Genomic DNA, 60,347 nt, shown 5'->3' with positions numbered 1-60,347 from the left:
CTTCGGTCCGAGCGGAGCGGAGCAGAGCAGCCTGCTAAGATCTGAATGTCTCTGAAGAGACATTAACCAGAGACAAAGAGGCTGCAAGACGTAAGTCAATGGAGTCACAAATCAAAATGTTCTTGGTAAGTGGCTTGGAATCGTTCCTCGACTTTCCCACGTCTCGTAAGGGCAGGTTTTTGTCTAGCTTTCGGAACAATTCCTCACTCACTTTCTCTTCTGTCACTTGCCATTTCTATTGAAGAAAAGAAAAAAAAAGCCTCAATCATCCCGCGGCTACCTGGTGGATTTTCAAATCACGGTTTGCCAGATTTAGACCCTGAGCCTGGCCCGCATCCCGGGCGGCGTGCAGCCAGCTGCGGGGCCGCTGCGGGGGGCGCTAGCAGCCGGCCTCGGCGGCGGCGGAACGCTGCTGCAGCCAGCTTCCAAGCACCTAGCCGCAGCGCGAGGAGCTCTGCTCTCATCTTTTCATGGCTGCAGAACTTGTTTTCCTGGGATTGCTGTCACTAGAGCAGGCCCAACTAGAAAGTGACCCAGACCTTGGGGTCTGGGACCCAGTGGGAATTAAGAGCTCGGGTGTCTATCTGCTTCGAACCTATTTCTCCATTCAGAACTCAAGCCCGGTTTGTCTGTTGCTCACTGGCCAGTCAAGAGGAGGCAGGCAGCCCGCACAGGGCACTGTGGAGGACAGTGAAGGGCAGAAAACCCTCATGTTCGAATCCCAGTCTGGCTTCAGGCAAGAACTTCCTTCTTTTAGCCCAAGGTTCTGCTCTGCAGATGGGCACCGCTACTCCTGGAACACACAACTGTAAGGGCACCCAACCCCAGGAGAAGCAGTCACCAACCAGCCTGTGCGGCTGCCTGCCCCACACATGCCAGTGAACGCTCAGTCTGTGCCCGGCAGGGTATCCAGCTGTGGGCACGCATCACCGGGCTGCTCACAGGTAGAGGAAGAAAGGAACATTACTGTGCCTGCTTTATAGACTTGGAAGCGGAGTGAGATGTTACATAACTCCTCTGGGCCACACCGTACGATGGCGATTTAAGCCTAAATCTGGGGTGAAGCCCAGGCTCCCCCCGCCCCAGCTCTACTTCACCACCTGCCTGCAAAATGAACATGTCCGAGATGCAGATCTGTACACAGCTGGTAGAAAACAAAAAGCTTGCTGCTGTGTGGTATGCTAGTTAGCTGTCACAAACCAGACACCCTGACCACAAGACAGAGCCCGCACCCAATTCAGCAGGAAGCTTTTCCAATACCAAGGAGGCCAAAGGCACTACTTATCCGTTTTGATGCTCATGCCGGGGTTTGTTTTCTTGTTTTGTTTTGTGCCAATCCTGGGGCTTCAACGCAGGGCCTGGACATTGTCCCTGAGCTTTTTTGCTCAAGGCTGACGCTCTGCCACTTGGGTCACAGCCCCATTTCTGGCCTTTTGGTGGTTATAAGGGGAGATAAAAATCTGAGAGATTTTCCTGCCCAAGCAGGCTTTGAACCGTGATCCTCAGATCTCTGCCTCCTAAGTAGCTAGACTACAGCCCTGAGCCACTGGCCCCCGGTTTCATGCCGGGGTTTTACAAGCAGAGGAACCGGCAGTACTCATCTATCAGTTCCTTTCAAATTTTACATTTTCCCAAATCATTCCCCAGAAATTGATTCAAGTCATCAACTCTACAATGGAACACACTTGATCAAGAACCAAAAGCTTGTTCTATTTCAGAAAAACGACAGTCCCTTCCTTTTATTGTGATTATAAAATCCCACCAGAACTCATTACTTCTGCCTGCCCATCTGGCAGACAGACATCCAGATGAGTCAACAAAGCACCGAAGCACCATGCAGCAGAGGAGAGGCAGGCAGCCACCTTGGCACCACGTCACCAGGCCTGGATGGCCCTTCTTGTGAGCCTTTGCTGCCCTCTAGTGCTCTAAAATGGCAAAGATGGAACTGCTCCAAAGGCAGCACATGCCCACGTTTTGAGGGACACTATCTTCTAAGGGGAAAAAAAAATGTCTGCAGATGCCCACCTGTGGAAACGTCTCAGCAGGATCCCGTTTTGAGCACCAGCTTGCAAAGACAGGGGTAGTGGTTAAGGGACCTCAAGTCCTTGGCAACTGCTGAGAGAGCTGTGGCTGCTCTCCTCCCCAGAATCCCTCCTGCCAGCGCCTGCCACACAGGCGGCAGTGATTCTGCCTCCGGCCTTTGAAGGTAGGCCTCAAGAGAGCGGCTTCGCTGTCACAGGCTGTCCCTCAAAGCCCTGCTCCTTCCAGTCCCGCCAGAGGGCAGCACGGAGCCAGCCCGGAGAGTCTCCTGACCACAGTGCACTTGTGTGCTGCTGTTTCACAGGTGGAAATGCCTGAAGTTAGCATCAGTGAGTGACTGCTGTTCCCAGCAGGAAGGCCCCCTGGCTCCTACTCCTGCCTGTCTGGGGGGGGGGGGGGGGCTCAGCTCTCTTCATCTGCAAGCAGGGTCGGTGCCAATGTCTCACCAGCTGCCACTGAAGCACGGGCTCCTGACTTCCCTCACAAACACAACAGCTCCAGCCTCTGAAGGACGTCTGGCTCCCGAGCTCAGAGCCAGCATCTGCACCCTGTACACCTGGCACAGAGGCTCCTCAGCCCCCATGGCAGGCTCTTTCCCTCTGAGGGCAATCTGTCAGCACAGAGGGGTCTCAGGCCACACCCCAGATCTCATACAGCAAGGGCTGCTCCTCTCTGTGCACGCTCCTAACACAGCACCTACCTGGCCACGGCCCTCAGGGGAGGCAACTCAGCCCGTGGGCCCTCAAATTTACTTTGTAAGTGACAGGACAGGCACACATGCTACTCGTAAGCTCCCTGTGGACCACCCATGGCCATCTGCCTGCAATGATTTTTTTCTGTTTTGGTCATTTTGTAAGGTCTGTGAATAATGCTATTGATGTCCAATGTCCCTCGGCGGAAAAAAAATGGTTCCTCACCCTGTTCCACTGTGCATGCCGGGGGCTCCCTGCCAAGACCCCAGTCAGCCCAGCTATCCCCACCATCCACGTTGGAGGACTTCACATGATCAGTTTACAACTAGATGTGGTCACACTTCCATCCAGGGGCCTGCAAAGGTCAGCGATAGCTCGCACAGGGTAGAACCACACATGTACACACAACACACACACACACACACACACACACACACATGCGCACACACGTACACACACACCAGCTTTCAAGTGCTTGGGAGGTGGCTTGGTGGCACAGCGCTTGCACAGTGTACATGAGACCCTGAGTCGCATCTCCAGCATTATTCCAATTCAGATTGAACAAACATCTACAGGTCCTCCAAAGTACTTCTAGAAACGTCATGTTTTATAAACCCACACCCCAGACAGGGCTACCAATGGCAAGTTCTTCGCAAGTAACAAAATACAGGCAGGATCCATGAAGCATGGCCAGGAATGTGGAGTGGCAGGGACAAAGTTAGTTCTCCAATAAAAAAAAAAAATGTTGACAGGACAGCAAATTCCAAAAGCAAAACACAGTAAAATGAAGAAGTCAAATATAGAAACAACAGTCACTTGGCTCTCAAGCTACAACTCCATCATTTTACCATGCCATACAGCAACTAGCATTGCAAAATCAGCTCTATTAGGAGTGAATGACTCCCCTCGAACTGTTCCACCTCCTCTGCGAGGCCACAGCGCTCACCTGCCGGAGGTTGATGTACACCGCGTTCTGCAGAAACTCCGAAGCTTCCATGCTGCGCTTCTGAATTGCCAGGACACGCACGGCCTTGACACAGGCCTCCAACTCGATGACTCCAGCGTTCTTATACTGTAGGATACAAATGAGGCACCTCCATCAACAAGGGAAAAGAAGTTGCTGATACCCCTCCCACCTCATGGGGCGCAGACATTTCTGAGAAAGTCTGTCCTCTATGAGTGACCCACCACCTCCTGCCTGTTTACATTCATTAAACCAATACAATCACCACAGCTTGATACTGCATAAAATGTCACATTTCAGGGTCCATATCACGTAGTCAAAATAAGTCAGACTGAAGCGCTTCACGTGTGGGAGCACGCACTGGGGCCGCCCGCGGCCAGCCCTCCCTCCTCCCTCCTCCCTCCTCCCTCCCTTCTCCCTCTATGCTACTATTTCCCCTCGGCTGCACTGCACGGCAAACTGCCCGCCAGCTGCAACTTTGCCATTCTCTGTTTTTTCACCGAAGTCTTTTATCCTTATTGTTTTCCCGACTCACCCCAGCTGGAGTGTTTTTCAATTGATGTAACTGGGGGGAAAGAAAGTCTAAACTAGACAGATGTTTACAGAAGTGAAGTCTGTGGGAACTAGCGCAAAGAGAATGCAGGTGGGCAGGGCAACACACTAGTACCTTTTTCAGAGTGGCATCATGAAACACAGAATGCCACACGTGTGGTCAGTCACAGGCCCAGCCTGCACGGCATGTCTGCTCATGAAACATAGCTGGCCTGTTTGTCAAGCACTAATCAGAACTGGTCATCAAAAACAAACAAACAAACAAAAAAACTACTTATAATTATAGCCCTTAAAAGAAGTCTGCATTCTTTTCTCTTTTCCATACCCGTCATATGCAAATAATCTGTGACATATTACATGCAATTAATCAAAGATGATCAGAACAGGGAACTGTTTTATATTTGCCTAATACTAACAATGAAGCCAAATACCTACCCATTGTGTGTATCACTTAGCAACACAATAAAAACTGACATAGGGACTCAATTTCACTGAGATAAAAGAACTACTTCTCCTTCAAAACTCTTAAAATCATTTCTTTTTAAGAATTAATGACAGCCAGGCGCCAGTGGCTCACACCCGTAATCCTAGCTACTCAGGAGGCTGAGATCTGAGGATCGCGGTTCAAAGCCAGCCCGGGCAGGAAAGTCCGTGAGACTCTTATCTCCAATAAACCACTAGAAAACCGGAAGTGGCGCTGTGGCTCAAGCGGTAGAGCACTGGCCTTGAGCTGAAGAGCTGAGGGACAGCGCCCAGGCCCAGAGTTCAAGCCTCACAACCAACAAAAAAAAAAAAAAAAAGAATTAATGTTAACTAAAGGAGTTTTCCACATATTTTGTTGTTTTTTTGTTTTTTTTGTTTTTTTGTTTTTGTCGGTCGTGGGGCTTGAACTCTGGGCCTGGGCGCTGTCCCTCAGCTCTTCAGCTCAAGGCGAGCGCTCTACCACTTGAGCTACAGCGCCACTTCCTCCACATATTTTGTACATGCAGTATTAAAGAGTTTTCAAATAGAATCATGAAAAAAATCATTCAAAAATATATTATACACAACTACAGGGAGACAGGGAGACCCCAGAGTTAGCGGGGATGTGGAAAAGAATAGACAGTTACTGACCACTGAATCTCCACTGGCGTAAACATGAGGCCTGGGAAGCAGGTGATGGCCCCATACTCACTGCTGGGGCCTAAGGAACTACCTGCCAAGACCCCAGCTCAGCGCCAGGGAGTAACTGAGAGACCTCTAAAACAACTCTAAAACAAAACCTCTAAAATAAATGGTTCCCAACAAGTGAAGTTCCTTCCCTAAGGTCACAAAGCTAGTAAATGGTGTGGCAGGATTTGAACTCAGGGCTGCCTGGCCCCCAAACCTAAGATGGAAATACAGGCTGTCACCTCACTTAGCTCAGGTCTAGCCTCTCTGGCCTTGGCACCCACCTATGTGGGACTGGGGAACCAACTAAAACAATGAGGGGTGCATGTCCCAGGACATCAGCAAGCCAGTACAGAAGGCCTGGGGAGCATGCTTGGGGTCCAGGCTTCCTGCTGATGAGAAACCCAGGCTCTGCCAAACCATGGTGGACATGAGTGACAGCTTGGTCAGGACACCACAGCCAAAGCGGGCCAGGCCTGGCCCTAGCTTCCCAGAACCCAAACAGGCCAGGCCCTCTGGCCTCCCACACTCTGTGCCTTACTACCTGTGTACAGGATGACACAGGTCCCAGCTTCTTGTGCATGTGTGTGACGGTGCTTGTGACTTCTCTGAGTCTGCTTCTTTACACCACTAGAGGGGTGACCCTGACTCATGGGTGTACTCATAGACTGACATGCTGAACTGAAATCCTTTTGTACAACTACTTAAAGATGTTTTCAAATCTGCTACTATATATATATATATATATATATATATATATATATATATATATATATAAGCACTCGCCTTGAGAAAAAAAGCTCAGAGACAGCACACCCAGGTCCTGAGTTCAAGACCCATGACTGGCACAAAAAAAGGTGGGTGGAGGAGTAAAGGAGGCAAGAAAATTAAACTATATAGTAAATATAAAAAAAGAAAGACCGAAGGCTACATGCTGTTCAAGGTCCCTCCAACTCAAATGCAATGCTCCAAGCCAAATGCCAGTGGCTCACATCTATAATTCTAGCTATGAGGGAGGCCAAGATCAGGAAGGTCACAGTTCCAGAACAGTCCAGGCTGACAAGAGATTCCCAAGAGATTCCAGCTCAGTGGAAGAAGCTGGGTGTGTTGACACATGCACGTTATCTCAGCTATGGTAGGAAGCCTAAAATAAAGAGATGTGAAATCCTATATCAAAGTTAACCAGTGCATGCAACATGGTAATTATACAGGACCCTAGACATTCACACACAGTGAGACCAAAGGAGGATATTCTTAGGAGAGGATCACAAAGGCACAATGCCTCTTTGCATCTGATCATATAAAATAATATTTATCAAAATGAACTCCAGGAAATGGAAACAAGAGGTTTTCTCTTTGTTGCTGTTTTTGTTTTTTGTCTTGTTTGTTCATTTATCTGAGGGTAAGGGGGGGACACAGAAATGGAGGGTCAAAGAGTGAATAAGAGGAGCACCGGTGGTTCACACCTGCAATCCTAGCTACTCAGGAGGCCAAAATCTGAGGATCACAGTTCAAAGCCAGCCCAGGCAGGAAAAGCTGTGAAACTCTCATCTCCAATTAACTACCAGAAAACCAAAAGTGGCACTGTGGCTCAAGTGGTAGAGCACTCACCTTGAGCTGAAGAGCTCAGGGACAGCACCCAGGCCCAGAGTTCAAGCCCCATGACTGACCAAAAAAAAAAAAAAAAAAGAACAAATACAGCCGTGATACTCACTAGACATTATGTTGAAAATGAACTATACAACTTGTGGGTGGGGACAGGAGGGAAGAACTGGGAGAGAGCGAGGGAAGGGGTGACACTGTCCAAAAAGAAACGCACTCATTACCTGACTTTAACTGTAATCTCTTTGTATATCATCTTTATAATAACTTTTTTTTTGGTTGGTGTGGGGCTTGAACTCTGGGCCTGGGCGCTGTCCCTCAGCTCTTCAGCTCAAGGCTAGCGCTCTACCACTTGAGCCACAGCGCCACTTCCAGCTGTTTCTGCTTATGTGGTACTGAGGGCCTCATGCATACAAGGCGAGAACTCTACCACTGAGCTACCTTCCCAGCCCTATAATAATATTTTTTAAAAGTTAACCAATGCAAAAAAGGATGGAAGTATGGATGAGTGGTAGAGCACCTTCTTAAGCAAGGATGAGATAAGTAAGCCCTAAGTTCAAACCCCAGGACTGCTAAAAAAAAGAAACAAAACTAAAAAGCAATGCCCCAATGGCTCAGCAAATTGTCAATCCTCCATTCCTCTCTTCCAAGCAAGAGAATATCCTCTCCCCAAGCAAAAATCAGAAACCCAGGAAGAAATCATTCACAAAGCTAGCAAGAATCTGCCTAAGAGGCTTTACCAAAAGAAAACAGTGGTGTGGTTCTCACTGATACAGCATGAGGTAATATCATGTAAGTGTGTGTGTGTGTGTGTGTGTGTGTGCACGCACATACATATGTGTTTGTGAACCTGTGTATATACGTATCTTTACTTCCATGCATCTGTGTAGATATGAATCTGTGTGTATAAATGTATCTGTGTATGTGTGCATGTGCACCTGTGTGCATCTGTGTATGCGTGCGTGTGTGTGTGTGTGCACATTACACATGTTGTGTATCACTGATACTTTCAATGATGCTGCAAGCTTCCAGGCAATCCTAATCTAGAGGCCTGGGTCACATGGGAAAGTAGAGGTGAAAGAAAAGAGGAAAGGAGAAAAAGCCAAATAAAGCAAAGGAATCAAAATGCAGGCAGAGAAAGGCAAGACATTAATTTTCCTTTCCAACCCGCATAAGTCCACATGAGAAGCGAGCTCTCCCCCAGATGCCCTGTGGAATACTAAACTCGGGGGAGGAGACAATAAGCAATGTTTTATTGAGCAGTACTAATGAGCCTGTCACTGTGCTAGACACTTATATACATAAAATCATTTACCCTGATTCAGCATTCTCCACAGGAGACCTTCTTTCCCCATTTTGAGAGAGGAGAAAAGCTGGAGCTCAGACACCAGAGCCCTGACTGCAGCCAGAAGGCCCTCAGGAGCAGGGCTCGGTCCACACCCAGCTGCCTGCTCCAGCACTGTGCCCTCCAGAAGTAGGCTGATCCAGAAACGGGGGCTGCCTCTCCCCTGCTATGCATCTACCGGCCTGCCATGGGTTTAACCATGACCACAGGAGAGCACATCGCTGCTTCTCTATCACAGACAAGCCATCGCACACCAATCCTGCCAGCTACTGCCATTTTCACACTTTTGGAAACCAATTTGAAAAAAAGACAAGAAAGGGCTCTAAAAAAAAGTGCTTAATACAATTTTGAAATGCAGTTATAAAATAAATATCAAAAAATCAATCTGACTTTCTATATAGTCGGAAAATATAATGGCAACAAATCTCATTCACAAATCAAACAATAACATATACAAACCAAGCACTGGTGGCTTGTACCTGCAATTCTGGCTACTCAGAAGGCTAAGATCTGAGGACTGTGGTTCACAGCCTACCTGGGCAGGAAAGTCTGTGAGAATCGTATCTCCAATAAACCACCAGAAAACCAGAAGGGGAAGGCTGGGAAGGTGGCTCAGTGGTAGAGTGCTTGCCTCACATGCATGAGGCCCTGGGTCAATTCCTCAGCACCACATAAGCAGAAACAGCCAGAACTGGTGCTGTGGCTCAAGTGGTAGACCGCTAGCCTTGAGCTGAAGAGCAGAGGGACAGCACCCAGACCCAGAGCTCAAGCCCCGTGACTGACAAAAAATAGATAAATAAATAGGGCTGGAAAGGTGGCTCAGTGGTAGAGCGCTTGCCTTGCATGCTCCAGGCCCTGGGTTCGATGCCTCAGTACCACATAAGCAGAAAAAGCCAGAAGTGGGGCTGAGGCTCAAGTGGTAGAGTGCTAGCCTTGAGCTGAAGAGCTGAGGGACAGCTCCCAAACTCAGAGTTCAGGACCCATGACTGACAAAAAATAAATAAATAAATAAATAAATAAATAAATAAATAAATAAAGTTGAGCTATGGCTCAGTGGCAGAGGCTTGTCCTAGCATACGTAAGTGCTCACGTTTAATGTGGGTGTACATATACATATATACACATATATCTAGATATGCAGCTAGGTGTGTGTGTGTGTATGTCTCTACATGCATATAGACAGGCATATATCTATTATATATATATGTATGTATGTATGTATGCATACACATACACACATACACACACACACACACACACACACACACACACCTGTGTACATCTGTAAGGCCAGTACTTCAGAGGCTGAAGCAGAAGGATTATGAGTTTGAGGCTATCCCAGGACACTGAGCAAGACCTTGTTTAAAAAAAAAAAAAAAGGAAAAGAAAAGGAAAGAAGCACCCTACTTACATGTGTACAAAGAAGGCAAATAAAGATCACAAAAGGAGTGGCAAATGCTCAGCACCTCACTGTGGATCAGATCAACTAAACAACGACAAGTGACCTCTGCTTACCACACTGGCAGACACCGTAAGGCCAAGAGTTAGAGGCTCCACCACTCTCACAGGGGAGCGAGGACTGCGCGTGCCTTTCTGGAAGGCAACACAAAGAGCTGTAATCTAAAACAATGCAGACCTGACTCGAGTCCACAGTTTACAACAGTGGGAAGAACCAAAACTAAATAATGATCAGTAACAGAAGATTGCCTGAATAAATAGTTCTGTATCTTTTCAGCTGTGATAGAAGGAATTTGGAGAGTAGGAGGAAATAACCAGGAAGAGACAGTAATGTCTTCCCCAGTGTTGAAAGGTCTAGGAAAATCTAACCCACAGGAACATTCACAGAGAACACAGGAATGTATGCACAAAATACTCAGCAAAGCATTTTTAGCAAGAAACCCTCAACGCCAACCAACAAGAGGATGATTCAGTGAGCCGGGCCAGCTGTGAACTCCGGGAGCAGCGGCTCGTCCAGCTGTGAACTAACTCCGGGAGCAGCGGCAGCTGTCTCACGGCCCTTGCCTGCCAGCCGCGGGCAGAGCAACACAGCGATGACAGACATAAACATGTTTACCCGACCTCTCTTCTCCACAGCGCTGGGGAGGGTGAGCTGGTCTGAGGGAGGAGGACCATGGTCTAGAACAAACTGCCACGTGGAAAAGGCAAGCTGCAGGGTGCGACACAGGCAAAGAAAACGTGTGTGCGTGTCTCAGCGGCGAGACGGTCACAAAAGATACACAGTGAAGGGCTGGTGGTCGCAGGGGGAGGGAGGCCCCCACGGCTCTCTGGAGAGCACTGTTGTACACAGCCCGCATTCTCCCTCAGTGCTTCAGTAAGAGCATTTGAATTTTAAAAAGAAAAAAAAAAAATTAAGGTTGTGCTCTGATCTGCAGCAGAGCACCTGCCTAGCATTGTGAAGCCCACGCTCAGTCCCCAGCACATCAAAATCAAAAACGATTAAGCCCAAAGTTAAAAAGGACATTGCATGGAATGAACGGAAGGCCATCTAGATGGTTAAAAAATTGTGCCATGGAATATTTAATCCAATAGAAGAACATGTGATATGCCAAATGAAAACCACAGCACTCTCCACACCAAGTCCGGCATCCTGACCTGTTTTTATGATACAAGTAACACACAAAAGGACCAGAAATAGATATCAAAATGTTCATAACAATTCCTCTGAGAAGTGGGCTATGGTGCTGCTACCTGTTTTCTTTTTCCTAAATTTATAATATTAAATATACACTGTCTTGACTCAGAAAAAAATACTAGGCACATAGCACCACGCATTAGAGAAGAACAGATGAATCCTACAGAGCCTACTATTTACACGATACTGCAGCACTTCGCCCTGCACAAAGAACTTATGATGGAAATGACACCATTGTGCACGAAAAACACAAAGCATGGCAGCACCTTGCTGTAATAGGAAATGGCTTCTTTGTACTTGTCGATTATGTCTTCTGGGCTGAGGCAGTTCTTGGCACGGCCGATCTCAGCACTGGTGTCAGGGTTTATGCCATTGGTCGTGAGGGCACCTGCAGACAGAGGGAAAAAAAGAAATAATCTTTTGCTTTTTTTTTTTTTTGGTCTTGGTCTTTTGTTGGTTTAAAGAGGAATGTGAATTAGACAAAACCTAAAGAAAGCACTGAATCCACTTAAATAATGAAACAATGTTTAAAATCTCCATAGATTATATATGTCCTATATCAGTCGTAGCAGCAAAGCATTGTGTTCGGTGTTAATTAACCGAGAGGAAGTTTCGCTCCCTGTTGAAACTTCTCCTTAGAGAACATCGCATGCAACACAGGAAGGCGGCGCAGCCGGTGCCCGGCTCTGCTCTCAAGAGGGGGAGTCGGTGCGCATCGCCTCACGGGAGACAAACCAGACATCTTCTGAACTGAACACCTATAAATAAATACCAGCCTCCTCGCCATGGCTGACATCTTCCATTTCTGAACAACTCCCATCCATAAGCAGAGCCACTCAATTCCCTCACCAGCGGACCCACTTTGGGAACGAATTTTAAAGAAACTTCCAATCTCAGAACATAACCCACACTACTCAGAGAATTCAAGGAGACAAAGAATAAGAATAAAAAAGATGAAATGTTCTTTGATTTCAGAGAACAATGGAAAACATTCCCCCAGGCCCAGGTATGAGGTGGGCTGGGCTACCTCAGCCGGGGTTACCTGCTCCATGGCTGGCCGGAGGCCGGGGTCACTTGTCACATGGCCGGCCGGAGGCCAGGGCCGCCACAGCCCACCTTCCCGGCGCACACCGGGCAATGGCACATGGCCTGCCCGGCACACCGCCCGCCGGGCACACCGCACCCTTTCCCACCTCTGTTTCCAGCCCTGTTCCACTTTTCTCACCTGTGCTTTAGTTACTGATTCTGTAAGCCGCCCTGAAGGCTTTTTGGAAGCAGGCAGAAGGAAGGGGCAAGTAGAAAGATGTGTGGGCAACAGATGAGCACACAGAGCCTCAGCAGGAGGGGAACCAAGAAAATGCCACCTGCAGAACTGTCTCCTGGCAGAAAGTAGGACCACGGGGTACCACGGGGCGGGGGGGTGGGGGGGTGCAGGGGAGAGGACTGCAGGACAGCCAGCGGCTTGAGACTGGGTGGGGGGAGCGGGTGGCAGGGTGGGGGGAGCGGGTGGCAGGGTGGGGGGGGTGGCAGGGTAGGGGGAGCGGATGGCAGGATGAGGGTAGGTGGCAGGGTGGGGGGGTGGCAGGGTGGGGAGTGGGTGGCAGGGTGGGGAGTGGGTGGCAGGGTGGGGAGTGGGTGGCAGGGTGGGGAGTGGGTGGCAGGGTGGGGAGTGGGTGGCAGGGTGGGGGAGTGGGTGGCAGGGTGGGGAGTGGGTGGCAGGGTGGGGAGTGGGTGGCAGGGTGGGGGAGTGGGTGGCAGGATGGGGAGTGGGTGGCAGGGTGGGGGAGTGGGTGGCAGGGTGGGGGAGTGGGTGGCAGGATGGGGAGTGGGTGGCAGGGTGGGGGAGTGGGTGGCAGGGTGGGGAGTGGGTGGCAGGGTGGGGGGAGCGGGTGGCAGGGTGGGGGGAGTGGGTGGCAGGGTGGGGGGAGTGGGTGGCAGGGTGGGGAGTGGGTGGCAGGGTGGGGAGTGGGTGGCAGGGTGGGGAGTGGGTGGCAGGGTGGGGGGAGCGGGTGGCAGGGTGGGGGAGTGGGTGGCAGGGTGGGGGAGTGGGTGGCAGGGTGGGGAGTGGGTGGCAGGGTGGGGAGTGGGTGGCAGGGTGGGGAGTGGGTGACAGGGTGGGGAGTGGGTGGCAGGGTGGGGGAGTGGGTGGCAGGGTGGGGAGTGGGTGGCAGGGTGGGGAGTGGGTGGCAGGGTGGGGAGTGGGTGGCAGGATGGGGAGCGGGTGGCAGGGTGGGGAGTGGGTGGCAGGGTGGGGAGTGGGTGGCAGGGTGGGGAGTGGGTGGCAGGGTGGGGAGTGGGTGACAGGGTGGGGAGTGGGTGGCAGGGTGGGGGAGTGGGTGGCAGGGTGGGGAGTGGGTGGCAGGGTGGGGAGTGGGTGGCAGGGTGGGGAGTGGGTGGCAGGATGGGGAGCGGGTGGCAGGGTGGGGAGTGGGTGGCAGGGTGGGGGGAGCGGGTGGCAGGGTGGGGGGGGTGGCAGGGTAGGGGGAGCGGATGGCAGGATGAGGGTAGGTGGCAGGGTGGGGGGGGTGGCAAGATGGGGGAGTGGGTGGCAGGGTGGGGGAGTGGGTGGCAGGGTGGGGGAGTGGGTGGCAGGGTGGGGGAGTGGGTGGCAGGGTGGGGGAGTGGGTGGCAGGGTGGGGGAGTGGGTGGCAGGGTGGGGGAGTGGGTGGCAGGGTGGGGGGAGTGGGTGGCAGGGTGGGGGAGTGGGTGGCAGGGTGGGGAGTGGGTGGCAGGGTGGGGAGTGGGTAGAAGGGTGGGGAGTGGGTGGCAGGGTGGGGGAGTGGGTAGAAGGGTGGGGAGTGGGTGGCAGGGTGGGGAGTGGGTGGCAGGGTGGGGAGTGGGTGGCAGGGTGGGGGAGTGGGTGGCAGGGTGGGGAGTGGGTGGCAGGGTGGGGAGTGGGTGGCAGGGTGGGGAGCGGGTGGCAGGATGGGGAGCGGGTGGCAGGGTGGGGAGCGGGTGGCAGGGTGGGGAGCGGGTGGCAGGGTGGGGAGTGGGTGGCAGGGTGGGGAGTGGGTGACAGGGTGGGGAGTGGGTGGCAGGGTGGGGGAGTGGGTGGCAGGGTGGGGAGTGGGTGGCAGGGTGGGGAGTGGGTGGCAGGGTGGGGAGTGGGTGGCAGGATGGGGAGCGGGTGGCAGGGTGGGGAGTGGGTGGCAGGGTGGGGGGAGCGGGTGGCAGGGTGGGGGGGGTGGCAGGGTAGGGGGAGCGGATGGCAGGATGAGGGTAGGTGGCAGGGTGGGGGGGGTGGCAAGATGGGGGAGTGGGTGGCAGGGTGGGGGAGTGGGTGGCAGGGTGGGGGAGTGGGTGGCAGGGTGGGGGAGTGGGTGGCAGGGTGGGGGAGTGGGTGGCAGGGTGGGGGAGTGGGTGGCAGGGTGGGGGAGTGGGTGGCAGGGTGGGGGGAGTGGGTGGCAGGGTGGGGGAGTGGGTGGCAGGGTGGGGAGTGGGTGGCAGGGTGGGGGAGTGGGTAGAAGGGTGGGGAGTGGGTGGCAGGGTGGGGAGTGGGTGGCAGGGTGGGGAGTGGGTGGCAGGGTGGGGGAGTGGGTGGCAGGGTGGGGAGTGGGTGGCAGGGTGGGGGAGTGGGTGGCAGGGTGGGGGGGGTGGCAAGATGGGGGAGTGGGTGGCAGGGTGGGGGAGTGGGTGGCAGGGTGGGGGAGTGGGTGGCAGGGTGGGGGAGTGGGTGGCAGGGTGGGGGGAGTGGGTGGCAGGGTGGGGGAGTGGGTGGCAGGGTGGGGAGTGGGTGGCAGGGTGGGGGAGTGGGTAGAAGGGTGGGGAGTGGGTGGCAGGGTGGGGAGTGGGTGGCAGGGTGGGGAGTGGGTGGCAGGATGGGGAGCGGGTGGCAGGGTGGGGGAGTGGGTGGCAGGGTGGGGGAGTGGGTGGCAGGGTGGGGGAGTGGGTGGCAGGCAGCCTGGGATTATGTGTCCTTGTGCATTTTGTGGAAGTCACAGCAAGGAGAGGGAAGACTATGAAGAAGAAGAACTGTTTGAAAGTATGCACTTCCAAAGAACACATTCAAATCTCAAGACCCAGCACCCCAAGCCCAGGCTGCTCACAGAACCAGGGGGTTCCTAGGGGCACGTTCTGAGGCCCCCACACCACAAACGCTGCCAGCCATTGTGTTCAGGCACCTGTGCCAAGGATCTGCGATCCAGCCCAGGCAGGGGAGACCGGGGGGCTGGCAGGCCTCCACAGGGGGGAAGCTCCTGGAGCACAAGCCTGGCATGTACACCCCAAGCCACTCTCATGTGTGGGTGCTCTGTGTCTTCAGCAGGGAAGAAGTTTCTAGTGTTGGGACTGCAGGAGTGGCTCAGATGGTAGAGCATCAGCCAATAAGCAAAAGTGTCAGGTACCAAGTTCAAGTTCCAGTCTCCGAAAAAGTATGTTTCTAAATAACCAGCAGCCATGCTGCTGATCACATGTATGGTGTATATGTGTATGCCGTTATATGTTACAGACCATGCTAGACAATTTGCTCCAGGAAAGTTAGAATGAGTTTGTAACTTTAAATGAGCATCACTATCCCATAATACTGTGAAATTTGGGAAATTATGTAATCACTTATTTAAAAAAAAAAAAAAAACCAGAAAACTAGAAGTGACACTATGGCTCAAGTGGTAGAGCATAAGCCTTGAGCTGAATTGCTCAGGGACAGCTCCCAGGCCTAGAGCTCAAGCCCCAGGACTCACAAAAAAAAAAAAAAAAAGAGATCTTTCATGCGATTGTTTCTAACATATTTATAAGATTATGTCTTTGTTGCTTTGTATGTCCCTCACCCATGGTATAACCCCTGCTTTCACTGTATTTGATGTTGGTATATGTGGAGGGGAAGGGAAAAATCTAATCGTTAAAACAGATTCAGGAGGACCCATTGCAACAGTGAGATGTACAAGTCATTATGTCGAAAAACGAACTTTACAATTTTGGTGGGGGGGATGGAGGAGGGGAGGGTGGATGCGAAGGGATGGGAAGGGGAAACAAAGGAGGAGGCTACAATGCTTGATAAGAAAAGTACTCATTATCTTGCCCATGTAATTATAACCCCTCTGTACAATATATTCACAATAAAAAAATACTTTTTCAAAAAAAATAGAAGTTTCTGGGGCTGGGAAGGTGACTCAGTGGTAGAGCGCTTGCCTTGCATGCTCCAGGCCCTGGGTTCAATTCCTCAGCCCCACATAAGCAAAAAGAAAAAAAGCCGAAAGTGGCGCTGTGGCTCAAATGGTAGAGCACTAGCCTTGAGCTGAAGAGCTGAGGGACAGCGCCCAGGCCCAGAGTTCAGGCCCCACGACTGGACCAAAAAAAAAAAAAAAAAAAAAAAAGAAGTTTCTGTGCAAGTTAATATTTAACAAATGTTTTTGTCTGTTTGTCGGTCCTGGGGCTTGCACTCTGGGCCTGGGCGCTGTCCCTCAGCTCTTCAGCTCAAGGCTCACACTCTACCACTTGAGCCACAGCGCCACTTTTGGCCTTTTCTGTTCATGTGGTGCTGAGGAATGGAACCCAGGGCCTCATCATGCAAGGCAAGCGCTCTACCACTGAGCCACCTTCCCAGCCCCAATATTTAATAAATGATAGGGAGCAGATTTAGTTCATTAGCTCTATTAAATTCCTTCATACATTATCCGTTTTTTCTCTTACAGAAACAAAAGAGGACACGTGTGGAGGGTCAGGAAGGGGTATGAGCTTCTGCCCAGGGATCACAGCTTTTTGGCAGCAGAATCCAAGCCTGGGAAGTCCCCAGGCATCTCTCCTCGTTGTGGAGAAGGCTGCACTCGGCCCTGAAGGACACAGTTTGTACAAAGCAAGCACAAATGGTCTCATCTGTGGAAGGTAACAGTACAGCCTCGTCTCAGGAGAGCCTATCGGGCCAGACTGATTTAATTTCACTTGATTAAAAAAAAAACAACAACAAGCTCTAAAAACACTAGCACCAGCAGACCTGATCTTCCCTGACATCTACAGTTCTGACAGCCCACACACATTATCGTGAGCCAATGAAACCCCGAGTCATCGCAAACCCCAACCTTTGCACTGCAGGCAAGCAAATCAATGTCATGGGCAGGCTGGAGCCTAGGCTGGAGAACAGAATGTGAAGAGATGGGGAGGCGGAGAGAGACCCCATCACAGAGGCATTCAAGTATCCTCAGTCCTTTAGTCATCAGCAAGATAGCTACAGGTTCCTATTGTGTGTAAGACTATATATATGGCTCAAGACTGGAACTCAGATAGATACACCGACAAGACAAAGCAGGGAAGAGGAGACAAAGCAGAGATGAATGAGGCTGAGGAGAGGAAGGCAAAGCCTTATGGAGAGAAGAACAAAGGGGCTTGGATGTGGCAAGTTCTCCTGCTGCAGTCATTCCAGCCACAGCCAACACGCAGCACTGGACCAGGTGGAGGATGCCGCCCAATCAAAACGCAAAGCAAAGCCCATGATGCCAGTGCTGCCCGCCCTGTTTTGCAGAAGACAAGCAGAAAGACAGGCATCTGTGAGCCTGGAGGGTCGGTTCCCAGCATCAAGCCCTGAAATGACACGGCTGAGATGGCTTCTGAATTGTGGCACTGTGTTGCCTGTGGCCATTTGGAGAAGGGTAAAACCAGACCCACACCATATCCTGTACCAAACATGAGGACAAACTCCAACTGGTTCTGGGCTCTCAATCTAAACAAAACAATGTGTAAGAACTTTTAAATGCCTGGGTATTTTAAAACCCAAATACAGCAAAACACCCTCATGATGCAAATTCAAATGCAACATAAAAAAGATATATATTCAACTACATAATAGAGCAAAAAAATAAGTAATACAGTATATAAAACATAATGTGAGAGGAAAGATCTGCAACATACATCACAAAGGGCTAATACTCCTGATATAAAGATGTCATAAAAATTGAGAAGAAAAACAATAAAAATTCAACAGAAAAAATAAGAAGAAGCAAAAAAGATAAGCAGATTATTCCTAAGAGAAAATTACTGAAGCTCAGTGCAGAGTGTTGCCAGCACACACACAGACCTACCTCCCATCCAGAACACCCTGGGGGGAAAAGGATAGACTCTCAGGGGCTGGGAAGGTGGCTCAGTGGTAGAGTGCTTGCCTTGCATGCATGAGGCCCTGGGTTCCATTCCTCAGCACCACATAAGCAAAAAGAAAAAAGCTGGAAGTGGCGTTGTGGCTCAAGTGGTAGAACGCTAGCCTTGGGCTGAAGAGCTGAGGGACAGCGCCCAGACCCAGAGTTCAGGCCCCACAACTGGACCCAAAAAAAAAAAGAAAAGAAAAGAAAAGGATAGACTCTCTTACTTTTAGCACAAGAAAAACCTCCACTTTTTTTTTTTTAAAGAAACCTATCCAGGTGCCAGTGTTGGCTTACACTTGTAATCCTAAGTACTCAAAAGGCTGAGACCTGAGGCTTGAGGCTCAAAGCCAGTCAGGGCAGGAAAGTACATGGGACTCTGATCACCTATGAGCCACCAAAACTCTGGAAGTGGACCTATAGCCCAAGTGAGTAGAGCACTAGCCTTGAGTAAACAAGCTCAGGGACAATGCCTAGGCCTGGCTTCAAGCCCCAGGACCAGCACCAAAAAAAAAAAAAAAAAAAAGACACCTCTAAAAAATGAGAATAGTTACTTCCCATGAAGAGAGGAAATAGGAGACAGAGAGGAACTGCCACACCTCTACCTTTCTGTATAGTTTTGTTGTTGTTGTTGTTGGTCGGTTGTGGGACTTGAACTCTGGGCTTGGGTGCTATCCCTCAGCTCTCTACAGTTTGAGCCACAGCGCCACTTCCAGTTTTCTAGTGGTTTATTGGAGATAAGAGTCTCACGGACTTGCCTTGCCTGGGCTGGCTTTGAACCATGATACTCAGATCTCAGCCTCCTGAGTGGCTAGGATGACAGGTGTGAGCCACTGGCGCCCGGCTTGTATAGTTTTAATTTTGGAACCATGATGAGGTTCAGTAGACCAAAAGAAATCAATAAGGACAGGATATATGTGCTACTGGCTCAGAAAGAGGAACAACTACAGTATCTCAAATGCAAGATAATGGCACGGAGGGCACGGAGGGCACGGAGGGCACGGAGGGCACGGAGGCCCGTCCCAGCTGCCACGTGCACTCTCCCACAAAGGCACCAGGCACAACCCACAGACCGGAAGGCCTATCTCTGCTACAGTGAGGCTGGCTTTCTACATAATGGAGGGCTGAGAATAAACAAAGCCAATGTAAGCCGGGCGCTGGTGGCTCACGCCTGTAATCCTAGCTACTCAGGAGGCTCCCAGTTCAAAGCCAGCCCGGGCAGGAAAGTCCATGAGACTCTTATCTCCAATAAACCATTAGAAAACCGGAAGTGACGCTGTGGCTCAAGCAGTAGAGCGCTCGCCTTGAGCTGAAGAGCGCAGGGAAAGTGCCCAGGCCCAGAGTTCAAGCCCCACGACCAAACCAAAAAAAAAAAAAAAAAAAAAAAGGACAATGTATGGATGCCCCTAGGAATCACTTCTCCCTGCTGGAGAAGGAAGCTATAAATGGAAATAGAATATAAGGAATCCTGGGATTGCAGTTGGAATTGGAAAGTCAGCATAAACTTTTAACAGTGTAAACGTCCCAAAGGGTCAAGAAGCATCAAACCCCTGTAGCAATGGGCACACTGTCTGAAAATACGAGCAACCTTACAGAATAAGATTATACGGAAATACTAAGGATGGATGCACACCAACCAATTAGATAAGCTAGAGGAGACAGGCAAATTCCTAAAAAAGATACAAATGACCAACACTGAAGAAGAAAAAGAAAATCTGAAGATTTATTAAATAATCAAATAATTTCTAAGAAAGAAAAGCCAAAACACAGATGGTTTCAATGGTGAATCCCACCAAACATTTAAGAATAAATTAGTGTCAATTCTTTTTTTCTTTTTTTTTGGGTCCGGTTGTGGAGCCTGAACTCTGGGCCTGGGCGCTGTCCCTCAGCTCTTCGGCTCAAGGCGAGCGCCCTACCACTTGAGCCACAGCGCCACTTCCAACGTTTTCTGCTTATGTGGTGCCTCATGCATGCAAGGCAAGCACTACCACTGAGCCACCTTCCCAGCCCTAATGTCAATTCTTAACAAAGGCTTCCAAAACAAACCAGAGGAAGGCACTCCAACAAACTCATGCTAGAAACCAACACTGATGTGATCCCAAACCCAGAAAAAGGAACCCAAAGCAGAAGAAAACTACAGAGTACTGTCTCTCCTGAGCGGATGCAAAAATTCTCACCAAGATCCTAGCAAGCCAAATCCAGCAAGATATAAAAGGATTACACAACAGGATCAAGTGAGACTTATTTCAGATGTGTAAGGCTGGCTTAACATCTGAAAATCAATTAGTATAATACTCATGCGAGTGAAATAAAAGACTAACAGGCCATCATTCTCTGAACATACACAGGACAAACACGCAAATTCAAAACGCTTCCAAAATAAAAATACTATATACCCTAGGAATTCCAGAAAATGGTCTCACCTTGATCCAGAGCACCCATGAGAAAACTACAGCTAATGGCGCTTGCTTATAGTCAATTATACTTAATGGCAAACGTGTTCCCCCTAAAATAGAACACATTTCTGAAGGGGAAGGACTAAAACTATTTTTCTTTTCAGGTAACATGGTCTTACATGGAGCAAAATCCTAAAGAAGCCACTGAAAAACATATTAGAGCTAAAGTTCACCAAGACTACAGGATCTAGGATCGATGTACAAAAGAGAATATATACATACCTTAGAATGAACATCTGAAAATAAAATTAAGAGAACAACTATGCTCATAATAGCAACAATTTAAGAATAATCTAAGCCGGGCACCAGGGGCTCATGCTTGTAATCCTAGCTATTCAAGAAGCTAAAATCTGCCAAATGCCAGTGACTCATGCCTGTAATCCTAGCTACTCAAGAGGTTGAGATCTCAGGGTCCCAGTTCAAAGCCAGCCCAGGCAAGGAAAGTTCATGAGACTCTTTTTTTTTTTTTTGGATCCAGTCGTGGGCCTGAACTCTGGGCCTGGGCGCTGTCCCTCAGCTCTTCAGCTCAAGGCTAGCGCTCTACCACTTGAGCCACAGCGCCACTTCCAGCTGTTTTTTTCTGCTTATGTGGCGCTGAGGAATCGAACCCAGGGCCTCATGCATGCAAGGCAAGCGCTCTACCATGGAGCCACATTCCCAGCCCCCATGAGACTCTTATCTCCAAGTAACGACCAGAAAACTGGAGGTGAGCTGTGGCTCAAGTGGTAGAGCACTAGCCTTGAGCTGAAGAGCTGAGGGACAGCACCCACACCCTGAGTTAAAGCCCCTGAACTGGCACCAAAAAAACAAAAGAAAAAGAATAAATTTAACCAAAAACCCCAATAGTCTCATGCTCTGAAAACTTAAAACATCACTAAAAAAGAAATGATAAAGATAGGGCTCTGGCTCTGGCTCAATGGTAGAGCACGGCCTGGCACGCAGGAGGGCGGGGAGAGGGCAGCACCCCACGCACTGGACACTTCGTGTTCTCAAGACAGCAACACCTTCCAAGTGAGCCACAGACTCCAATTAATCGCTGTGAAAATCCCAGCTGGATTATTTGCGGAAACTGATTATCTGGCCCTAAAGTTTACATGGGCAACTCAAGGGATACAGAATAATCAAACACCATTGAAAGAAAAGAACAAGCTTAGAGAAAGAATTGACATTTCCCAATTACAAATTTCACATGACCTCTCTTGGATAAGAGTAATTTTTAAATTTATCCATTTGATCTTTGTTTTCTAAAATCTCTACACTAAACATGGCTGGTTTGTTTTTCATTCTCTTTTGTAGGTGAAGGAGCTTATTAGGACACTGAGATAATGACTTTTATAATAAGGAAAAAGTCACTTTGAGGCAGACCTGGTGATTGGACACAGCTTTGTACTTGCCAGGCATGTGCTCCACCACTTGAGCCACACACCAAGTCTTTTTGCTTTTAGTTTTTTTTTTTTATATCTTTGCTCAGGTTGGCCTCAAACCACTATCCTCCTACCTCTGCCTTCCAATTAGCTGGGATTACAGGTGTGTGCTAACACACTCAGCAACAAATTGTTCAAATATCCACTCCTTGAAAAAAATGTTAAGTATAACAGACAATTAAGTCATGGGTTGGAGGCGTGGCTCGGTTGGTAAAGTATCAGCCAATGAGCAAAAGTGTCAGATACTGAGTTTAAGGTGGGGGGGGGGGAGAAAGAAATAAAGGAGAAAAAATGAAGGGGGGAGGGAGGAAGCGGGAGGGGGAAGGAAAGGGGGAGAGAGAGGGAAAGAGAGGGAGAGAAAGGGAGAGAGAAGGAGAGAGGAGAGAGGAGAGAAATTGTTTTTTTTTTTTTAAAAAAAAAAAAGGGCTGGGAAGGTGGCTCAGTGGTAGAGCGGTTGCCTTGCATGTTCAAGGCCCTGGGTTTGATTCCTCAGCACCACATAAGCAAAAAAAAAAGCCGGAAGTGGCGCTGTGGCTCAAGTGGTAGAGCACTAGCCTTGAGCTGAAGAGCTGAGGGACAGCGCCCAGGCCCAGAGTTCAGGCCCCACGCCCAGACCAAAAAAAAAATTCTTTAAAAAAAAAAAAAAAACTTGGGATGGGAAGGTGGCTCAGTGGTAGAGCGCTAGCCTTGAGCTGAAGAGCTGAGGGACAGCACCCAGGCCCAGAGTTCAGGCCCCACGACCGGACCTCAAAAGATAAATAGATAAATAAATAAATAAATAAATAAATAAATAAATAAATAAATAAATAAAATAAAACTTAAGGGGTTGGGAAGGTGGCTCAGTGGTAGAGCGCTTGCCTTGCATGCACGAGGCCCTGGGTTCAATTCCTCAGCACCACATAAGCAAAAAGAAAAAAGCCAGAAGTGGTGCTGTGGCTCAAGTGGTAGAGCGCTAGCCTTGAGCTGAAAAGCTTAGGGACAGTGCCCAGGCTCAGAGTTCACGCCCCACGACCAGACTCAAAAAAAAAAAAAAAAAAAAAACTTAAAAATATAGGGTTTGGGGCTGGGAAGGTGGCTCAGTGGTAGAGCGCTTGCCTTGCATGCAAGAGGCCCTGGGTTCAATTCCTCAGCACCACATAAGCAGAAAAAGCCAGAAGTGGCACTGTGGCTCAAGTGGTAGAGTGCTCACCTTGAGCTGAAGAGCTCAGGGGCAGTGCCCAGGCCCAGAGTTCAAGCCCAGGACTGGCAAAATATAGATAGATAGATAGATAGATAGATAGATAGATAGATAGATAGATAGATAGATAGATAGATAGATAGATAGATATGGTATATATAGATATAGATATAGATATGGTTTGGGCACTGGTAGACCACTCCTGTAATAGTAGCTACTCAGGAGGCTGAGATAAAGGATCACAGCTTAAAGCCGGATTGGGCAGGAAAGTTCATAAGACTCTTATTTCCAACTAATCACCAAAACGTCAGAAGTGGAGCTATAACTGAAATGGTACAGTACCAGCTTTGAGCAAGAAGCTAAGGAATAGCATCCAGGCCCTGAGTTCAAGTCCTAAAAAAACAAAACAGGGCTGAGGACATGGCTCAACTGGTAAATCACGTGGTTAAAAGCCCTGAATTTAGCAGGGCGCCAGTGGCTCATGCCTGTAATCCTAGCTACTCAGGAGGCTGAGATCTGAGGATCACAGTTCAAGTCCAGCCTGGGCAGGAAAATCGGTGAGACTCTTATCTCCAATTAACTACCAGAAAACTGGAAGTGGCACTGTGGGTCAAGTGGTAGAGCTCTTGCCTTAGTTGAAGAGCTCATGGACAGCACCCAGGACCAGAGTTCAAGCTCCAGGACCAAAACAAACGAACAAACAAACAAAGCCCTGAATTCAAAACTCTACTATCACCCCCCCAAAAAAAGAGTACACTTCATAAATTAAAGTTTTAAAAGGACAAGTGTACCACATCCCTCAGGATGCACACGAAACTTACAAAGCAAAAATTATTTCTCAAAAATCCTAACAGAATCATGAAAACTCAAGAAACAAAGAGAAACCACACTTGGAGCTGGTGAACTCCACATACATGAAAAGACCTAGAAATCCCATAACTCTGACTCTAGTACAACAGAATGAAAACAGAATCTCTGCAGGGACATGGACTTCAGTGCATAGACCAGGATAGGCTGGTTGATGATTTTTTAAGAGTTCTAATTTTTGAACATGGTTGAAAAACTACTAAATGCTCTGAAAACAGCCAGAAATGCACCCCCTATACCTGTGAAGCCTGCCCCTACATCCCTAATAAACACAAGCTTATTTTTCTTTATTCATGGGTACTCATTCCTGACACCAAGGCCAAATAGTTTAATGAGGGCATGTGATCCACATTCTGCTTCTCTCGTCAAGTCTGGTTAATGCACCTGCTCTGCTGTGTGAGCATGGCATATCAAGGATGGTTCTAAAATGAACAGAAATGCCCACCTGGTTTGTGGAACTCTGCTCGATCCTCGAGCTGTTTTCTGCAGGTGACAGGGGTATTTCTGCGATCTTTTCCCTTGTGACAAGAACAACACACTCTGTTCTAAGACTGCCATGAGATAGGAAGTGAAGACGCCATGTTCTAAACAAGCTGCTGGACAAGAATACCCAAAGCCACCCCATGTTCCTGCACATCATAAATATGAAATGGAAAAGGAAACCTGACTCACTAATGAAAGATACATAACCCAGTTAAAAATGGCTAAAGGACCCGAGGAGACATTTTTCAAAGGAAATACACTAGTAACTAGTGGTAGTGGGCACATGAAGAAATGTTCACTAACTATAAAGGAAATGCAAATCAAAATAACTACAAAGTGAAATATGTGAAATTTATGTAATCACCTAATCTCAATTAAAGAAAAAAAGTGAGAGAAGGGCTGGGTTAGGAGAGATGGGTGACAATGCTGTCAGACATTTTGTACTCATGTACTCTTTTGTAGAATGGGAAATTCTTTGTACAACTACTTAAAGATAATAATTTTTAAAAAGACAGAAAAAAAAAAAAAACACTACAAAGCCCAGCACTAGAGGCTCATGCTGTAATCCTCCTCCCTGAAACCTGGAGGCAGGTTTGAAGCCAGCCCAGACAGAAGAGTGTATGAATAGACTTCATCTGCAACTAACCAGCAAAAATGCCAGATTGGAAGCATGGCTGAGTGGTAAAGCACCAGCTAAGCAAGCAAACCAAGCAAGCTCAAGGCCCTGAGTTCTAGACCTGATATTAAGATGAAAAAAAACCAACAGTGAGATATCACCTTTCATCCACCAGGAATCCAAAGGTAACAACTGCTAAGACGGAGAAAAATGGAACTCACACACAGATTCTAGAGGGAATGTAAAGTGGCACAGCCACTTTTGAAAATAATCTGGCCGTTTCTCAAGAAGTTAAACATGGCCAAGCGCTGATGGCTTATACCTGTAATCCTAGCTATTCAGGGGACTAAGATCTGAAGATTGAGATTTCAATCCAGCCTGGGTAGAAAAGTCTGTGAGACTCTAATTTCCAGTGTGGTTCATGCGGTAGAGCACCAGGCTTGAACTGAGCGGGGCAGGGGTGGGGGAGGGAGGTGTCAGCAAGAGCACAGTGTCCAGGCATGAGTTCAAGTCCCAGTAACGGAAGGAGAAGGAAGAGAAGAGGGGATGGAGGCATTAGAGGAGGAGGAGGAGGTGGTAGGAAGAGGAGGAGAGTAGCAGCAGCAGCAGCAGTAGTAGTTGTTGTTGTTGTTGCTGTTGTTAGATAATGAGTTAGCAAAGGATCCAGCAAGCCCACCTCCAAGACACAAACATGAGCGCTTCAGGCACCGTGCACACAAAGCCGGGCACATGAATGCCCACCTCACCACAGTTCACAAGGGGCAAAGAGTGAAAATGATGCAAACATCCATCAAGCGACAGACTGGAGACACAGCAGACTGACACTCAGGGGCAGTGAGGGCAACTCGTGCAGCCGCAAGGCCGGGCCTTGCAGACAGCAGTGAAGAAGCCAGCCCCAGAAGGGCGCGGCTGGTGGCGCCCTCGTGACCTGTGCTGAGCAGGAAACCACAGGCAGCAGTGAGTGACTCGGCTGCCTGGCGCGGGCTGGGTGGCAGTAGGTTGGGTACACTCATTTGGGCGCAGGGGCTTCTTGTTGGGGTGATGGAAATAGACTACAGTGGTGCCTGCACAGCTGTTTAAAAAACTTGAAAAGTACCTGAGAACAGGCGTCCCCCTCACAAGTGCAAATTGATTACTTTTATTATTGGAAGAAAGTGCTCTCTACATGAACATGGAAAAAAAACAACTAGGAGTCAAATGAAGTTAGCCAAAGGACTGTTTTAATTGAATCAAGTGCGTGCTGAGTGTACACAAAATGCCCAGAAACCGGAAGAAAAAAAAAAGAGTTTGGGAAAAGAATCATTCCATTTAAAATGCAAATCAGGAGCTCAGAAGCTGAACTGCCAGCAGCCACAGAGGAAACAATTTGTTCTGAAAAGAAGCAGCAGAGGGCTGGGAAGGTGGCTCAGTGGTAGAGCGCTTGCCTTGCATGCTCCAGGCCCTGGGTTCGATTCTTCAGCACCACATAAGAAAAAAGAAAAAAGCCAGAAGTGGTGCTGTGGCTCAAGTGGTAGAGCGCTAGCCTTGCGCTAAAGAGCTGAGGGATAACGCCCAGGCCCAGAGTTCAGGCCCCACAACCGGACCCCAAAAAAAAAAAAAAAAAGAAGCAGCAGAGCCAGCACCAGGCAGGGCTACTGCGCTTCCTCAACCTAGCTGGACACACATCTTGTCCTAGGAGGGTGGGATCTAGGGGGGTGGGGGCAGAGGAATGGAGGAATGGTGGACAGATACTCAAAATAGCCGTGAGAAATGGAACTGGGAAACTTGAGGAGACAGGAGGGGTTGGGATAAGTAGGGAGAGAGAATATGGGGAGAGTGACACTGATCAAAATGGACTGTGCCCATAAACTGATATGTTGGATTGAAATCCTTTTGTATGACTATTAGAAGATGGTAAAAATTCAATTTTTTATTTTTCTTAATTATCAAGTCCTTGTCACAGGAGTTTACATTTAGCAAAGCAGTTTAGGAATACAGTATCTCTTGATCACTATCACTCCCTTCAACATTCCCACTCATTTTTGTAGGATATACATTTTGTTTTCCTTTTTTTTAGGGGGGGGGGTGTCAGTTGTGGGGCCTGAACTCTGGGCCTGGGCGCTGTGCCTCAGCTCTTCAGCTCAAGGCGAGCACTCTACCACTGGAGCCACAGTACCTGCCACTTTGGCTTTTTCTGCTTAGGTGGTGCTGAGGAATGGAACCCAGGGCCTCATGCATGCAAGGCAAGCACTCTACCACTGAGCCACCTTCCCAGCCCCTACATTTAATTTTTGAAAAAATAAATTTATTTAACTTTTTTAACTGTATTTAAAACAAGAAAAAGAAAGCTTCTCCTGGCTCAGCTTCCTGAGCACTGGGATTACATGAGTGCATCACCACTCGCAGCTTCTTGGTCTTATTTTCACGAGTACAGGCAGAAATATCTACTTTTCAGTCACCAAAAACTCTCAAGTTGTTTTCTCTCAGCAGCTCGGTTTCCCAAAAGCAAAGGGAAGCCTCAATGCCCCTCCTCTACACTCTATACAGCCCCATCTAAACACTATCCAGAGGAGGAGCTGGACACAGATGCAAACATGAGTTGACCAACCTGAAGCTACTCTACCCCACAGTGAAGTGAGCTCAAATATCTCATGCACGAAGCCCACGTAAGCACTGTTGTCTGCTTTGCATTCTTCAAAGCAAGGTGTTTGTCGTGTTTCTATTACTTACTCGGTTGGTTGTTTCTGATTAAACCAGAAAATGACTGAACTCATCATGAAATAACTAGGCACTGTGATAAAGTAGGGTTCTGCTGTATTAATTACAGAAGGTGTTAAGAGGGGAAAGCGAAATCCACCTCTGTAAAAAAAAAAAATGCAGAATTTCTGTCCCTTCTAAGTACACATATGGGAGACACAGGGAATTGCAATCTGTGTGGAAAGGAACACAAGCCGGTCTGTGAACGGACTCAGAGGGGAACATGCTCAGGGCATTCCGAGATTGCAAGTCATTCACATCACCATGCGAGTGCAGGAGTCCTCTCAACAGGCAACACGAAGCAACAGGCGCCCAACCAACAAGGACCACACAATAGTTGATTTCCACAGTTCTGATTTAAAATCACTTAAATCAGAACGTTCAAGAGATTACAATCCAGAAATTTTAACCATCACTCACACCACCATGAAACAAGCACTTAAAAAAAAAAACCAAAAGAAACTGAGCACGTAGATCATGTACCTGGATCAATGAGGACTTCTTGCGCTCCTGGAAGAAAGAACAGAGCATGGTCCTTTATTGGAAAAATAAAACTGCTTCTCAAGATAAAGACTAAAACACATTTCCCAATTCACATACCCTTGACAAATCTGTGACACTTGTATCTGATCGAAAAGCAATCCTGCATAACAGTGTGTTGTAAGCACAATGCTTTCATACTGCAGAGGGAAAAACAGGAATGGAAGCAAACTCCAAAGGGTCTCCTTATCTCTTCCCCTTCCCTCTTTGAAGCTCATGCTCCTAATGCCTCTTAATTAAGAGGATTTATTTACAAATAAGCCAAGTGACAAAACAAAGGAATATTGTGCGAATCCGTATCAGCATCCTGGAATGAGGAAAGAAAAGGTATCAGAAAACAATATCGAATTTACCACCTCTCCCTAAAATCACATTCAGTCTCCATTTCTTTCTCTCTCTCTCACAAACACACATGCACATACACATACATACATCCACACATACACACACATAATCACTGAAAGCTTCATCAAGCTCAGAATATCCAATGTTTAGAAGGTAGCTTTGTAGTTAGTTTCAAATATAAGCAATTAACTTTGCTATTATCAAGAAGCTTGTCAAAGCCCTCATCATCTACCAAATTACCCAAATATCAGTGATAGCCAATCAATCTTTTGTGCAGAATGAAATTTCCTGTCATCCCTTTCCAAGAATGACATTTATCATTAGCTATCATTCTTTTTCACATTTTAACAAAAAGGTATATCCCAATAAGATGTACCCTTAGTAAGAGTTTTCTATACAAAGAACAAGCCCCATGATTATTATACTGATATGTTTATGGTAAAAGCTGTCTTATATGCAGTAATCTCTATTTTTAAATACAGAATAAGAATCACTATACTCTGAAAGTCACAATAAAAATAATAAAACAGCCAGGTACCAGTGGCTCACGCCTGTAATCCTAGCTACCCAGGAGGCTGAGATCTGAGAATCACATTTTAAAGCCAGCCCAGGCTGGAAAACCTGTGAGACTCTTATCTCTAATTAGTCACCAAAAAAGCTGAAGGCAGAGCTGTGGTTCAAGTGGTAGAGCACCAGCCGTAAGCAAAATGAAGCTCAAAGATAACACCCAGGCCATGAGTTCAAGCCCCAGGACCAGCACAAAAAATTAAAAAGCCAATTAAGGAAATGGCCGTTATAGAAAACACAAGACACGGGCTGAGAAGGTGGCTCAGTGGTAGAATGCTTGCCTTGCATGCATGAGGCCCTGGGTTCGATTCCTCAGCACCACATAAAGCTGAAAGTGGCACTGTGGCTCAAGTGGTAGAGCACTAACCTTGAGCTGAAGAGCTGAGGGACAGCGCCCAGGCCCAGAGTTCAGGCCCATGACTGACAAAAAATAAAAAAGAAAGAAAGAAGGAAAGAAAAAAAGAAAACACAAGACACACTTGCTCCAGGCCCCACAACTGCAAAAGCAGCCCCATTCCCCCTCCAAGAAAGGCTGCGTGGGAGCCGCAGCTCAGAGCAGAATCGCACTCAAACACCCCAGCTAAACTGGAAAAACTCAGCTCCCCATGATACCAAATGGCCTCCCACTAATAAGCCACGAAAGAGGATCAAAGCTCAGGAGCTCAACAGTCTTTTCCACTTTAAGGACAGCAGAGGTGACTTCTCCTTCTCTTACACAATCATGGCTGCTTTCTAATATTGCTAGAGAAACCAATCTCCCCACTGCTCTCTTGACACTCCTAAAATTTTCATGTTGAGATAACAGAACAAAAATAAGATATAACTAGAATGCTTTTTCCAAGTACCCAGATATAATGGAAACCATGCTATTATGAGCATTAAAGGAAGAAATCAAATTAAAGAAACTTGAAGTCTTTCACAAACAGGAAAACCAGGTGCAACAGTGCCACCTATGGCACACTCCCTGAACGCCTTCCCAGGCCGCTGCGTAACAAGTTAAAATGAGCAGGCTTTTCAAATGGGATGTTCAGAGACGGTAACTAAAGCCTAGCTAGCACGAACTCAATTCTGCTTCAGGAAAGAAGGCAGGGGTTTGGTAATTAATCTAAAAAGTATAACATGCTGAATATAAACAAAACAGACAGGCTCACAGAAACTAGTCCAAGAGCAAGACATTCTCTCTCTCTCTCTCTCTCTCTCTCTCTCTCTCTCTCTCTCTCTCTCTCTCTCTCTCTCTCTCTCTCTCTCTCTCTCTCTTTCTCTCTTCCCCCCCCACTCTTGTCGGTCATGGGGCCTAAATACTGGGCCTGGGCGCTGTCCCTCAGCTCTGCAGCTCATGGCTAGTGCTCTACCACTTGAGCCATAGCACCATTTCCTCTTTTTTCTGCTAATGTGCTGAGGAATCGAACCCAGGGCCTCATGCATACGAGGCAAGCACTCTACCACTGAACCACCTTCCCAGCCCCTGGGCTGGCTTTGAACAGCAATCCTCAGATCTCAGCTTCCTAAGTAGCTAGGATTACAGGCATGAGCTACCATGCCTGGCAAGAGTAAGACTCTCAAACTGGCCCAGCCCCTTCCTTTTATACCAGAGAGGCTGAGACTCTAGCAGCCTGCCACAAAGCTTTTTTCACCTTTGTATTTTGCTATGTACCAAAGGCAACTGCTCACAGACAGTCCGCAATCATAAAGCCACATCTGCATAGCTTCCCAAAGGCTATAGGCCGTGAGTCTCACAGCACGCATGCCCAGACGAAAACACCATGACCTGGTCAGTGACAGAACCTGCTGTTCCCCACCATAAAGGGAAGTGGCAGGCGCCAAGCCACACTTTCACCTCTTTACCCGGGTAAGGGGAGTGCAGACCTCTTCCACTAGCGCAGGAATAAGCTTCTTCCCGGAAAATAGCTCAACATCAAATTGTCTAAGCTCAGTGGCTAAGGTCAACTTCTGAATAGCAAATGCTTAGTAATTTAAAGGTTTCAGTAGATGATTATGGAGCAACAGGAATTCGGAGTTGTAAAAATATATATTCTGTGAAAATAACCTAACAAGTTCCTCAACCCAAGGAAATTTAGCTGTTCCTCATCTTACCAGAGTGACACTGACTTATTTCAAGGTCCATTATGCATTGAAAAGAAAACCTGCTCATGCCTGTAATCTGAGCTACTCAGGAGACTGAGATCTGAAGATCATGGTTCAAAGCCAGCCCAAGCAAGAAAGTCTGTGAGACTCTTATCTCCAATTAACTATCAAAAAAAAAAGCCAGAAGTGGAGCAGTGGCTCAAGTGGTCAAGTGCTATCCTTGAGCAAAAAAGCTCAGGGACAGCACCCAGGCCCTCAGTTCAAGCCCCCAGGACTAACACAAAACCAAAACCAAAATGAAAATCTGAGCAAGCATGGCAGCATCAGGAGAAAAGAAAACTGAGGCAGGAGGGCCACAAGTTCTAAGTCGTCCTGAACTGTCTGGTGAGATTCCTGTCTCAAAAAGAGAAAGAAGAAAAAGAAAATGGCATTTTTTTACTCCAAACCATACTCGTAAGTATCACATTTATAAGTATCACATTTTATGCATCAGAAATAGCCACCAGCTTCATTATTCAAAGCTGATCTTCCTCACCAATCTACTGCTATCACTTTTAACTTTGATGAGTTATGTACATGTTTATATATCTATATATACACGTGTGTACACATATGTATACATGTGTGTGAGCATAGGTATCTCACACCATACAAAAGAAGTGACACTGGCCTAAGTTCGTGGATGAGGAAATATATTTAGGCCATAAAAAGCAGGCTAAATCTCTAACTTAAAGTAGCCTTTATGTATACTAAGGACTATAGAACACCAACTTGGTCTTTATAACTTCTTCTCCTAACAACCAACTCTAGAAAAGGAAAATAATCAATAATCACTAACAATAGCTAGATTTAGAAGTCACTTCTTCTTTTGCTTTTTTGTTGTTGTTTTTGTGCCAGTACCAAGAACTGGGCGCTGCCCCTTAAGTCTTTGTTCAAGTCTGGCCTTCCACTTGCGCCACAGCTTTACGTCTAGCTTCTTACTAAAGATAAAGTGTTCCAGAGTTTCCTGCCCAGGCTGGCTTTGAACGTCAACCCTCAGCTCTCAGCCTCCGGAGTAGATAGGATGACAGGCAGCAGCACCAGCTTAAAAGTCACTTCATTTTTACACTGGCATCATTCTTTATGTGCTGGTTTTATGCTTCCAAAGTGAAGAACAGAAGGGCTGGGAGGGTGGCTCCGGGGTAGAGTGCTTGCCTAGCACGCATGAAACCCTGGGTCGGATTCCTCAGCACCACATATACAGAAAAAGCTGAAAGTGGCACTGTAGCTCAAGTGGTAAAGTGCTGGCGTTGAGCAAAAAAAGCTCAGGGACAGTGCCCAGGCCCTAAATTCAAGCCCCAGAACTAGCAAAAACAAAAACAAAAAAAACCCATAAAAAACATTCCATCTTCACTTGTGAGTAAAGCGCACTATGGAAGGCTGTAACGACTCTAACTGCCACCACTGTCTCTCATGCTCACCGACCCCTCTTCTTGTGAAGTCAGGCCAACTCATGCTCACATCCTAACCTTGCCACTCACGCTAGTGGCTTAGGGCAGTCACCTGGCCTCAGTCTCCTTACTTGCAAAAGAAGACCTGGTTCCAACCCAGATGCCCCTCAGTAGATGAATGGATCAAGAAAATGTGGTATATATACACAATGGAATTCTATGCCTCCATCAGAAAGAATGACATTTCCCCATTTGTTAGGAAATGGAAAGGCTTGGAAAAAATTATATTAAGTGAAGTAAGCCAGGCCCAAAGAAGCATAGGTCCCATGGTTTCCCTTATTTGCAATATCTAGTATAGGTATGAGTCAAGCAGAAAAGGTCAGATAATGTGATGTTAGGAAAATGAACCCTTAAATATGTATTTTAATGTTTTCGTTTCTTTCATGCATATGTTTCTAACGCATTTATAAGATTATTTCTTTGTTGCTTTGTATGTCCCTCCCCCACAGTGTAACCCCCGCTTTCACTATATTTGATGTCAGTATAACATGTGGAGGAGATGGGGGCAAACAAGTCGTTTAAGGATTCAGGTGGACCTGTTGCAACAATGAGAAGTACAAAATGTCATGTCAAAACCAGCTTTACAATGTCGGTGGAGGGGGGAGGGGGGTATAATTGGGTGGGGGGAGGGGGGAGGCTGGGAAGGGAGGTGAAGGGTAAACAAAGGAGAAGGCTGCAATGCTTGGTAAGAAATGTATGCATTATCCTGCCCATGTAATTGTAGCCCCTCTGTACAGTATGTTCTCAAATAAAATAAAATAATATTAAAAAAAAAAAAAAGAAGACCTGGTTCCTACCAACAAATGCCGGCCACAAAGGGACCAGAGTAAAGCACTGATACTAAGCCCCGGCCTGAGGGGCTCAATGGACTCCAGCTAGGTAACCCATTGTTTTCATCCCCAGTGTGGGACAGAACAGGTCTCTGGGAAAGATGAACACACCCAGCCCTGCAAGGTGATTTGGGTAATGATGAGTAGTATTACTGGGTTCAGATGGACGGAAAAGAGAGATAACCATCAAGAAACATTTATAAATCAGATGAGGTCGCTCACGCTTGTAATCCCAGTTCCCAGGAGGCTGAGACGTGTGGTTCAAAAGTTAGCCAAGCACCAGTAGCTCACACCTATAATCCTACCTACTCAAGGGGCTGAGATTTAAGGATCACAATTTGAAGCCAGCCTGGTCAGAAGAGATGAGACTCTTATATCCAACTAACGACCAAAAAGCCAGAAGGAGAACTGTGGCTCAAGTGATAGAATGCTAGCCTTGAGCACAAAATCTCAGGCAATGTCCTGAGTTAAGCCCTAGGACTGGCACCCAAAAAAAGCTAGGTATATGGTTTACACCTATAATCCCAGCTACTCGAAGCCAACTCGGGCAAAAAGTAAGACCCCCACCTAATATGCCACCTAGCCAGGTACAGTGGGGTACCTCTGTGGTCCCAGCCACTCAGGAGGTCTAAGTGAGAAGAATGGGCTCTGGCTGGCCCAGGCAAAACAGGAGATCTTATCTCAAAAATAATGAAAGCAAAAAGGGTTGGGGACATGGCTCAAGTGACAGAGCACCAAGGCCTTGACTTCAAAGTTCAAACCCTAGCGCCAAAGGGAAAGTAAAAAAAAAAAAAAAGGAAACATAAGTCAATGATGAGCATTTTTTGTGGATTTATTGAAAAAAATGTCCAAATAATTTTTAATTTGGTGTGAGACTGAACTCATAACTTTGCACATGCCTGGCTCTACCACAGACCCAATCATTTCTGAATAAACTGAAGTTTTATCCATTAATCACAGACTCACAGGTTTGCATGTAAACCTCCGAAGAAAGAATTTGTAGGGCTGGGAAGGTGGTTCAAAGGTAGAGTGCTTGCCTGGCATGCATGAGGCCCTCGGTTTGATTCCTCAGCACCACATAGCAGAAAAAGCCAGAAGTGGCGCTGTGGCTCAAGTGGTAGAGCGCTAGCCTTGAGCTGAAGAACTGAGGGACAGCGCCCAGGCCCAGAGTTCAACCCCCACCACTGACAAAAAAAAAAAGAATTTGTAGCCCTAATTTTTCAATACCAAGGCAGTGAAGTTTCAAACACAATTTTAAAAGTAGAATTAAAGGAAAAAGAGACAGGACTACAGTATTCTTTTTCAAAAACTAGGATAATTCCAATTGAATAAGGAATCTTACTTTTCTCAGAGGACATGTGTCTAGAAGCTGTACGGTCTGAGTGTGCATTGTACAGCCTTTGACAGTGCTCCTGAATGACGCGACTGTGGTGCTCAACGGTAGAAACGCCTCACCACAGCCGCCAGCACCACCAAGTGCCAACACCTACGCTCTGTATGGGAGCTGCCATTGCCCGATTTTACAGACAAGGAAACTGAGGCACAAAGAGTAAGCAACTTAGCCGGGCACCGGTGGCTCACGCCTGTAATCCTGGCTACTCAGGAGGCTGAGATCTGAGGATCATGGTTCAAAGTGAGCCCGGGCAGGAAAGTCTGTGAGACTCTTATCTCTAATTAACCACCAGAAAACCGGAAGTGGTGCTGTGGCTCAAGTAAGTGGTAGAACACTCGCCTAGAGCTGAAGAACTCAGGGCACCCAGGCCCAGAGATCGAGCCCCACGAACGACCAAAACAAACAAAAAAAAGAAAGAGTAAGCAGCTTGCTCCAGCTCATGCCGATGCTGACACTGCCACCGGGCAGTGCCATGGGACCTGAGATACTCTGTCTGTGAACTACAAGGAGAATGCTGGTGAACTAGCCTCAGTGTCTCCTACATGAATGAGGCTGCCACTACAACTGCCAGACCTTGAGAGTAAAACCTAAGGGAAATGGAACCTTCCCCCTTGTGCAATTACTGCATGCTCTGGAACTCCGCCTGAGGTAGGTGACCCTCCACAGCTTCCACAGGAGTGGAGCCGCTTCCTCTCCCCCAACTGCCACACAGACATCACTGAGTATTTCCCCCACAGCCTCCCTCAACAGTAAAAGCTAAATAAGGACTCTTCTGTACTCCACAAAAAGTCCTCCCTTAAACTTCCTTTGCCTATGTTTATCAAGGGGAAAAAAAAATGAAACATTACCCTAAGAAGTTTCCAGTCTTGCTAATCATATCAGCAAGACAGTTAACACATTAGCAAACCCTCAGCAAGAACTGCTGGGAGAAGAGAGGACATCTCTTAAGAGAAACAACCCAGGGCTAGGAAGGTGGCTCAGTGGTAGAGCGCTTGCCTTGCGGCTCGATTCCTCAGTACCACATAAGCAGAAAAAGCCGAAAGTGGCGCTATGGCAAGTGGTAGAGCACTAGCCTTGAGCTGAAGAGTGGAAGGGCAGTGCCTAGTCCCAGAGTTCAGGCCCCATGGGGGCTGGGAAGGTGGCTCAGTGGTAGAGCGCTTGCCTTGCATGCCTGAAGCCCAGGGTTCGATTCCTCAGCACCACATAAGCAAAAAGAAAAAAGCTGGAAGTGGCGCTGTGGCTCAAGTGGTAGAGCGCTAGCCTTGAGCTGAAGAGCTGAGGGACAGTGCCCAGACCCAGAGTTCAGGCCCCACTACTGGACCAAAAAAAAAAAAAAAAACAGAGTTCAGGCCCCATGACCAACCAAAAAAAAAATACAAAACAAAACCAAAAACAATAAAATAGCGTTGTCTAAGCAGCTCCCACACAGCATGCCTGGAATCAGAGGGTCTGCTGTGGAACCTGGTTCCCACAGAGGAGCTGGGGGAGGGGAGGGTCACAGGGGGTGGAGAATCATGGAAGAAGAAATTCAGCTTGGCTCCCCCATCCAACATTAACTACTCTTTTCTCTTTGGGGGGAGGGGAACACGGTTTGCTCCTTCAGGATACTCAAAACCTCTCAGAGACCAAAAAATATCTAGCAGTTTCCATGCTAGCCTTAAGTCAGGCCTCATTCATTACCATCACGACCATTAAAGGCAAGTGCATTCATGAAAGGTCCAAGTTCAGATTCACTCAGCATTTGTGGGTCTGTTCCTCCTCTTCCTTGGTGCTAATCAAGCTTAAGTCATTAGAACCTCACCAACCAAGATAACAAGAAGTAGCCTAACTACCGAGCTACGTGTTAAAACTGATTCTGGAGTCAGGTGCTGGCTGCTTCCATCTGTACTTCTCAGGAGGCTGACATCTGAGGATCACAGTTTAGGGCAGGAGAGTTCATGAGACTCTTATCTTCAACTAACCACCAAAAAGCAGGAAGTAGAGCTATGGCTCAAGAGGTAGAGCTTGAGCCTTGAGCACAAAAGCTTACAGACAACACCCAGGCCCTAGTTCAAGCCCCAGAACTGGCACACTTGCACACACATGTACACATGTATATACACACACACACACACACACACACACACACACACACACACACACACACACACACACGGAGAAAGAAAGAAAAAAAGAAAGAGAAAGAGAGAAAGAGAGAAAGAAAAGAAGGAAGGAAAGAAAGAGAGAAAGAAAAGAAGGAAGGAAAGAAAGAAAGAAAGAAAGAAAGAAAGAAAGAAAGAAAGAAAGAAAGAAAGAAAGAAAGAAAGAAAGAAAGGAAAGAAAAGAAGGAAGGAAAGAAAGGAAGGAAGGAAGGAAAGCAAGAAAGCAAAAAATACGATTCTGGGACTAGCTTCACTCAATACCTAGGAATGAGGGAAAAAGCCCAGGCAGACCCGCAAGTCCCCACCCTGGGATTTCATTCACAGGTTCCAGAAGTCGACTGGTGGCGGTGAGCTAAGACCTAGAAGTATTCAGGAAGAAAGCACCTTACGTGCAAGATTTCTGAGTCAACAGCTTACACTCTATGTCGGCACTGGTCCAGCCTAACTCCGGAGACAAAGCAACGAACTCTTGCTTATTTTACGAACTACCAGTGAGCTGAGGCTGGAGGAAAAGCACCCACCTGGCCGGTGTCTGTTGGCTGCTTCTGAAGGAAGTGAGCTTCCAGGGAGCCTCGGAGCCCCGGTCTTCCCGCCAGTGCCCCCGGGGTAGTGGTAGATGACAGAAGCAGAACACAGCCCTTCCAAGGCAGCTGTCATGAGAAAGGACACCATCCATCAGTCAGTGTTCTAGCTGACTTACTCTGACTGCAGAGGCTAAGAATGGTTCTAACAGCTGGCTCATTTGGGAAAGCCAATTTCCCCAACAAAACATCAAACCTAAAGTTTTGCTGTACATAGAAACTTGAGAAAACTCAAGGAACTTTTGGATCCAAAACTGCTGGGTGTGCTTAAAAGTTACCAAAAACCACAGAAACTGGGCTGGGAAGGTGGCTCAGTGGTAGAGTGCTTGCCTTGCATGCATGAGGCCCTGGGTTCGATTCCTCAGCACCACATAAGCAGAAAAAGCAGGAAGTGGTGCTGGGGCTCAAGTGGTAGAGCCCTAGCTTTGAACTGAAGAGCTGAGGGACAGCACCCAGGCCCCGAATTCAAGCCCCATGACCAAAAAAAATTTTTTTTAATATTTTAATTAAAAAAAAAAAAGCACAGAAACCTTGCTGTAAACATAGTTCCCACTGCAGAGATTTTCCAAGGTGGAAAATAAAACTGAGATTGCCAACATTCTCTTTTTACATCTCTTTGGAGATGTAGGTACTTAGTCCTTCATAGTAGTAAGGCAGTAATAAGTTACCATTTTTTATGGAAAATAAGTGTTCTCCCAAACAAAATCGCACAGAGGAAGAAGGGCAGGCTCACGTGTACACAGGTTTCTTTGGTATCCGATTTGCCACAGACTGCTTGATTCTCCCAGTGACTTCTACATCTGGCCGTTCCTACACCAGACCTAATGCTCCTGGACAACTAACTGCTGGCGACCGGCAGAGCAGGTGTGGGGGGAGGCAGGCTCCCCCACAGCCAGGGCCTCTCCATCAGGAGCTCCTCAGCACGCAGGGAGCAAGCAGGCGAGCACAGTCCCTGTGCCAGCAAGCGCCAAGCGCCGGCTGCCCACCCTTACCTTACGTGTGCTGGACAGGCTCGAGCCAGCAACCTCAGCGAAGCCCCCAAACCCTGCTCCCACAAACACAGTGAGCCCTTCGTCGGCCCCTCTTCCCATCCCACTATTCCAGGCCTCACCTTCTTCCCCTCTTGTATTTCTCCACCTCTTTAAGAAGCCAAACATGGAATTACGTGAGGCCATCAAGCCCGTCTGATACTAAAGGTGTTCTCCACTCAGTTTCTATAAAAGAGCTTACTTCATTACTTCACTGTGACGTTTTATTCTAAGCGGCTGACAGCAGGCACCCTCAACAGTCACCCTCAAGACAGAGCCCTAGTTTAGCCACTACAAACATCTATCTGCAGGAATTATGGGAGCCCCCCAAAACACACTGGACGGTGGGCATGCCCCGTTCACACTGGCCCCGCCCCCCAGGCGACTCCTCTGTAAGGGGAAGGGCGCCCCCGCCCGGCCGCAGCCGCGCTCCTCCCACAGCGCTGGGCTCTGCGGCCCGCCAGGGCAAGAGAAAGCGGCTCTTCCAGATGGACTTTCTGCTCTTTTTCCTTTCAGTCTTTAAAACTGAAGTGGTTCACGTACAGTAAGAAGCTGCCCACATGGTGCAACTCAGTTTTCCATATTTCACCGTTATGACATGACCACCGCCTGCTGCCAGAACACATCCCATACCCGTATCCCCAAAAGCCTGCTGCCCCGTCATCAGTCCCTCTGCACGCTTTCTCCCATCCCTGGGCAACACTCATCAGCCATCTTCTTCAATAGGCTGGCGACCCTGGACATTTCTTTTTTGTTTTTTCCAGTCCTGGGGCTTGAACTCAGGGCCTAGGCACTGTCCCTAAGATTCTTTTGCTCAAGGCTAGCATTCCACCACTTGAGCCATAGCACCACTTCTGGCTTTTTCTGTGTATGTGGTACTAAGGGAATGAAACCCAGGGCTTCATGCGTGCTAGGCAAGCGCTCTACCACTGAGCCACATTCCTGCCCCTGGACATTTCTTAGCCATGGAATCCCACCACATGTGGCCTTAACACTTCGCTTCCAACGTGCAGCTGTGTTGCAGTGACTGCCGTTTGTTATTCACCTTTTGGCTGCATACAACTCTACCCTCCGTGTATTCCCCGTCGAGGCGTGCGGGGTGGGAGAGATGGAGGTGATGACAATGGTGGCCACACAGAGCGCTCGTGCTAAGAGCAGGGAGAAGGAAGCTTGAGTCTCCTTCCCAGGACACGGCTCGGTGGGCTGGAGGGGGCAGCGGAGAAGGCCCAGGACCGCCGCAAACCCTCGTGGCAACCAGCACAGGCTGGCTGCTAGTCCTGCCTGCCCTTCCCGCCAGACCCTTTTACTGTTTCCCTTGATTCTAACCAACAGTTGAAACAAGGACAGAGCAGCCTTATCCCCAGCCACAAGGACAGACCAGAGCACTATTTTATGGGACTCCGCCATCACACAGCCTTACCCCCAAGCCACAGAAAGTCATTCACGGAGCGGAGAAGTTCCACGGCCATGTGGTAATGCACCAGGGAGTCCTGCAGCATTCCGGCCTGGAGACACAAGTCCCCCACATGCTTGCGCATGCGCCCCTGGCACCGCTTCTTATAATGTCTGAAAGACAAAATGCAATGGAAACACATGGTTATCAACCCACACACGCGCCCTGGAGCTAGCAGAGCAGGGCGCTACTCACCTTTCCCACTGCTAAGATATACTAGACGGTAGCTCTATTACTGAAGCCAGCACCAGTCACTGCCAATTTCAAGGACTGGAGGGGTCCTGACTCCAAACCTCAACTTCTGGGTGATTTTTTAAAGGTAACGTGGGTATAAGTCCTCGACTCTGCATGTCACTTAGACACACTGGGGTTGGACCTTTCAATGTTGCCAATTGCAGCATTAGTATAAAAAAGTTTTATTTTCACATTGGGGGAGGGGTTGTGTTTGGGGGTTTTGTTGAGTTTTTTGTCATTATTGTTGTTTGTGCCGGTCCTGGGGCTTGAACTCAGGGCCTGGGCTCTGTCCCCAAGCTGCATTTTACTCAAGGAACTACCACTTGGGCCACAGTGCCACTTCCAGCTTTTTCTGGGTAGTTTACTGGAGATACGAATCTCGTGGACCGACTTTCCTGCCCAGGCTGCCTTTTTTTTGTTGTTCTGTTGTTTTTTGTCAGCCATGGGCCCTGAACTCGGCCTGGGCGCTGTCCCTCAGCTCTTCAGCTCAAGGCTAGCACCCTACCACTTGAGCCACAGAACCACTTCTGGCTTTTTTCTGCTTATAGGGTGCTGAGGAATCGAACCCAGGGCCTCATGCATGCAAAGCAAGCACTCTACCACTGAGCCACCTTCCCAGCCCCCCAGGCTGCCTTTGAACCACAATCCTCAGATCTCAGCCACTAAGTAGCTAGGATTACAGGCATGAGCCACCAGCGCCTGGCTGAGTATTACATTAAAAAAAAAAAAAAAAAAAAAAAAAAAAAAGCTGTATGTTTTCTCACCAAGAAAACAATCTAATCCAGATTGAACACCCACAAGAATCCTGAAGAGCAATGTGCCTAACCCAGTGAGTGGCTGAGGGTTCTCAGTCACAGTTACCCACGCAGACCTAACTCCCTCAACTGCACGGCCTCTGGCTACCTTGGAATTCAGCTTTCTGTTCCAGACACCGCTCGATGAGACCTGTAGCCGGAAAGGAGACACCTGGCGTTGCTGCAGGGCAGCGCGAGGTTGGCCCTGGCAAGCCCTTTACAAAAAGCGTGGCATCAGCCTGCTCCCCCTCCCAGGGGAAAGTGACCACCACCACCACAGCCTCCCCAACAGCGCCGCCACCCCCTGCCTCCCCTGCACACGGGCCAGCGGCCTGCCTACAGCACAACCCCATCCCATCCTGCCCCAGATCCAAGCCCCAAAGGGTCCTCAGGACAGCTACAGAGAACCCGGTTCACGAGACACCGTCTGCTGGCCCTTCTCACCGCCCTAGTCCAATACCTGCCCAAGGGGCCCTTTCGCTCAGGCTTAGTGGCCTTTAGTGTGCTCCGTCCACTACGGTACTGCACGGGTCCTATCTGGAGAGTGGTCCAAGGCTCGCAGGACAAGGACCAAGGTAAGATGAGGGAAAGGAGGGCAAAGGTCAAGATCTCAAAGTCCAAGGTTCCTACCTGTGTGTCACGTGCTGCTGGATTTATTAGGGAATAAGGTGACCACTGTAAGCATCTCATCCTCAATATAACATACTCCAAGGATTCTCCATCTTCCCAGAACACTAAATAAGAGGTGGGACATTCTCTGTCCGCCTGAGATCACCGCAGAAATGCAGCAGGTGCGCTGGCTCCCCGGGGCGGGCACGTCCTGCTCACGTGCCTGCATGCCACCCTGCCCCGGCATAGCAGCCCTGCGGGCAGGCCCTTCCTCACACCCTGAGGCCCTCAGGCCGCCGCCGCCGCCGGCGGAACACGCCCTTTCATGCACCATTCTGAATACATACTCAATGTATTTTAAATTCAACTTTAAAAAAACCTGCACTCCTTAGCCAGGTGCGGTGGTGCACACCTGTAGCCCCACCTACACCGGAGGCACAAGTTGAAGGACCTTGGTCTGAGACTAGCCCTGGCAAAAAAAAAAAAAAAAAAGAAGGAGGAGGTTCTGTCCAAAAAGTAATTAAAAGCAAAAAGGGCTAAAGAAATGTAAAAAAATAAATAAGATAACTTTAATTTTTTTTTAAATTTCCTGTTGGCTATGATATAAAAACCTAAAAATTTTATGCCTATTTTGGTACAATTCAAACTTTCTCACCCAAATTCAGTCTTGCAAGAAGTAACAGACCATGGCAGGCGTCAGTGGCTCACGCCTGTCATCCTAGCTACTCAGGAGGCTGAGATCTGAGGATCATGGTTCAAAGCCAGCCCGGGCAGGAAAATCCATGAGACTCCTATCTCCAATTAGCCACCAGAAAACCAAAAGTGGTGCTATGGCTTAAAGTGGTACAGTGCTTGCCTTGAGCTGAAGAGATGAGGGACAGCTGCTCAGAGTTCAAGCCCTACAACCAACAAAAAAAAAAGTCACAGACCCTTTCTTCTCTGAACGTTAGTTTTCAAATCCTTTTAGAAGCCTTGAATTCTTTCATGAACAATTGTTTAAACTGCTAGAACTGTATGACCACTGGATATGCCTAATGGACATGGAAAAAACACACAGGAAACAGTAACTTTAAAAAAATCATTAGGGGCTGGGAAGGTGGCTCAGTGGTAGAGTAATTGCTTTGCATGCATGAGGCTCTGGGTTTGATTCCTCAGTACCACATAAGCAGAAAAAGCTGGAAGTGGTGCTGTGGCTCAAGCTCTAGCCTTCAGCACAGAGAGGCTCAAACACATAGTCCAGGCCCTGAGTTCAAGCCCCAGGACTGGCAAAAAAAAAAAAGAAAAGAAAAAAAAGATAAAAGGAAAAAAAGAAAAAGCAGCATTAGCTAGGCACCAGTGGTTCATGCCTGGAATTCGAGCTACTCAGGATGCTGAGATCTGAGGATCATGAACTGAAGCCAGATTGGGCAGGAAAGTCCATAAGACTACTCAGAAAAAGCTAGAAGTGGCACTATGGTGTAAGTGGTAAGGTGCTAGCCTTAAGCCAAAGAAACTCAGCACCCAGGCTCAGAGTTCAAGCCCCAGGACAGGCAAAAAAGAAAAGAAAAAAAGAAAAAGACAGAATAGCTGGGTACCTGGGCACCAGTGGCTCACACCTGGAATCCTAGCAATTCGGGAGGCTGAGATCTGAAGAACGCAGTTTACAGTCAGCCTGGGAAGTTTATCTCCAATACATTACCAAAAAAGACAGAAGTGAAGCGGTGGCTCAAGTGGTAGAGTGCTAGCTTTGAGCAAAAAGAAGCTCATGGGCAGTGCCAGACCCCAAGTTCAAGCCCTAGGAGTCAAATAGGAAAAAAGAAAGAAAGAAAGACGACAGAGGAGAAAGAGGATAAGAAGAGGAAGAGAAGGGAGGAGGGAAGGGAGAGAGGGAGTGAGAAAAGAGGGGGGAGAAAGCGGGGAAAGAGCAGGAAAGGCGGAGAGGGAGATTAAGCAGGCACTGGTGGCTCATGCCTGTAATTCTAGCTATTCAGGAGGCGGAGATCTGAGGACATGTTTCAAAGCTGGCCTGGGCAGGAAAGTTTATGAGGCTCTCATCTCCAGTTAACTATCCAAAAAAGCCAGGATGGAACTGTGATTCAAGTGGCAGAGCATTAGTCTTGAGCACAAAAGCTCAGGATAGCACCCAGATCCCGAGTTTAAGCTCCAGTACTGGCACACGCACTAAAGAAACAACATGCAAAGAGCTTAAATGAACCTCTTTTCTATGGTTTAAAAAGAGAAATCCACAGTCAAACAAACTTAAAGCAAATGCAAAATGCAAATATTAACAGACATGCTTTTAGTTTGTCATAAATTGTAAGACTATGGGAGCGTCAAGGTCCCGAGCCTCAGAGCCTGCTCCCCAGGCCTCACCACTTCCTCACGCCTACAGCACAGGCGGTAAGTGTGGGGTTATAGAATACCTGGGATCATGTAATTCGTAACTACAACCTGTCTCTGCGAAGTCCCAGGCAAAGGCCAGGCTGTGCAGATAAAGGAAAGATGCCTTCTAGAAGCTGGATGAAGCACCTACCACACACCATAACAGCAGCTCCCTCCCTTACCCTCAGCTGCAGAGGGCTGGAGAGCGGCTCAGAGGAGCAGGCAGGCCCTGCGTGCTGGAGGCCCTGAGTTTGCTCACTAGCACAGCAATAAAAACAAATAAACGTCAGAAAAATCCAATTAAAGCTAGAGGCTGTACTATTTTTCATGACACGATCAGAGAAAAGAAAATATTTAGTACTTTTTTGTGATTTTGGTCCTATTTGTGTGGCTGATGGCAAAGAATGGTTTAGTATTCCAGTTCATAAACCAGTTACAGACAAAGAAACATTATACTCAAACCCAACGAGAAGCAAGTGCTGAAAAAATAGTTTGCTATTAAAATCCCAAGGAACTTTGAGAAAGGCAATCTCTTTTTTTATGAGGGGAGTACTGTGCAGAGTTAGAAGTCTTTGCATAATTAAACAACAGCTCCCATTCATGACTGCACTGAGGTATCCTGGGGTGAGGGCCCCTGGATTACATGCATCCTGTGAGCGCAATCACACCCTCTGCAAGGTGCCTAGGTGGCAAAGCTAAAGCTCAAGTCACAGCCAAGTGTTACGAGCAGGCTCTACAGAGGAAGTTAAAGCTGCAGTGCAGTGCATGGGTTCAGAAGAACCGGAGACAAATCATCGGTGCTGACTTTCTCCATCTGAACATTCTTACACTGAACCTGGGTAACAAGACATGCTTCTATAAGGGAGCTCAGGACTGGCCCTGCGGCTGGGTTACCTTCCACTGGATGAAGGGAGGGCTGAAAAGTTTGAACGTTCGGAAGCAGAGCTGTAGTGCAGCTCAGTGGTAGAAAATGTGTGTACCTTGCTGGGCCCTGGCTCCATCCCTAACACCACAAACAAGAAGCAAAGTGCAGGCATGCCTGTGTTATGCAAATGTGCACTATCTTTGTATGTGCGCACTGTCTGTAGCCATGTCACTGCAGACATAAACATGAGATGCTACTCATTTGGGGGTGGGGTTTAAACACCAGTGCAAAGAGGACTGGCCTCATGAATTAGAACATGAGTGCTTATGTGGGAGAGGCTTTCCTGGAAGGCTCCAGAACACCTGCTTTACACTTCCAAGTGGAATAAAGGAGACACATTTTGGACCTCATCAACTAGCTGTGTGATGCTGGACCAATGACAACCTCTCTGAGAAAGCCTCTTGCTCACAGAATGGACTTGCCAGCTGGGTCCTCTGCCTTGGACCGTCAGCAACACGAATGACATGTGCAGGTAGGGCAGGGTGGCTGGCTCGGCCTGACACAGGTCGTGCTAGTCCCCTCCCCTCCCCCAGCAGTGCAGAGCCCCGAAGCACACTGCCTACTTGCCTTCACAGCCAGAGGGATCAAAGAGTCCGTATCAATGTCCAGAACATTCGTTTCTTTAAGTCTAGTTGGGCTGGGAGGGAACTATTCCAGAACTATCCAACAGCCCTCCTCTCTCCCAACTCTCCATCTCCTCTCTCATCAGACCTCCCCTCCCTCCCCCCGCCCGACATGAGTCTGGGAATGCCACCCTGCCACCCTCCCCACTGCCCCCCGCAGCTGCCCGAGCTCCGGCCACAGTGCAAACCCTGCCCTGTCACCCCTCACTCCCAGCCAGTGGCCGAGTTCCTCACAGTTCACTCCCCAAACCTATCAAAGCCCAAGTGTGGCCCTCTCTCCAAAACACTCCCCAGCAGGGCTCGTGGGCGCGGCCTGACCGGCAGCAAGCACCCAGCAACTAGGTGCTGAGCCCCTCGGTGAGGGCCCGCTGTGGGGGGCAGTCGAGAATCAGGGCACTACTTGGCCTGCTCCTTGAAGGGCCCGGTGTCCAGGAGAGCCGCTGCATATGGCTCTGACATGTGCGCAGGAGTGAGCAGGCAAGGACTGACCCAGACCCAGCTATTCTCACGGTGGCCGCGGGATCCGCGCAGCCAACAGGTTCCCGCTCCTCCGTCTCCCAGGAAACAGCCCCGGCTCCCACACTGGCAACGCGCACTGCTTTCCTGGCGCCCCGCCCATTGAACCGGAGCAAAGGAAACAGAGAATGCAAGTGTTGGCGCTTGGGCCAGAGCAGAAGAGAGGCAATGAGGCTCCTGGGGGCCAAGTGCGAGTGGGGACCCCGGGATCCGGGTCAGCCGAAGACTGACCGGCAGGGCTGACCACAGGCATCTGTGACACGAAGGAGCACCACCCCATCGCCAGCTGTGACACCGCCTCACCGCCTCACCGGGGCAGAGCGGCTGTGTCGGTCATGTAGGGAAGCGGCAAGCCTAGGGCGGGGAGGCCTGCCACGGCTGCTGCGGGGAGCCCCCAGACTGCCCCGGCTCCACGTGCTCGCAGGCAAAGGCTCACAGGAAACAGCAACCGTGATACAGTCCCTGCGTCCACGGCAACCCGTGATACAGGTTCACAAGGCCCAAGTGAATGTAGCTATTCAGATCTCGGACATTTTCCCTGAGCCCTCACAGAGTTTTGGAGGAGCCCCTGCCCTTCGTGGGGAGGAGCGGCTGAGTGGAGGAGAGTGGACGCAGGCTCCGGGAAAGCAGAGGAGAGGCGTAGGGCGGAGCGGCCCCCAGCACACGTCTGCACCTGCCAGCGGCCACCATGCACACCCCACAGCCCACAGCCGCGCCAACCTCATGCCGCTTCTCGCTTGAACGCCTGGGGCCAAGCGAGGCGCTGCTGCTGCAGCCCAGCTGAACAGCCACGGAAAGGCCTCTGCAGCCCCCAAAGCCACTGCCACTGCACTGCAGTAAAAAAAAAATTAGTACAGGCTCATCTGTCACTAAGAAAAAAAAAGAGCAGGTATTTGACAAATATCAAATACCAATGGGTTAAAGTGCTACAACTAAAGAACATGTGAAAATGAAACCCACGGGTAGGCAGCAGTTAGTTGTTTCTTGAAAGCGGTGAAGGCAATGAAACAGCACACAGGGAAAGCTAGCTACTTTGGGGGCAATCCATTCACAGCCTACCTTTTCAGACCCAACAACACACTCACAGGGCAGTATGAGAGAAAAAGGAAAAGAAAAGGAAAGGAAGAGGAACAAGCAAAATTAGAAACATACAAGAACAAAAAGAGTGTTGATAGCTATGTACAAAACCCACCCTCGGTTCTGATGAGAAAAGAACACTCCCCAGCAGCCTAGGAAGGACTACCCACACTGGGCGTGGTGCACACGTGTCCCTGCAGCTCCACACTGGCAGGAGCACAGGCCAGGGCCACACTCTGAAGCCCTGCAGGAAACAGAAGCTGGAGTCCTGAGAGGCAAGGATCACCAGTGGGCAGAGCACGGATCAGACCGTGGCTCACCAAGCTTCTTTTTGAACTTTGAGGGACGACTGCTCGTAATCTCGAGTGGACATGCCCTTGAGGGCCATGATCTAACCCCGGTGAACAGCTGTCAATGTCTGCGGCAGTGTTGACAGGCTCCGCCATTCCTGCGGAACCCACTTCACTGGTGGAAGCTGACAGCTGACAAAGGACAAAGGCACTGGCCTGAGGGTGGGAGCCGAGCTCACTCTCAGGGGCTCCCTCAGGGAGTTTCTGAGGCCCCGAGGCCTGGGCCACTCACTCCCCACCACCCTGACAGGCAGCTGCAGGGCTGGAAGAGCTCGGGGCTGCAGAGCTGGGCGTGGAGCTGGGCAAGGCTTTGCAGTGAGGCCAGAGCTGGGCAGGAGGCTCCTTGGGAATGGGAGCGGCTCTGCTTTCTAAGCCTTGCTGCCTCAACCCCAACTCGGGCCGTGGAGCGCTCCCCTGCCGGGGACGGTACAGACAGGCCTGTCCTTTCCTAGAGCCAAAAAAGAGCCCCTGCACTGCGTGGCCTGCAGTCTGACAGAGGCCCCCTCACGCTCCCAACTGCCAGGGCCGGACTTGGCCTACTTTCTGTAGTTTTGTAACACTTCCTCCTCAGACATGCCACCAGCAAGAAAGTAACTACGTGGTTGTGAGAAATTCCAGAAGCAGAGGATTTTGTGGCAGGCACGGCACGGCGCATCGTTTGATCCCCCTGGGGAGAAACCCCACCAAGAGGAGAATCAAGTGCGGGCGGCTGCCAATACCACCAGGCCAGTAAGGGGCAGTCACACCACGGGGCGGAGAACAGAGACCCGCTGGCAAAGCTGCTGCCCGGCTTGTCTCTCGCCTCTTCTCCCATCAGCCATGGAGGCAAAGATGGCAAAAGAGGGAGTTCAAGAGCTAATCTGCAGTTCTAGTCCAAGGAAAGCCAGGCAGCAGGAAGCCCTATCAGACTCTGGAACACAGAGCGGCCACACTGCTCACACGGGGGGGGGGGGGGGCTGTTTGGGGCACCCTGGTGACACCCGTGGCATTGCTGGGGCTATCAGTGGTCTGGCACCTACAGAGAGTTGGGAGTCAGGGCCGTGGGTTCGGTTCCCACCCAGGGCCTGGTTCTTGCCAGTCTAGACTCAGCACTTCCTTGTCAAGCAAAGCTGAAGGGGAGGCTCTGAGGCAGCACCAGGCAGCAGAGGGCGGCCGCGGACTAGCAGGGTCTCTAGCGGCCACGTTTATAAAGGACAGTTGAAATAGGCTTTAATACGTCTTTTAATCTGAAATGTGGATAAGGCCAAAAAAAGTGGGGGGGGGGGTGATTTTAAGTTTTTTTCAGTAGGGAAATCTTCCAGTCATGTCCCCCTAGCCTAGTTTCTGGGGCTGGGGTGGGGGGAGGCTGCTGCCTTGGCCAACACCCAGGGGTCCCAGGGGGCTGTCACCGAGGGGAACCACTGGTTCCTGAGGGACCTTCCTCCAGAGGCCTCCCCATCCCCGCAACCTCACTCTGGTCACCCCGGTTTTTAAAAATCACTGGGGAATTGTTTGTTCTTTTTCAGTCATGGGGCTGGGCGCTGTCCCTGAGCTCTTCTGCTCAAGCCTGGCCCCCCACACTCCACTTCTGTTTTCTGGCGGCTCACTGGAGCTAAGAGTGTCCCGGACCTTCCTGCCCGGCTGGCTTCAAACTGCGATCCTCAGCTCTCAGCCTCCTGAGGCTGCGCCAGCGGCGTGGCAAGCCCTGGGTCCGACGGCCCAGCTGGGTGAGGGAGCCCCGTCCTTTGTCGGGCCCTCGGCTGGGGCAGCCCGGGGGCCAGGCCTGGGGCCGGTCCCTCAGGACACCTACCTGCTATCCGTGTCGAGGCCCACGAAGTCCTTCTTCTCGAAGGGGACGCAGAGGAGGGGGATCTTGTCCCCGGACTTGTCGGTGGCCCTGTCCAGGCGCTTGGACTCGAGCACGATGAAGAGCGACTCGATGAAGTCCTCGATGCGCTTCTCCACCGAGGCGCAGTCGTCGTAGCTGGGGTAGAAGGCCACGTCGGGGCGCGGCTGCTCGGCCACGTCGCCCCGCAGGCCGAAGACGAAGAGCCGGGAGTCGTAGAGCGTGGCCCCGTAGAGCTCCTTCTGCACCTGGAACCTCTCCAGCGCCGGCGGCCAGTCGCGCGCCGAGGCGCAGTCGGTGACGGTGATGAGCCCCACCACCTTGCGGTGCGTCTGGAAGTCGCCCCACTCGTTGTTCTCGGGCGGGTAGTGGTGGCGGTAGCGGATGAAGAGCGCGCGCTGCGAGTCGCGCAGGCTGAGCTGGCTGACGGCGCTCACGCGCCGGTAGATGCGGAAGAAGTTCTCCTCCGACACCACGCCCACCGGCTGCACCACCACCAGCAGCGTCTGGTGGTCCTCGGCGCACTGCATGTAGTCGGGCACGCTCATCCTGGAGGCCTGCGGGGGAGGGGGGAGGCCTTGAGCAGCCCGCTCCCGCGGGGCGGGGGTCCGGGGGTGCAGGCAGGGAGCCCCCTTTGAGAACCCACCGAACCCACGCAAGACAGACCTTCCCTTCCTGAGAGGCCACGGCGGGCACCTTCTGCGCACCAAATCCCGTCACGCACCTGCTCAGCATTCGGGGCGGGCTTCCCCAAGCGCCAGGCTCTGTGCGGATGGAAAGCGGGACGTGCACACCCCGGCCTCCACAGGCCCCACGCGTGCCCCCAGGCCGGAGGGGAGTGTGGAGTCAGAGGAAGGACACCGCGCTGCCGGGAACCACCGAGCCCACCAGGCCGCAGGCCATGCGAGGTGAGCGCCATCTCAGCACAGCTGCACACAGTCGCAGAGGACAACAGCGCCACAGTGGGCACCGTGCAGGCTCCCAGAGGGTGAGGCCACGGGGATGGAACCAGGCCCAGAACCAGGCCCGCACAGACCCGGACATCCACCCGTGGGCCGTGCCACTGCAGAGCACCGGGAAAGCCAGGCCAACGGGAAATGCATGCACAAGGAAGCCAGCCACCCAGCCTCTGGGGCCCAGGTGCCAGCAGCCATCTCTGAAGAGGAAGCCTGGGCAGCTGACACGTTAGAGCTGCCCACCTCCATGCGACCCAGAAAAAGCGGTCAAAACCACCAGCATGACCAAAAAGAAAGGCTCTGTGGTGGTAAAATAGTCATAGAATGTGCTGGTTTTAAGATTGAGTCCACCACCCATCCCGAGCTCCCTCCTCTAACGCCAAACTCCACCACCAGCCCCACCAGCGCACTGCCTTCTACTTCTATGCACTGCATGTCTATAAGCACCTCTGTCCTTTTAAGATGTTTATTTCACTTCAAGAAAGACTCTATGGGGCTGGGAAGATGGCTCAGTGGTACAGTGCTTGCCTTGCACACATGGGGCCCTGGGTTCAATTCCTCAGCACCACATAAACAGAAAAGGCCGGAAGTGGTGCTGTGGCTCAAGTGGTAGAGTGCGAGCCTAGAGCAAAAGACACTCAGGGACAGCACCCAGGCCGAGTTCAAGCCCCAAGACTGGCACACACACAAAAAAGTCTGGATATCTACATTAAAAAGACTACAGGTGAGTCCCTATATTATACAAAAATCTCCTCAAATGGATGAAAGAGCACAGGTAAGACCTGGCACTTTGGGTTTTTTTTGGGTCCGGTCGTGGGGCCTGAACTCTGGGCCTGGGCGCTGTCCCTCAGCTCTTCAGCTCAAGGCTAGTGCTCTACCACTTGAGCCACAGTACCACTTCCGGCTTTTTTCTTATGTGGTGCTAAGGAATCGAACCCAGGGTCTGGGGTATGCAAGGCAAGCGCTCTACCACTGAGCCACCTTCCCAGCCCAAGACCTGGCACTTTGAAACCTAGATGGCAAAGAAGAATGTGGTTTGCCTGTTTGCAAGAGAAACAGCAGGCTTCAAAGTACTAGTCATGCCAGGCAGCGTGACTTACACCTGTAATCCTAGCTACTTAGGAGGCTGAAATTGTTGGGATACCGGTTCTAGGCCAGCTGGAGCAGAAAAAAATTCATGAAACTTCTCAATGGAGACCTGGTAGCATGTGTGTTATCTGAGCTACCAGGAAGCCTAACACAGGTGGCTAGCACCTAGCACATACCAAGCAGGAAGTAGGACCTTATCTCAAAAAGAATAATCATAAATAAAAATTAGGATAACTCCATTCAGCTAAAGTAAATAAGGAACAGCAAAACTCAGGGCTAGAGGCAGAGTTCAACAATAAGAGTATAAGGTCATGAGTTCAAAATACCAGGACTGCCAAAAATAAAAAAAGGAGGGGCTGGGAAGGTGGCTCAGTGGTAGAGCGCTTGCCTTGCATGCATGAGGCCCTGGGTTCCATTCCTCAGCACCACATAAGCAGAAAAAGCCAGAAGGGGTACTGTGCTCAAGTGGTAGAGCGCTAGCCTTGAGCTGAAGAGCTGAGGGACAGCGCCCAGGCCCAGAGTTCAAGCCCCACAACTGACAAAAAAAGAAAAAAAAAAAACTTGTACTAGTCATGTTGTATTTAAAGTGGGTGGTTAGGCATATAGAGGTTTTTGTTTGGTTATCCACATAACTATATAGAAACATCATATATTCTATATGTAATTTAAATTTTTATGGCATTAAAAATATATTCTAAGTATTATATATTAGACAAAGTATATGTTCAAACATTGTATATTTGGTATTTCAAAATGTTTAAATTAATATAAGGAAGAAAATCAGGGGCTGGGAAGGTGGCTCAGTGGTAGAGTGCTTGCCTCGCATGCATGAGGCCCTGAGTTCAATTCCTTAGCACCACATAAACAGAAAAAGCCAGAAGTGGCACTGTGGCTCAAGTGGTAGAGCACTCACCTGGAGCTGAAGAGCTGAGGGACAGTTCCCAGGCCCAGAGTTCAGACCCCACAACCAACAACAACAAAAAAAAAAAAACACCAAATGCTTTAAAGTTGAGTATTTCCGCAGGCTGATTCAGTTTAGACCTTCAGGCCTTCCCATCCACCCAACGAGTTATAGGGTACCTCTGCCATGGGCCAAATTAAGGTGCACTGGATGCAGCTCTACACAGCTCACTGTGCCTGAAGGCTGGTGGACGCTGAGCCTCAGACACAAGATTGAGGAAAGAGGTGTGTGAAAGAAAGAAAAACAAGCCGGGCACCGGTGGCTCCCGCCTGTCATCCTAGCTACTCAGGAGGCTGAGGTCTGAGGACTGCGGTTCAAAGCCAGCTCGGACAGGAAAGGGCAGGATAATCCATGAGACTCTTACCTCCAATGAACCACCAGAAAACCAGAAGTGGCGCTGTAGCTCAAGTGGTAGAATGCTTGCCTGAGCTGAAGAACTCCGGGACAGCGCCCAGGCCCAGAGTTCAAGCCCCACGACTGACCAAAAAAAAAAAAAAAAAAGAGAGAGAGAGAGAACTGATAAACCCTGGGAGTTAAGACACCAGCCTGGGTGACAGCCTCAAAAACAAATCTTACTTGTATAAAATGTTGGTGAGTAGGAAGCAGTAGTTTGGGGTTTTCAATTTTCCCAGCTGGGCAAAAAATAAAATAGGCAACCCAGTCGCAGACCCTCCCTCCAGCTATCTATGAAGTAAAGGAGCAGTCAGTCCCCCGCGGCCCTCCTGTCCTGCGCGGAGCAGAGGAGGGCCGCACCCAGGCCCTGCCAGGACACCTCAGCAAAGATTGTTGCTGGAGCCACTCGGGATCGGACCCAACTTCTTGTGAACTTTCCCCTCTCATTCAAGTATCCTCTCACTTCAGAAGAAACAGATCTGACAACTGTTTTTCCCTCTATACCACTGGTCTGACAATTTAAACACACACACACTCACACACACACACACAATCATGCCTGGACAAATGTTTAGACCTGTAAATCCATACGTCCCCCAAAACTGCTCACTGTGCTACTGTCTGACATCAAGAAAGCTACCTGAGGAAGATTTTTTAAATCACTAGTTCAAGCTGAGTGCACACTGATGGCTCACACCTGTAATCCACTCAGGTGGCTGAAATCAGAGGACCACAGTTCAAAGCCAGCCTAGGGAAGAAAAGTCCCAGACTCTTATCTCCAATTAACTCCCCCCAAAAAATGCAAGAAGTGGAGTTGTGTCTCAAGTGGTAGGGGCCCAGTCTTGGCAAAAGTCAAGTGATAACCTGAGGCCTCAGTACTAGCACATTAAAAAAAAAAAAATAGAAGGCCAGGCGCTGGTGGCTCACACCTGTCATCGTAGCTACTCAGGAGGCTGAGATCTGAGGATCACGGTTCAAAGCCAGTCTAGGCAGGAAAGTCCCTGAAACTTTTTTTTGGTCGGTCGTGGGGCTTGAACTCTGGGCCTGGGCACTGTCCCTCAGCTCTTCAGCTCAAGGCGAGCGCTCTACCACTTGAGCTACAGCACCACTTCCGGTTTTCTGGTGGTTTATTGGAGATAGGAGTCTCACGGTTTCTCCGGCCCGGGCTGGCTTTGAACCGCGATCCTCAGATCTCAGCCTCCTGAGTAGCTAGGATTACAGGCGTGAGCCACCAGCGCCCGGCTCGTCCCTGAAACTCTTACCTCCAATGAACCACCAGAAAACCAAAAGTGGGCTGTGCCTCAAAGTGCCTTGAGCAAAAGAGTGTGAGATAATACCCAGACCCTGAGTTCAAACCCCACAACCGACAAAGAAAAGGATACACACATCCTTATGTATACACATACATACACATGCATATACATACACGACTGTGTGTGCATACACGTGAATATATGTGACTATATATTACACATCTGCAATATATAACACATACTAGATGTAATAAAATCACTTGAAGGGGTGTGTCACCGCCCCATACCTTTAGCTCACTCTCCCCAAACCACCCCCCCAACGCACAGCAGGGATCCTAGCGATGAGACCTGCGCGGAGGGCGTGGTCGCTGGGCAGGCGGGAAGAGGGGGTGCGGGGGCCGCGGGGCAGAGGTGAGCGGGTAAGCGCGGCCGGGGGGCGTGGCGGGGTGCGGGGCAGGGCGGGGCCCGTTCCCGGGGAGCACCCCCCGGGAGCACCCGACGCGGGAGAGGGCCCCGCCCACGGCGGCGGCCCGGCGCGGGGCGGCCCGGCCGGGGACAGGTGTGCGGCGGGGCCGGGAAGGTGTGCACCCGGCCCCGGACAGGTGAGCAGAGCGCCGGGCGGGGGCTCCGGGGTGCACACCGCGCCGGGGGTCCCGGGCGGGCGCGGGCGGCAGACCCGGCCCGCACCTGCTGCCCCTCAGCGGGCACCGCCGCCGCAGCCCGCCGCACGGCCCTCCCGGCCGGCGCGCGCCCCCTGACCCGGGTCCCCAGCTGGACACTTACTCGGCCCGCGGCCCCGGGCTCGGAGTGGGAGCCGACGGCCCGGCGGGCAGCGCGGCCGAGCGGCTCTGCGGCGGCGCCCGGCTCGGTAGGAAGCTCCGACCCGCGGCCGCGCCGGCGCTGCCCGTGCGCACGCGCGAGGCCCGGCCCTCCGCGATCCGCTCCGGGATTTCCGGCGCGCGGGGCGGGCCTGGGAGGGCGGGGGGCCGGGGGCGGGGCCGCCGGCGAGCGGGAAAAGCTGGACGGCCGGAGCGGGACGGGAGGAGGGCGGGGAGGAGCAAGGATGGGGAGCCCCGTACCCCGGGGTGACACACCCGGGAAGACCCGGGCCGAAGCTCGCCGCCCAGGCTTGAGCTGGTTTTTGTTTGTTTGTGGTTGGTCATGGGGCCTGAACTCTGCGCCTGGGCGCTGTCCCTCAGCTCTTCAGCTCAAGGCCAGTGCGCTACCACTTGAGCCACAGGCGCGCCACTTCGGGTTTTCTCGAGGTTCATTGAGATCAGAGTCTCACCTGCCCGGGCTGGATTTGAACCGTGATCCTCACATCTCAGCCTCCTGAGTAGCTGGGATGACAGGCGAGAGCCACCGGCGCCTGGCTCTAAATCTCACTTTCTTGGTGGACCCGGGGGTGATGGCCGCTTCCAAACCTGTCCCGGGATCACCCAGCCTCGCCCTGCGCACAGGGCCCCGCTGGCGGTTCTCCCATTCATACGCTGGGAAACTGAGGCCCGGGCCTCAGTGGTGCGGGCTTGTCTCCGGGCGTGCTTCCTTTGCAGCCTTTGTAGGGCTGGGTCAGGACCCGCACCTGGGGGGAAGGGTTTACAGGTGGAGTTTACCGTAAGCTAGTTACTATCATCCCCACCTCTGGTCCTCAGCTCCGCCCAGACCAGAGCTCCTCCCTGCCCTAGAATTCTCGCCACGTCGCTGGCCACTCCCTATGTCCTTGCAAGGCTGGCTTCTAACTACAATCCTCACCTCTCAGCCTCCTGAGTAGCTAAGGATTACAGAAGAGAGCCACTGGCACCTGGCTTGGATTTTCTTTAATATGTATATGCATTCGTTTCTCAATTAAAAATATTTTTACAATACTAAGGGAGGACCGGTATAGTTCTTTCTCAGCAGGCACAAGGAGAAAAATGGTTCAAGCCAACACTTGCTTGAAGCTAGCAAGCATTGACTCTTGTTAAGTGGCCATGCTGTCTTATGACTTATTTTATTATTCATTTTTGTATAAATAATAATACACTATTTACTTTATCCCTGCCCAGGGCCAGTGGGAAACCAGTTGAGTGATTGTTGTGGTTTTTGGTTTTTGGTTTTTGGTTTTGGTTTGGTCCCTCAGCTTTCTGAGTAGCTGGCTTTGCAGGTATGAGCCACCAGCACCAGCTCCAAATAATTTATAAACAAAACACATCTTCATGGCAAAACAGGCAGAGCAGCCAGGATGCATTTTCAGCAGAAATATAAGGTCTGAGTGTCCACCACATAACACAAAAAGCTCCCCAGGAAAAGAACCCAGGATAGAACTGTAAGGTCCACTCCTGGATGGCTAGCAGACTCCACCCTCCTCGCAGCAAAGTCTCCACCCAGTCCCTGCATTACCTAGGCAACTGGGACACCTGGAAGAGGTCACATCTGAATTTGATGTGGCCACACCTTTCTCTAGCCCAGGCCCTGAAGCCCTCTCTCTGCTCTTTTCTAGCTCTTTCTCAGCACTTTCCTTCTCTTCTCTTTCCCAGCTCCCTTCTCTTCCTAGCTCTCTCTTTCCCACCTTTCCCAGATGCTCTCTTTTCTAGCTCTTTTCTCCCTCTTTCCCAGCTCTCTCTTTCCCAGATCTCCCAGCTCTCTTTCCCAAGCCTTTCCCCACCGCATGGAGGACCAAGATGGCCTGGTGCCAGCCAGAATGATGAATAAACCTATCCCTTACCTGTATACCACGTGTGTGCTGCTGTTCTTACTTGGCTACCTCTTTTTAAAAACCTAACAAGAACATTATAAAAGGCAGGGACTGGGAATGTGGCTTAGTGGTAAAGTGCTTGCCTAGCATGCATGAAGCCCTGGGTTCAATTCCTCAGCCCCACATACACAGAAAAAGCCGGAAATAGTGCTGTGGCTCCACTGGTAGAGTGCTAGCCTTGAGCACAGAGAGGCAGGCCCGGAGTTCAAGCTCCAGGACTAGTCAAAAAAAAAAAAAAAAAAAAGGGCTGCCACTAACCAAGGACTGAGGCCAGGAGCCAGACTCTTTCCTGAGCTCACAGACTTCACACAGCTATGCAGTGAGGCTCTACCACTGGTCAATGTCACACACGTGGCTGGTGCCATTTTGGGATTCAAATCCAGCCTGCCTATCTCCAGGCCTCGAAGTTCCTTTCTGTTCTCATTCTCTATAAATAGATAAGCACCTTGGAGAGCTGGCAAAAGGAAACACTGCTTGTTTTTGTGCCGCCTTTCTCAGTTTACTCACTTTATTATTTTGCTGTGGGAGGCGGGGGAGTGACTAGTATTCTTCATCTTGAGATAAGAAAGGCTCAGCTCAGTGTAAAAGCTCAGGGCTCATGCCGGTCATCCTAGCTACTCAGAAGGCTGACATCTGAAGATCACGTTTCAAAGCCAGCGTAGGCAGTAAAGTCTGAGACTTTTTTTTTTCATTCATAGGGCTTGCACTCTGGTCCTGGGCACTGTCCCTGAGCTCTTCAGCTCAAGGCAAGTGCTCTACCACTTGAGCCACAGCACCACTTCCAGTTTTCTGGTGGTGAAGTGGAAATAAGAGCTTCATGGACTTTCCTGCCTGGGCTGGCTTTGAACCATGATCCTCAGATCTCAGCCTCCTGAGTAGCTAAGATGACAGGCGTGAGCCACTGGCCCCCGGCTTTCTGTGAGACTTTCATGTCCAATTAGCCACCACAAAACTGGAAGTGGAGTTGTGGCTGAAAGTGGTAGACCACTAGCCTTGAGCAAAAACAAGCTCTAGGACAGCACCCAGGCCCTGAGTTCAAGCCCCACCTCCAGGGGAAAAAAAAAAAACTTGCCCAGTGGCTTTTTCCATGCCAGGCTAAGTGCTGTCCCTGACTGTAGGACCATGCTCCTGTACTAGCTTCTGTACGTGCCAAGTGTCACCTCTAGGTGCTGCAAGTCAAGAATACCTAAAGACTGCCTGTGGGACATTTATGGACACCCCAAGTTGGAAGAGGCCTCTAAAACAATCTCATTCACCAGATCCGCCCTACAGTTTCCAAGAGAAGTGGAAGTTTTGATGTTGTTGCTCTTTATACTGGCTCTGGCTGTTGTAACATATACTACCATATACAGGGTGACTTAAACATTTCCTGGCCATGGCACTAGAGTCTGGGTCTGAGATGAGGGTCCCAATCCACTCAAGTTCTTGTTGTAGTTTAAGAATCCTCCAGGGCCCCAAGGCTGACATTTAATCTTCACTGAGAGGTACTGGGTGGGTGGAAATTTAATCTGACCTTGGCATTCAGTGGAGGAGTTCTTAGGAGGTGATTAGATTTAAAGTTTTCAGGGTCAAGCTGCTTGATTAATTGCTAGGCTTTACAATGAGAGGGCAGACCACTGACAGGTACAAGGACTCCCTATCTCCTGTGGCACTTTCTGTTGCCTTGAAATTCTGCCACATGTAGCCCTTTGACTTCTACAATGGCAAATCAAAATTCAACCTCAGCCAGGCGCAGGTGGTTCATGCCTATAATCCTAGCTACTTAGGAGGCTGAGATCTGAGGATCGAGGTTCAAAGCCAGCCCTGGCAGGAAAGTCTATGATACCCTTATCTTCAATAAACCACCAGAAACCTGGAAGTGGCACTGTGGGTCAAGCAGCAGAGTGCTCGCCTTGAGCTGAAGAGCTGAGGGTCAGCGCCCAGGCCCAGAGTTCAAGACCCACAACCAACAACAACAAAAAAAGTCCACCTCTTATCTTCATAGTTTCTCAGGTTCAGTGTTGTTGGTGGTAGTAGGTAGTAGATACTAGGGCTTTCTTGATTGCACACTGGATCCTCATCTGGGCTGACAGCCTTATGCCTCTCTTTAAAGAGCACTAATCTACTGCAGAGGAAGAACCCTCCTCCTGATGTCATTACTTCCCAAAGGCTCCACCCCCTAAAACTATCCATCCAGAATTAGATTTCAACTGCAATTGTACAGGGAGCACAAGCAATTCATGATAAACTCATCAGAAAACTTCCCAGTAGGGCTGGGAAGGTGGCTCAGTGGTAGTGATTGCCTTGGGCCCTGGGTTCCATTCCTCAGCACCACATAAGCAGAAAAAGCCAGAGGTGGCGCTGTGGCTCAAGTGGTAGAGCACTAGCCTTGAGCTGAAGAGCTGAGGGACAGCGCCCAGGCCCAGAGTTCAGGCCCCATGACTGACCAAAGAAAAGAACTCCCCAGTAGTCTGGGGATGTAGTGTAGTGGTAGAGTGCTTGTGTAGCATGGGCAAAGTCCTGGGTTTGACCCTGAGCATAGGAGAAAAAAAAAGGAAGAAAAAAAAGTACAATTCATTAATAAATAAAATGTGCCAGCACCTGCTTCCAGGCTACATCAAATCACGACTGGGGGGCTCACACACAGGACCAGTTCCCAAAGAAGCTTGATGTTGGGAGTTAGGCCAGCCATGATTTCAAAGTAGAAACCAGATGCTGGGCGCCATTGGCTCACATCTGTAAACCTATCTGTTCAGCAGGCAGAGATCTGAAGATTGAAGTTCAAAGCCTGCCCAGAAGAAAAGTCTAGGAGACTCTTATCTCCAAGGACCAACCAAAAAGTGGACCTGAGGTTCAAGTGTCCCAGTGCCAGCCTTGAGCGGCAAAAGCTAAGGAACAGCGCCTTGGCCAAGTTCAAGGACTGCGCGTGCACGTGGACACACACGCGTGCAAGTCAGAGCTGTCACCCCATCACTCCGACTCCACACCTTCACTTCTGTCATCTATGGAATGGGGGTGATCACTTTCATTGGAAAAGGAGGAAGCGATTTCAGACAGTGAGCAAATCTTGTCCCGTGCTACTTGCACAGGTGACCCTGTCTTCATCTGCCTGTACTCGCAGAGGGAGTGTAAAGTGGTGGAAGGGCTCCACTGCGCCCGGAGGCCGCGTCGGGCCTGGCAGTGCTCAGCTGTTGTAGCAAAGGACCAGAGAAGGGTTCGTGGAGGGAGACACTGGGGTCAAGTCCTTTTCCAAAAGCCTAGTGCACCGAACCGAGGGGACGTCGTAGTGACGGCCGAGGCGCGAGCCCTGTACAACTCTGCACACCTAGCACCCGGCAGGAGCGAACACTGCAAACACAGGAAGCGCCGATCCATTCCGTGAATGAACTCGGGTG

General features: G+C 49.8%; 1 protein-coding gene across 1 annotated transcript; it reads right to left on the bottom strand.

The window, feature by feature from the left end:
* Window positions 1-2,486: 2,486 nt before the first annotated feature.
* LOC138822762 (trafficking protein particle complex subunit 9-like) lies at window positions 2,487-55,103 on the bottom strand (the record flags this gene model as incomplete). The annotated part of the gene is made up of 8 exons (XM_070015703.1): window positions 55,023-55,103; window positions 49,552-50,144; window positions 40,241-40,386; window positions 37,733-37,861; window positions 28,304-28,330; window positions 11,264-11,385; window positions 3,679-3,804; window positions 2,487-2,650 (listed from the first exon to the last, which is right to left on the bottom strand). Coding segments are annotated over exons 2-8 (1,298 nt in total), but the record flags the coding sequence as incomplete, so codon positions are not given.
* Window positions 55,104-60,347: the final 5,244 nt, after the last annotated feature.

The sequence above is a fragment of the Dipodomys merriami genome, unplaced genomic scaffold (genome assembly GCF_024711535.1).
Source record: "Dipodomys merriami isolate MVZ:Mamm:240054 unplaced genomic scaffold, mDipMer1.0.p SCAF_1141, whole genome shotgun sequence".
In the NCBI taxonomy this organism is placed as follows: Eukaryota; Metazoa; Chordata; class Mammalia; order Rodentia; family Heteromyidae; genus Dipodomys; species Dipodomys merriami.
This window is presented reverse-complemented; position numbering and strand designations above follow the sequence as displayed.